Genomic DNA, 72,089 nt, shown 5'->3' on the forward strand with positions numbered 1-72,089 from the left:
GCAGGGCCTCCTTCAGTCCAGTGAAGCTCCAATAGCAGGAAGCAGGGGGTTTTGCTGCTGAGGCTGCTGGAAGCAGGAAATGAGGAGCTGCATCATGGAACTGTGTGAGGAGATGACGAGGGGCTGCACCATGGAGTTGTGTGAGGAGAAGACTGAGGGGCCTCACCATGGACCCTTGTACAAATGGGAATGAGGACCCAAGATTCGGCGTGAGTACTCTGAGGATGGATTTTTGAAAGGGGTTGATGTTACTTGAGTGGGGCTGCATAGGGAAGATTATGATGAGGTGCTGTGTGGGGAATAGGGGGGATGATGGAGTGCTGTGTAGGGAATGGGGGATGATGAGAGGCTGTGTGAGGAATAGGCGGGATGATGAGGGGGCTGTGGGGAATGGAAGGATAATGAGGGTCTGTGTGGGGAATTGGGGGTGATGAGGGGCTGTGTGGGGAATTGGGTGATGAGGAGCTGTGTGGAGAAGGGCTGATGAGGAGGATGATGAGGGGCTGTATGGGGAGTGGGGGATGATAATCTGCTGTGTGGGGATTAGGGGGATGATGAGTGGCTGTGTGGGGAATTGGGGGGTGATGAGGGGCTGTGTGGGGAATTGGGTGATGAGGGGCTGTGTGGAGAAGGGGTGATGTTGAGGAGCTGTGTGGAGGAGTGATGTGGGGGTGAAGGGCTGTGTGGGGAATGGGGGGATGATGACGGGCTGTGTGGGGAATGGGGGGATTTAATGTGTGTGGGGAGATTTGAGGACACAAAATGAGGAGCAAAGGGGGAGTTGCAAGGCATGTATGAGGAAACAGTACAGGAGAATGGGGGGCATGTATGAGGAAACAGTATGGCAGAATGGGGGGCATGTATGAGGAAACAGTATGGGGGAATGAGTGCAGACACAGGTATGGTGAATGGGGATGGGTGCAGACAGTGTGGGGAGCGAACGTGGGAATGTATGCGGACACAGTATGTGTGCAGACAAAGTGGGGGTATGTGTGAGGGGTATGTGTGAGCAGGCAGTATAGAAAGTAGGGGATAAATATACGAGGAGAAAGTATGGTGAACGGGGGGATATGAGAGGAGACATTATAAGGAGGGAGGGGAATAGTGTGAGGAGACAGAATGGGGGGAGAAAAGTGAGTGGGCACAGAATACAGACTGAGTAGTGGTGACATAGCATGGTGAGACAGTGTAAGGGTACAGCCAGGAGGGGACAGTATACTAAGGAGGGGGAGTGTGATGACAGAGTACAATGTGGGCGCTGTATGGGGGACACAATGTGAAAGGACAGTGTGTAGAGGATGCCAGTATGGAAAGGAGAGGTCAGTGTAAAGAGTATGTACCATAAGAAGGACAGGGTGGAAGTAATATTTTGTGCAGACATTATAGTGAGGGGCAATTTTTATTCAGAAGCATTATAATGACACGTCTATCTTTAAGGGCACCATGTGGAGATTTTCTGCAAGAGAGCGGAGAAGATGGAAGTCTGCAGAGACGGCTGTGGATGAGAAAACTCATCATGGGGTCTGGACAAGATGAAGAAAAGAAGGAGAATGGCTCAGAGATGATGACATCTATAAGGTACCTGGATGTAAATATTATTTGTGATACTGACTAATTCTCTGGTTTTAATTTATGCTAGGAACATTAAAGGGGTTGTCCAGGTTTGTGATGAGTCTGCAGTCATTCTATGTGACTGCAGACTTCTGAATTGTCACAGTGCTTACTGAACGCTGTTAGGATTCTCTCATGCTGGTAATTTACATAGTAGCGGTCACATGCTGACCAGACATGAGTGGCCTCACTCAGTGAAAATGAACTGAGCGAGGCCGGGCACGTCTAGTCGGAATGTGGCCAAAAGTATTCAAATCACATACTTGTGCTGACATGACTGTCCACCGGCAAGGGAGAATCCTAAGTGTGCAGTGCATTAGTTGTGAGTAGAGTTGAGCGACTTTTGGTTTTTTAGGGTCGAGTTTCGTTTCGTGAAACCCGACTTTTCCAAAAGTCGGGTCGAGCAAGATCGGCCAATTATAGGGAAAAGTCGGGGTCGTCCCGAAACACGAAACCCAATGTAAGTCAATGGGGAATAAAAGTCGGCAGTGAGAGGAGGACAGGAAACACACCTACAGTGCTCATTTGAATGCCAAAAGCATCAATTCTTCTTACTTAAGCTTGTCAACCTTAATTAACTTCATAATACAAGTTACGCACTGAAAAATGGGGGTTATTTGGCTAAAGTTGTGGGGGGGTAGGGCTGGCTCCAGGTTTTCATGTGCCCTGGGCGAAAGAGCGCCCCTTTAACACATAATACCACAACTCATCATGCTCCGATACGGCAGAGAAATAGCGGTATAGTACAATGAAAAATACTTCACTTTTTACATCTCATGACGAGGCCCATCTATTTCTCGATACAGAATCATTGGTCCCATATAATGTTTGAAACAGTATATGATGAGCTCCACATAATGCTACAGTATATGTTGGTCCCCATGGATGAAGCTCCACTGTCTTATGGGCCCAAATAATGCTCCAAACATAATGGGCCCCATTTCTAATGCTCTAGTGTATAATGGGCCCTGTAAATGCTGCTCCAGTGTCTGATGTCCACCTTTGGAATGTTCCAGTGTATGGTGGGCCCCATCTATCATTCTCCAGAGTATAGTGCTCCCCAAAAATTGCTGTCCCAACATTGAAAACAATGAAATAAGTCTCCTCGCTAGGGAATCCCTGTACTAGTCTGGACTCCTCGTCGTCCCCATCTTCCATCTCACTGCACAGTATTTCAACCTTGCAAGTGCTGTGATCCTGAGCAAGCAGGGGGGGCCCACTCATTAGCGACGGCACTGGCACAGGGCCCCTGATAGTACGGTGGTGTGTCTGATGGCGGGTGGGCCGAACCTGCACTTTCATCTGCAGCTTCCTCTTTGTCACCGTGTAAGATGGAACTGTATATGGGAAGGGTAACCTGAGTTTCATCAGGGTCAGATTCAGGCCGTGTAGCGTGCGAGGGGAATGTAGTGGTCTGGGTCAATGTACCAGCAGATTCATCGAGCAGTGGCTGGGCATCAGCGCACTTGTGTCGCCCCCAGGAGTACGGTCGCCACAGTGGCATTACCTTCCTCCTAGGGAGTGTGATGTCATGCTTGGGAGCAACGAAGGATCTCTCTAGCAGGTTAACTGATTGGGCGGCGTTATTCCCACGAGTCATGACCCTCCAAACAGCGTTCATGAAGGCAAAGTGTTTGTTCTACGTGGGCAGTATGGTTGCAAAGCTGAACCTTAAAGGAATGTCCAGAAGGGCACCACCAGGAGTGGAGCCTAAGGTTAAATTCGACTCCACCTGGGAAACCTCAACCATGCCAGCTACAGAAAAGATGCACACATTGCAAGCTTAATTCCGTTAACGAACGAGACTCCGTCATGCCCCGCGGTCCGAGTCCGGCTTACTAGAGGGACACGTGAGGCTCTGGCACATGAGATTGGCCAATAACTGGTGTGTCATGCCCTTAAATGTCCGTGGCTGCATGTGCGCTACACTGAAAAGGCCAGCGTTTGTCGCTTACAGGTGCAGATAACCCGCTGAACAACGTTAGTTATGGGGATCACTGATTACAATTATTACCCGAGAACGATGATTTCCCAGTAAGTGCAGGTCAACCGCAGTTCCGGAATTAGGCCTAACCGTCATTCCTGAAAAAATGAAAAACTTACGTGTGCAAACCACAGGTGCTGTAGCTTGCTTAACAGCTCGCCAGCCGTTCTCACGCCCAGTATGGATTACACGTGATTGCACAAAGGTGAGAAAGGGTACCGTATCCCCGGATAACATGTATGGATAGCGTACACATTCAAAATATATGTCAATACATCAGGAGGCAGGCTCAGACGGTGTTAGGCCCAGTATGGCTTGCACGTGATTGCACAAAGGTGAGAAAGGGTACCGTATCCCCGGATAACATGTATGGATAGCGTACACATTCAAAATATATGTCTATACATCAGGAGGCAGGCTCAGACGGTGTTAGGCCCAGTATGGCTTGTACGTGATTGCACAAATGTGAGAAAGGGTACCGTATCCCCGGATAACATGTATGGATAGCGTACACATTCAAAATATATGTCTATACATCAGGAGGCAGGCTCAGACGGTGCTAGGCCCAGTATGGCTTGCACGTGATTGCACAAAGGTGAGAAAGGGTACCGTATGCCCGGATAACATGTATGGATAGCGTACACATTCAAAATATATGTCTATACATCAGGAGGCAGGCTCAGACGGTGTTAGGCCCAGTATGGATTGCACGTGATTGCACAAAGGTGAGAAAGGGTACCGTATCCCCGGATAACATGCATGGATAGCGTACACATTCAAAATATATGTCTATACATCAGGAGGCAGGCTCAGACGGTGTTAGGCCCAGTATGGATTGCACGTGATTGCACAATGGTGAGAAAGGGTACCGTATCCCCGGATAACATGTATGGATAGCGTACACATTCAAAATATATGTCTATACATCAGGAGGCATGCTCAGACGGTGTCAGGCACAGTATGGATTTGATGGCCCAGACTACACAGCGGAGGAGCAGGGAGAGGTAAAGATTGCAAATGCTGGGGCCCTGCCCAAGCAAGGGGGGCCCACTCGTGGGCGTCGGTACTGGCACTGGGCCCCTTATAGTACGGCGGTGTGTCTGACGGCGGGTGTGCACCACCACCGTCAGAGACACTTGATTGCACTATGAGGGACCCTGTGCCAGTGCCCGCGCCCAAGAGTCGGCCTACCCACCTGTCCAGGGCAACAGCACTCGCACGGTGTCGTGCGCTAGGTGGTGACCCCGGCCATGGGGGGGAGGCAGCACAGTTAGGGAGTTTTAGAATGTGGCATATGTTGATGTTGGACATTCAGCTGATGCAAAAGGCGAAATAGGTCAAGTCCCAGGAAGAGGTGGACCAAAGCAAGCCATTTTTCTGTCACCCTATGTGTCATCAGGGGAAGGTGGGACAAAATCCTTGGAAACCCATGCATGGTTCATTTTAATGAAGGTTAGATCATCCACATTTTGGGTTGACAGACGGGTCCTTTTTTCTGTCAGGATTGATCCAGCTGCACTGAAGACTCTTTCCGATAGCACACTTGCAGCTGGGCAAGCGAGCTCCTGTAAGGCATATTGTGCCTATTCAGGCCAGGTGTCCAGTTTAGCGGCCCAATAGTCAAAGGGGAATGACCTGTGTGGGAGAACATCGATATGGGAGGAAAAGTAGTTTGTAACCATAGTTGACAACTGCTGTCTCCTGTCACTTTCCATCGATGCAGTATTACCAGTTGTGTGAGCGGTACTTGAAAAATCAGTCCACAACATTGTCATGAAACCCCTGTCTCCAACGCCACTTCTGCTGTGTGCACCACGAACACCTCTGCCAAGCTGCCCCCGGCCCGTACGGCTCGTGTGAGAACCATCACCGCTGCTGTGTGCTGGGAATGCCTCAAGCAACCAATTTACCAGAGTTGCTTGTTTATTAGCCAATATTAGGTCAAGGTTCTCCTGTGGCATGATGTTTTGTAATTTGCCTTTATAGCGTGGATTCAGGATGCTGACCAACCAGTAGTAGTCATCGTTCATCATTTTGGCAATGCGGGGGTCCCTTTTTAGGATCTGCAAGGCATAATCTGACATGTGGGCCAATGTTCCCGGTGTCAATGATGCACTGCGAGTGCTGGTTGGAGGAGCACTTTCTGGCAAATCCACATCCCTCCAGTCACGCACAAACCCTGTACCAGACCTTGCCACGCCAACATTTTCACTTGCCCCACGAGATGCATCCTCCTCCCCTAAGTAATCATCCCCATCATCATCCTCCTCCTCCTCTTCTTCCTCCACCTCGTCCAGGAGAGGTCCCTGAGCAGACAATGGCTGAATGTCATCAAGGATTCCCTCCTCCTCTTCCTCCTCATCAACATTGGCTGCAGACGCCTGCTCCTTAAGGTGCGTCAAAGTTTGCATGAGCAGACGCATAAGTGGGATGCTCATGCTTAGGATGGCGTCGTCTGCGCTTACCAGCCGTGTGCATTCCTCAAAACACTGAAGGACTTTACAGAGGTCTTTCAGCTTCGACCACTGCACACCTGTCAACTCCATGTCTGCTCTCAAAGTGCCTGGCCGTGTATCCTCCCACAAATGCATTATGGCCTGCCTCTGCTCGCACAGCCGCTCCACCATGTGCAGGGTGAAGTTCCACCTTGTTGCAATGTCGATAATGAGGCGGTGGTTGGGAAGGTGGAGCAATCGCTGCAGCTTCTGCATACGAACGGAGTATACAGGCGACCAGCGGATGTGCGCGCACAGTCTTCGCACCTTCTGGAGCAGGGCTGTTAACTCCGGATAATTTTTGAGGAAGCACTGCACCACCAGGTTCAAGGTGTGAGCCAAGCAAGGTATGTGGCTGAGTTTTGAAAGGGCTATGGCTGCCACAAAATTACGGCCGTTATCACTAACTACCTTGCCTGCCTCAAGATGTACACTGCCCAGCCATGACTCAGTTTGTCGCTTCAAGTACTCGGCCAGCACCACGGCGGTGTGTCTGTCGCCCAAACACATCATCTGCAACACAGCCTGCTGACGCTTTCCACTAGCTGCTCAATAGGGGGACACCTCGTGTGCAACAGTGGCAGCTGCAGATGGAGTGCTCGTACGACTGCGCTCTGTGGACGAGCTTTCGCTTCTGGAGGAGGAGCAGGAGGGTGGAACGCCTACAGCCAACTGTTTCCTATACCGTGGGCTAGGCAGCACTGTCCCACCACCGCTGTCCCCTGTGGACCCTGCATCCACCACATTAACCCAGTGCGCAGTGATGGACACGTAACGGCCCTGGCCATGCCGACTGGACCATGCATCAGTTGTGAGGTGCACCTTTCCACTCACTGACTGCTTGAGTGCATGGACAATGCGGTCTTTTACATGATGGTGGAGGGCTGGGATGGCTTTGCGAGAGAAGAAGTGGCGACTGGGTAGGTCATAGCGTGGTACTGCATAGGCCATGAGTTCGCGGAAAGCTGCGCTTTCCACCAACCGATAGGGCATCATCTCAAACGAGATTAGTTTGGCAATGTGGGCGTTCAAACCCAGTGTACGCGGATGAGAGACTGAGTACTTTCTTGACCTACTCATAGTGTCTGGGAGGGTGAGCTGGACTTGAGAGCTGCATATGGTGGAAGTAGCGGTGGACAGGGTGGACTGAGAGAGGGTTGATGATGGTGATGGAGTTGGTGTTCTTTCTGATGGCCTAGATTCAGTATTTCGTTGATATAACAGTGGAATTCCCTGACTGCTGTGGCCTTGCAACGACACCTCAACATTTGCTGCTGTGCTAACCGGTGGGCTTACAGTGGGGGAAACAATGTAGCGTTGCTGACTACCTTCTTTGTGATCAGTTGCACATGTGGCACTTGAGGTTTGGTGTTGTGTCCACGCTTGCAAGTGCATGCTGGTTAAATGTCTAAGCATGCAACTGGTATTCAAATTTTTCAGATTTTTCCCTCGGCTAAAGGTCTTTGCGCACTTCTTACAGATAACCTTGGCCTGATCATGAGGATTTTGTTCAAAAAAGTGCCACACTGCACTCTTCCTACTTTGGCAGACATTTTGCGGCCTAGCACTCTGTGATCTTTTGACCCTCTGGACAAGCTGTCCAGCAACTCTTTTGATTTTTGGAACCTGTCTTTGGAGTGCTCCGGGCCTGCCAGATAACAGCTGTTGCGATGTCGATGTCTGCTGTGGATGCTCCTCATCTGAGCTATTGGAAGCAGCACCCTCTTCCCCCAATGGATGCCAATCTGGGTCAACAACTGGGTCATTCATCACCTCCTCTTCAATGTCATGTGCACCTTCCTCTGTGTCACCGTGTATGGTGGCATAGTGTGCGGGAAGGGGCACCTGAGTCTCATCAGGGTCAGAATCTGGCTCTGTACACTGCGAGGACAATGTAGTGCTCTGAGTGAATGTACCAGCAGAATCATCTATCAGCGGTGTGCAACAGTGCACTACTTGTCAGATTCATCTTGGCCTGGGTAATTCACCATTTCACTTGATAATCCAGTCATGGTATGTGAAAACAGCTCCATGGAGTAATCAGTAGTATGGCCTGCGTCATCCTTCAATCTTGGTTGGGGTGAAGGACACAAGGAAAGGTGTGGTTCATGAACATGAGCCTCCAATGACGACTCAGTGCTTTTACTTTTTACAACTTCAGAAGAGGAGGCGATAGAGCTGGAGGCTGAGTCAGCAATGTAAGACAAAACTTTTTCCTGATGCTCTGGCTTTAAAAGCGGTTTGCCAACTCCTAGAAAACTAAGCCTTCGAAGCCTTATGGAGCCAGACGATGACGCAGGCTCAACACCTCCTGCATTCGGTCCTATTTTGCTCTTGCCACTACCATCAGATCCACCACCAACACCATCATTACCAGCTGCCAACCCCCGCCCAATTCCACGGCCTCTTCCACCAGCCTTCCTCATTTTTTGTAGAAATGTAGACAAAATTCAACAAACTATATAGTAATGTAAAACAAGGTACAAGGTGTCTATAGGACAGGGGAGATTTTGAATTTCTGCACACACTTGTGGACACTGGACACTTTTGGATTGTGTGAGGCCCACTGATATCTGAGCGCTATGTGACAGGCTCGATGGCACAGCTGTGACAAAAGTGACTAGAGGATAAGGGAGATTTTGAATTTCTGCACACACTTGTGGACAGTGGACACTTTTGGATTGTGTGAGGCCCACTGATATCTGAGCGCTATGTGACAGGCTCGATGGCACAGCTGTGACAAAAGTGACTAGAGGATAAGGGAGATTTTGAATCTCTGCACACACTTTTGGACACTGGACACTTTTGGATTGTGTGAGGCCCACTGATATCTGAGCGCTATGTGACAGGCTCGATGGCACAGCTGTGACAAAAGTGACTAGAGGATAAGGGAGATTTTGAATTTCTGCACACACTTGTGGACAGTGGACACTTTTGGATTGTGTGAGGCCCACTGATATCTGAGCGCTATGTGACAGGCTCGATGGCACAGCTGTGACAAAAGTGACTAGAGGATAAGGGAGATTTTGAATCTCTGCACACACTTTTGGACACTGGACACTTTTGGATTGCGTGAGGCCCACTGATATCTGAGCGCTATGTGACAGGCTCGATGGCACAGCTGTGACAAAAGTGACTAGAGGATAAGGGAGATTTTGAATCTCTGCACACACTTTTGGACACTGGACACTTTTGGATTGTGTGAGGCCCACTGATATCTGAGCGCTATGTGACAGGCTCGATGGCACAGCTGTGACAAAAGTGACTAGAGGATAAGGGAGATTTTGAATTTCTGCACACACTTGTGGACAGTGGACACTTTTGGATTGTGTGAGGCCCACTGATATCTGAGCGCTATGTGACAGGCTCAATGGCACAGCTGTGACAAAAGTGACTAGAGGATAAGGGAGATTTTGAATTTCTGCACACACTTATGGACAGTGGACACTTTTGGATTGTGTGAGGCCCACTGATATCTGAGCGCTATGTGACAGGCTCGATGGCACAGCTGTGATTAAAGTGACTAGAGGATAAGGGAGATTTTGAATTTCTGCACACACTTGTGGACAGTGGACACTTTTGGATTGTGTGAGGCCCACTGATATCTGAGCGCTATGTGACAGGCTCGATGGCACAGCTGTGACAAAAGTGACTAGAGGATAAGGGAGGTTTTGAATCTCTGCACACACTTTTGGACACTGGACACTTTTGGATTGTGTGAGGCCCAATGAATATCTGAGCGCTATGTGACAGGCTCGATGGCACAGCTGTGACAAAAGTGACTAGAGGATAAGGGAGATTGGATTGCTTTTAAAAAAGCAGTTTGCAGAGCAGTGGGTAAACAGCAATGCCAGCCTGTCAGGAAGCCTTAAAAGGCAGCCCAACAACCAACACCACTGATATACCACTATATAGCCTCCCCTTGCACTGCACACACAGTGACTGGTGTGTTGTGCAGGCCAAATTGCTAGCAGCAGAAGCAGTTTTTTTTTCTTCTCAGCAGGACAAAAAAAAAAATTGGGATTGCTTTTAAAAAAGCAGTTTGCGGAGCAGTGGGTAAACAGCAATGCCATCCTGTCAGGAAGCCTTAAAAGGCAGCCCAACAACCAACACCACTGATACACCACTATATAGCCTCCCCTTGCACTGCACACACAGTGACTGGGGTGTTGTGCTGGCCAAATCGCTAGCAGCAGAAGCAGTTTTTTTGTCTTCTTCCCTGTCTAACGCTCTCCCTACAGAATCAGCAGCAACCTCTCCCTATACTAAGATCGGCAGAAGTAAGATGGCGGTCGGCGTGCACGCCCTTTTATACCCCCTGTGACGCCCACCAAAGCAAGCCAATCACTTACATGCCCTTCTGAAAGATGGTGGTGACCCGTGCCTATGTCATCACGTTGCCCACATTGTCCGTGGATCCTGATTGGCTGAAAAAGAGCGCAAAACAAACTTTTGAAACGCGACTTTGGCGCGTAAGTCGCCGACCTCGTGACCGACCTCATCCTAGGGTCGGGTTTCGTTTCATGAAACCCGACTTTGCCAAAAGTCGGCGACTTTTGAATTTTTTCGACCCGTTTCGCTCAACTCTACTCTCAATAGCTCCTTTCTCCACCAAGGTTGGTTGGGAATGAACAATATCACCAAGAGTGATTTAGAACACCTGACACTCCTTTATAGGTAAGAGCCAGGGTGATCACACCTGCCGGGGGCAAAACCAGAACTAAAGCAACTCCAGTGTAATAACCACAGTGGCCACCAGGGGCAAAACTAACCTTAAGACAAAGGATTTAAGGAAAAAAAAGGATATCTGTGCTAAATCTGTCACAATCCAACATGGATCGTGACAGTCCCTCCCTCAATGAGGGGCCTCTGGACCCTCAAGACCGCTCCTCACCAGAAAACCACCTACAGTGGGGATGCCCAGGTCCTGAGTTCAGCCCAGCAACTACCTGATTCTCAGGTTTATCACAAATGTGTGCAGCTGTTAGTGGCAATGTATGCTCCAGATGCACCACAAATCTCCAAAGCGCCGACCTGGGGAACGAGTTGAGTACGGGCATATTAGGGGGTAACTCCAGCTGGTAAGTCTCCGGGTTGAGGATGGCCGATACCCTATACGCCCCGATCACCTGAGACCTCCAGACCCCTGCAACACACTTCCACTGGATGTTTTTGGTGGCCACCCATACATACTCGTTCACACACAGGTCAGGACCTGAACGTTTATTGCCACCCATTCGTTTGCCACAAGGCGGTGAACTCTTTATGGAACTGACAACAGAGGCATCCCCCTGTGTCACCACACACATCCCCGCAATTCACCAAGGGGTACACCACCCTCCCACCCCTCCTACTACGAGGCCTGCGCCTCTCAGAGTTGGCTAATGGCGAGGGTTGAGACTTGCCCCTACTCCCTCGCAGCATCTCTGCTGCCCCCACTGGAGAGGAAGGGGACGGTTGTAGACAGACAGCAGAGACAGTAGCCCCCAGGCGACAGCCCTCACACGACTGCCCCCAGCTGACTACTTCCCTAGTCCGCCAATCTAAGACCGGGTTGTGTTTTTTCAACCAAGGGTGGCCTAAAACGATAGGTACTGGCATTCCCTTGAAAGACGTAGCATGACAAGGACTCCTCATGACGTCCTATATGCAGCTGAATGTCTTCTACAACTTGGGTCAACATCCCCTGCTCAGTAGGACAGAGTTAATGGCCTGGACGCTTAGGGGTTTGGCCTGCGTCTTACACCTCAGGCCATGAGTCTGGACAAAACGAGCATCCACCAGACTGACCTCTGCTCCACTGTCCACAAGCACCGGTATGCCCTCAGGTACCCCGCCAACCACCACTTCTGCTGACATAGTACCTTGAGAGGGCAAAATGGAGGAAATATACACTCCCAGGTCATCTTCCTCCTCACGACCAGGGGAATGCGGCTTCTTAGCTGCCGCAGATAATTTGGCGCACATTGGGCAAGCCTTTAGGACATGATCAGTCTGCCCACAGTGAAAACATGCACCCACCAGTCCACGAACCGTAGGCAACACTGTATGAAAACTAGTTCCTCCTACTTGCATGGGTTCGTCTGGAGGTTTGGCACGCACTGGGCAGGCTCTTATGAAATGGCCAGGCTTCCCACAGGAAAAACATACCCCCACACCAGAGTGACCCGCAGGCAACCCCTTTTTTGCACCAACAACTCTGAGCTGCCTGGGTTCCTCAGTCCGCACTGGTGTGTCCTCCTCTCCAGAGAGGACTATAGGGGGCATATTAGGTGTATGTCTCTCACTGAGGTGTCTATCCATCCGGATGGCAAGGGACATGGCGGCCTCCAGTGACCTGGGGGCAGCGTACTACACCAGAGTATCCTGCAACTTTGGAGACAGGCCAGGCACAAAATGACTCCTAAGTGCAGGGTCATTCCACTGCGTGTCAGTGGCCCACCTCCTGAACTCTGAGCAGTACTCCTCAGCAAGCCGGGCTCCCTGTTTAATCCTATGGAGTCGGGTTTCCGCCAGGGAGACGCCATCAGGATCCCCATATACTAGTGCCAATTCCGCAAAGAACTCGTCCACAGATCGTAAGGATGGTGAATCGACCGGCAGGGAGAAGGGACATAAGGATTCCCACCCGTTGCTCCTCACTCCCAGATGAACGAGGGCGAAGCCTGAAGTATAACTTGAAGGCTTGCTGAAAAACCAAGAATTTATCTCTCCCTCCAGAAAACCTGTCAGGGAGGGATATCTTGGGTTCTGGCTGAGCCTGCACCTGAACCAAGGCCCCAAACCCCACCACTGCTGCAGCTGATGCACCACCTCGCCACGCAGCACCCTAATCTCATCAGCGAGGGGCTGAAGCAGCTGGGCAGAGACCTGTATGTGGGTCATGGCTTACCAGGAAAAAAAGGGGTTAGTGATAATGTCACAGAGTGACTTGTCCTCTGTGACGCGACCCGCAGGACAGCACTAAAACCAGGACAAACAAGGGGAACACTAGGGAAAGAGTTACAACGGTGGGCCCTGCAATAGGGAACGGGGACGTGGAGACCTCCTGCACTCCCCTGAGGCAGTGTCCCTGAATACTCCTAACGTTCCCTATACAGGCTCTTCACCTGTCGTCGAGCAGGATACATCAATCCCTAACTCGCCCTCCACCTATCCATTACTAGTGAACTGGATGGTGCAGACAGTAGTCCCACCGCTGTACTAATACACACAAGGAAAATACAACAAAACAGGGAAAACACACAACTTAGCTTTGCTCTGCTGCAAGAGACCTTGATGAAGAAGGCAGTTTGCGCCTTCGAAACGCGTTGGTTTGCTTTTTGGTCTGCACATTGCCCCGTACAGGCTGTGACGTCACATGCTCAGGTACTCTTGGGCGGCCGTTTCTAAGCGGGTTTCTAGGGACGCTGCCGGCCGGGGCTTTCCCTTCCCACTTCCTTCACATCCTGCTCTCCCCTGTGCCTTGTGCACACGCTTCTTGTTCTGGCAGCACGCCATCTGTGCACGGACTTCCCAAGACATTACCGCCCTGCACTGTGCTCCAGTCATCCCTGTTGCTATGCAGCCCCTGCTGTCTCTGTAATTTATGTCCTTGTTCATTCCGGGACACACTCAGCTTTCTTTCCACAGCGGCGCTGCATACACAAACCAGCACTGATACCACGTCTGTGTGATTTATCCTCTGCAGCTCACATCATCATCGTTTTCTGGTGAGTTCATGCTTGTTCCCTTGAGGATGAGTATTTAAAATAGTATTATTATTTTATGTGAAATTATTTATTGCATTTGTAGTTTGCACCTTTACTGAACTGGTACATGTTTACTTAGGTGGTGCCTTTGATTATCATTTGTCCACTTTTGTAGCCTCTATTTAATCCTTTTAGTGCAGGTCTTTTTGTTTGTTTTGTATTTGTTTTTATACTGTGGGCTGACACCGACCTGCATTAGACCTAGCAGCTGGGGAACTACTAGTGTTGACTGCTTGGTAAGCGCTTTTGTGATTTGTTGTTTATTTTAACTTACGATTTTACTTTAAAAAATTCTTTCCCCTGTCATGCTCGCCATGTCTGTTATGTCCGCCATGTCTGCTATCCTGCATGTGGGTCGCCCTCCCAGGGCCGTGGGGTACTCAGTACCGGGCCGGTATTAGTGGGATGTGTCACAGCGGCGGTGACCCAGTCCGTGGCCCTGGGCGCCCAAATCAATGGTGGTTTTTAATGTAGTTTATGTGAATGGTTCGTGACGCCACCTGTGGTGTTCGGCAAGGGAGGTGTTAAGCCGACGCTGCATGCAGATCTGCTGGGACTAATGGTGTGGTGCAGCAAAGATGGTGTAGCTCCCCACAGGTGGAGCTGTAGTCCCAGGGCAGTGCAGGTGCTATGGATCAGGAGTGGCGCAGGATGGTATGGATGCTGGTACCCAGATGTAGCGGTGCTGAAGGTGTTAGCGCACAAATATATGGAGGACACCAGAGCCTGCAGTTTCAAAGCTTTACTCACAGTTCGTGGTACACACTGGTGCCTGCCTCCGCGCCGTGTCCTCCGGGGTAAAGACTCAACCAACCTCCCGGGCAAGTCAGGGCTCTCCTCTCCAACACTCCGCCAACATGTACCTTCCTGAACGACTCCGCCAATGCGCCTTGTGGTGTGAAGCACTCCAGTACTTAGTAACCCTGGAATGCCTCTTAAGAGATGTTCCTAGAACTCTACTTGCACGGCAGACAGCTGTAGCCTGCTTCGGGGACGCCTCAATCCCGGCTCTCTATCTGTGTTGCTGTTGTGCCTCAAGTCTTGGATGGGAGTAATGCATTTACAGCCAACTACTTACCGGTGTCTGCTGCAGAACCATAAGTGTCCATACAACCTCGGGGACCAGGCCCCGGCCTTGCGCTGAGAACCTATAGGCAGGGTTCCTCTTCCAACCCACTTCTCCTCTCTGTTCTCTACTCCTTTGTTCCGTACTTGACTCTCTTTCTTATGGATGCTTAGGTTACAGTTCTACGTCTTTCTCCTTTCTCTCCTTTCCCGTGCCAGCTGGCTCATGTCACTCCTTCCTCCATCCCTTCTTCTAGGCATCCTCACTCCTCTCTGAGTGACTTCCTACTCCGCCGCCCTTCTGTCAGACTGACCCCTAAGGGACTGACCTGTAATTCTAAACCTTCCCAATCTTTTATAGAAATCTAAACTCCACCCACCTCCCAACACATCCAGTGTTCCAAGCAGGGAACAACCAGAGGTGCTCTGCTACTCTCTAAGCACTGAGCCGCAATGTGGTTGTGCAGAACTACCCTGTTGTGTGGGGTGTGAGTGTTGGAGTGTGGAAAGGAGCTCCCAACTTACCCAGACAGTGGGGCACCACACCTTAGGTGAAGGTGCAGTACCTCTGTGGTGACTGAGCCTCAGGGGCGCCACACATGTTCCCTAGAGCAATGTTCACACTCACCTCATGACTGTTGAGCTGCGGAATTCCTGCGTTTCTGCTCTGCCTTCTGTGATCGTCTCGTCATGTCTAGAACCCCTGATCATGTGTCCTTCCTATGTTCCAGCAGAGGCTGGTTCTGCATACATCTCTGCATGCCTGGAACTCTGATCATGTGACCTGCCTAGGTTTCAGCACTAGTTCTGCAATCATCTCTGCATGTCTGGAACTCTGATCATGTGACCTGCCTAGGTTTCAGCACTGATTCTGCAATCATCCCTGCATGTCTGGAATCCTGATCATGTGACTGCTCCCTGTGATCCTGGAGGATCTGAACTGGAAGTTCTCCTCTGGTCCTGACCCGGAAGTGGAGGTGCTATGCCCTATATCAGACCACCCCTTCCTATGCTCAGGGCCTGAGTTTTGTGTTGCTTCCCTGCATGGCTGCTTGGTCTGCTGGGTTGCTCCCTCTATTCTGTGCCCTTGCACTCTGCTCTGTCGTGCGTCTCTGCACATGCTCCGTGCTCGTACTCCTTCTCTTGTCCCATGCCTTGTCTTATGTTTGTCTGTTGTGCCATGTTTTGTCTGTGTCATGCTTGGACTTTTAGTCCTTCTGAAGTTCTCTGCCTTGCCTATTTCTGCCATGTCTTGCCTTCGCTATGCTCTGCCTTGTGTTTCCTCCTCTGTTCTCTGTCTCTGCCTGTTATTCCTGCTCTCTGTTCTATGGTGCTCTCTAGCACGTTCTCTGACTAGTCCCAAGGCTCTGCCTTGGCCCGGCTCTGGGCTTCAGCATACGTTCCGCTGCTAGTTCTATGTCTCGTTTCCTGGCAAGTCCCAAGGCTTTACCTTGGCCTGGCTCTGTGCTTCGGCCTACGCTCCGCTGCTAGCCCTGTTCTCTTTCTGACCTGACTCTGTGTTTCTGCCTATGTTCTGTTCCGTACCCTGCCTCGCCTTGCCTTGTTTCTTGCTTTTCTTTGTCTTGTTGCTTCGTGTGCCCTTCACATGCGCCTAGCCTTCCTAGCCTCCTGCTTGTGCCTCAGCCGTGCCCGCCCTAGCTGTGCCCGCCCGCTTGTGGCTCAGCCGTGCTCGTCGGTCAGTAACAGCTGTGTCGCCTGCCATGCCTCAGCCGGGTTTGCTGGAGTCTTGCCCGTCTGTCAGTGCCGCAGCCCCATCAGCTAGCCAGTGCCCCAGCCGTGCTCTCTGTGCTTCCTTTCACCTCACACTGTTTCTGCACTGTGCTCTTCGTGCTCTCTATAGCAAGTGCAGGCCCTCGCCTGCCCATGGCATTCCTCCCCGTGCTTCTGTAAAAGTACGCGCAGGTTTTGCCATGTAATCTGTTGTGCCCTCTTGCACGTACAGGCCCTAACTTTGTCCTTGAACCCTGACCCTGGCATGCCTCTCTGCATGCGCAGGACTCTGACTCGCCTCACACTGGTGTGCCTCTCTACACGAGCAGGACTCTGCCTCGCCTGACCCTGGCGTGCCTCTCTGCACGTGCAGGACTCTGCCTCGCCTGACCCTTGCGTGTTTCTCTGCACGCGCAGGACTCTGTCTTGCCTGTCCCTGGCGTGTCCCTCTACATGCGCAGGTCTCTGTCCTTTTTTGTATTGTACCTGTCCCTGGCGTGTCCCTCTACACGCGCAGATCTCCGTTCTTGTACCTGTCCCAGGCGTGTCACCTAACACGCACCCTGCCTCGTATCCTGGTTTGCCTGCCGGATTCCCGAAACCTGCCGACCGCTGCCAGAGGTCCAGAACCAGATGACTGCGGCCTGATGTCTGGAGCTGATGTTCGCAGCCTGATGCCTGGATCCTGTTGGTCATTGCCAGTAGTCCGGAGTCCGATGCCATCGCACCCTGCCTTGGACCCTGGTGTGTCTCCTAAGCACGCACCCTGCCTTGGACCCTGGTGTGTCTCCTAAGCACGCACCCTGTCTTTGACTCTGGCGTGTCCTAGCACGCATCCCTCCTAGGAACTCTGGTGTGATCCCTAACACGTACCCTGCCTTGGACCCTGGTGTGTTTTCTAGCATGTGTTATGCCTGGAACATTTGGCGTGCCCTTGCACGCACCTTGCCGTGTTTCACTGTTTGTGCCCTGCACCTGATTCCCTGTTTATGCCTTGCACCTGAATAAAGTGTGAAACCACGTTTGCTGAAGAAACTCTGTGACTTCGCTTTATGTTTGGTATCCTGTCCGTCCTGTTGCCAGACATTCAATAGTGTCTCCTTGAGCCGGCCGTCTGGTCCAGCTGCCGTGGTGGCTCACCCCCTTGGTCTTGCCCCTGACACTCCCTGTACAGGGGGTGGGTTCTCACTAGGTCAGCTCGCCCTAGGTGGGTGGGCGCCATGGCCCAGAGGGTCCACTCATTCAAGAAAAACGACTCAGCGTAAGCTGACGCTCGTCACAGCCCCAATTAATTTGCATACCACTGTATATACAGTGTGCTGTAAAAAATGAATAATAACAATATACAAATGCATACGCATACAGTGTGCAAAAGCACATATAAAAAGTATATACACACAGAAACATTCAGTTTATATACAGTATATACAGTATGCTCACATACATATATAGTTTACATATATTTACACAATGTAATGCACACATGCAGTATACAAATATAATATACATACAAATACTATATGTACATGTATGCATATATTATATATATATATATATATATATATATATATATACACTCACATGCACCACAGATATATGTGGCGCCCCTGAGGGTTCAGTCGCTACAGAGGTACTGCACCTCCTCCTGAGGTGTGGTACCCCACCATTCAGGTAAGGTGGGGACACCTGACCACTCTCCAACACCTGCATCCCACACAACATAGTAGTGTAGCAAAGCACCCTTTGGTGGCTCCCTGCTTGGAACACGAAGAGTACTGGGAGGTGGGTGGCACTTAGTCTGCACCAAAAGATTGGAAAGAGTTTAGGATTTAGTCAGTCTGACAGGGTCAGAAGGAGAGAGAAGATCCCCGGAGTGGGATGGACGAGGGAAGTGCTGCAGCGGACCTCATTGACCTGGGTCTGCTGGCACAGGAAAGAGACATTGATGGAAAGCCTGACTCTTTATAAGAAAGATAGTTTTGAATGGAACGAAAGGAGAAGAGGAGGACTGAGGATTAGGGTTAGAGCAGAACCCTTCCCAAGTTCACAGCGCAAGGCCGGGGTTCGGTCCCCGAGGTTGTATGGATACTAATGGTCCTGCAGCAGACACCGGAGGAATAGAAGTTGTCACCAATTTATTCCCACACAAGACTTGGGGGCACAACAGCAATGTGAGTGAGCCGGGACTTAGTAGCAAAGAGTCCCCGAAGCAGGCTACAGCTGTCTGCCGTACAAGTAGAGTTCATAGGAACATCTGACAGGAGAAACTCCAGTGTAACTCAGTACTGAGAGTACTTCACCATAGGCACAAAAAGGGAGACATTCAGAAAAGGCATATGTTGGCGGAGTGTTGGAAGGGAGGACTTCATCTTGCCTGGAGGTTGGCTGAGCTCCTGACCCGGAGGACACGGCACGGATGCAGGCACCTGTACCATCACAGACTGTGAGTAAAGCTTTGGAACCACATGCCCTGGTGTCCTCCGCTTATTCCTGCGTCCACACACTCCGCACTGCTACCTCTCTGTGCCTGGCACTGCACCATCTATGTCTCCTTTCTATCTTCTTACCAACACTGCCCTGGGACTACTGCCCTGCCTGTGGAGGGCCACAACATCATTGCTGCACTGCACCACCTGTCCCAGAGGATCTGTTCGCAGCGTTGGCTTAACACCTCTCTTGCCGAACACCACAGGTGGCATCACAAATCTTTCCTATACCAAATTTCAACCATTGCCCACACGTGCAATGGACATTTCCGCTGTCTACAATGGGCACCCAGGGCCACAGACCGGGTCACAGCTGCCATGACAAAACCCCCTCTTGGATATCCGTGGGCCCGGTACCGAGTACTCCCACCAGCCCTGGGAGGGCGACCCATATACACAATCATTCTATATACTGCATATATGCACATACATACTACATACACATATACAGACACACACACTGTATACTGCACATGTACACACACAGAAACACATATACATATACTTACCAGGTTCTGCGGCTTCACATGTACAGATCCATTCTCTGGTCAGTGCTAGGAGCAGCCATGATGAGGACTCAGGAGGAGATGACAGACACACAGAGCTGCAGGCATCTTCCTGGCTGGCTGTGACTTCTGTCTGCTGTGCTGTAATCGGCCCCTCCCCCTCACTCAATTTCTAACCTATCCTGTCTGCAGGGAGAAAGAGAGAGAGAGGGGAGCTGCAGGGGTGTGTGTGCGAGACGTCCTGGGACTATGGAGGATTCACAGCGTTATTCACTACTGTACACCTTTTGGGCACTTCATAAAGGGGCTGCAGATGCAGGGGGCCCTCTTTGTAGGTGGGGGCCCCAGGCATTTGCCTGGTCTGCCTGTCCTAAATGCTGGCCCTGGCAGTATTTAAGATCCAGAGGATACATAGGTGATAAATGTTATTTATCGGAAAACCCGTGTTTTGCTGATTGCTTAATTTTAGGATAGGTCATTAATATCAGATGACTTCTGGCATCCCTGCCCATCAACTAGCTCATGGAAGGAACCACAGAACTCGAGTGTGTGCTCCTTATAATTTATTGTTTAGCAGGCACAGCTCGGTACATTTTGCATAGATTGCCTCTGGTACTGCAGCTGTTCATGTGAATATTTATGTTTAAATGGGAGTTATAACTTTGATAATCTTACCATTATATTAGAAAATACAGTATAAGATAATGTCATAATTTATTTTAAAGAGTCAATGATTTGACCTGGCTCTACCATAGGAAGCATTCCTACTTACTTTTTCAATAAATGCCTTTAGCAGCTAATTTGAATGCAGCAACGTTTGACATTCTGCTATTGAGCATTTATACAAGGATGACAAACTGATATTTATGACAATATTTTATATTTCCTACAATGATAAAGTGTCTCTCTATTGGAATAATTCTTCATAGGAGGAGTGAGTTATATTCAGGTGTTTACAGGGTCGGGTGTAGACGAATAGCAATCTATCAGGAATTGTCAAACTGCACAGAGGAAATTCTCTTTATTGCGTAGGTGTGAATCTGCAAGCTATCAACTAATATTCACCTGTTTCCTCCATGTTCAACAATTAGCAGCTTTTTACAAGGCAATTTACAATTGCTGGATAAACCTTTGTAAGATGTTTCTGTTTCAGAAACTTTCAGGAAGATTTATGACGTTTGCTTTTATTGCTCACCATTGCCGACACTCACATTCTTCACCTAGGGAAATGAAAATCTAGTCTCAATTCTCTGACTACACAATGTTCTGCAGAACTCCAGATAGAAATGGCCAGAGTGGAAACAATAAATGCTCAGTCTTATGCAATGTGTATGGTTATGTAACACAGGACTGCTGTGAGCTCGGCACTACAGGGAATGAGTTTTTTTTGTGCCCATTTGCCAGAAGATGCCAGAAGACAATGCTTAATTTGAGCTATTGGTACAGATCCAGCTCCCTTCCTACTGTTATTTCCACTGCACCCTGCTCTCTCCTGGGGCTTCAGGTAGGAGTTAGGAAGCAGCAAAGCAGAAAGACATCACAGGACCTGAATCCAGCCAGGAGTAAAGGATCCATAAATCATTCCAGGCCGCTACCTGAATAAGAGGCAGACACTCCACTTAGAATGAACAGTATCACTGTCAGGAAGCCAGGGACAGAGAGAATGACAGCGTTAAAAATAATTGGAAAAAAAGACATGGAGTTATAACGTAGATCCAAGATATAGTTTATTTTGGGGGAAGTTAGAAGGATAAACAACAAAGCTGCCAACTGTCCGCTGTGCCCATGATTACCAGAGCCAATCTCACGCGTGTCACAATAAATTTCTGCCCCCTGAAACTGTTCCAGATTTCAAATACAATCCAACTGCAGAGTAGCAACGCACTTGTTCTGGACATTTGACAGTTCTTTCTCTAAAGGGTATGTAAAATGTGAAAATAAATCAGTGGACAGACCACAGAAGGTCAGTAACAATATAACTATTATAGACAACACCATTTCCTAACTAACTTACAATATTAGAAGTAATCAGGAGGACAAGCAAAATTGCCAAATCAGTCATTTTGCTTGGGAATGTTGTAATATCCTTTCCAAACCTTCCATTTAAAAAGGCAATAAAGGCTATGATTCCACTAATAGATGAATTTAAGGGCGTAGGACTTATTTGCTCCAATGCTGCAATGCTAAATGCACACTTTAAAGTCCAGCAAATTCTAAAAATAAAACATGCCATAAAGATCTTTGACTAATGTTTAGAGTACTGAATGGGATGCTGCAAACTATATTAAAATTACTTTTGGGACTAAACTTTCTTTCCACAGTTCAACAAATATTCTCCACAGGCGCTATCAAACTTCCCATCATTAAGACTCCTTGCTCTCGAGATATTACACTATATTTTTGGTCTGTTAATGTGTCTTTACACATTACAAAAAAAGAGAAGAATCTTGAATGAAAGTTAATTGATGAATGTGACACGCATCTCTATTCTCTTCATACAGGTAACCAGCTCTTTCAATCTCTGTTCTGAATCAACTCCTGTGTTTCTCCACTCCATTCAATGTCAGCAAGCAGTTAATCCTGAATGCTATATATGTATTTTCAACTATGCAAGCTTATATCAGGTATATAGTTATTTCAACTTACTCTGCTTGTCCCCTTATGTTGTGAGGTCAAGAAACTTTTCAAAGTGCTTTATGATCCATGTAGTGCTGAACATCTGTTTATCTGACCACATTTTATTTGGTCCTGTGGTCTCAATTTAGTTTGATTGATTAACAAGAAGAGAGAGATCACAAAATAAAACAAAAACTAAGCCTTAGCCTCCTATATATTCAGACATAGCTTGGGGGAGCATTTATGCAGGGGGCATTTATGCACATGTAATCGAAGTACATGCATCAAAGTACTGGCAGTTATAACATGGTAGCTAGACAGGTAAGACAATTATATATATCTACTCCCTGTACATTTGGAGTACAACAAATATATATCATATGCATTTGTGTAATTTATATCCTGGCCTGGCCTGGCATTAACTCTCTACACTCCATCCATATCGGCCCCTTGCTCCTTTCCTCTCCTATGTATAGCACTCACGCTCTTTTCACATTGTTAAATTGCACAGATCCAGTCAGTCCCACCATTCAACATAAGAGTCGCTCTCACAAATTACTTAACCATTTGCTCACTCTTTCTTTCCTCCTTCTCCTAGTCGCAGGAGACATTGCTCCCAACCCTGGTCCCCCATGTTATAGAAAGTCAAACCCCCCAACTGCTACACTCAGAAACCCCTCTAATCTTATTAATATTCCCTGCATGCCATCTGTCTCTCTTAATTGTGCACTTTGGAATTCTCGCTCAGTGTGTAACAAACTCTCCTTTATTCATGACTTTTTCCTTTCTAATTCTCTTAACCTCCTGGCTCTTACTGAAACCTGGATCCAGCAGTCAGACACTACCGCTGCTGCTGCTCTTTCTTATGGGGGACTACACTTCTCTCATACTCCAAGATCAGACAATAGAGCAGGTGGAGGCGTTGGTCTGCTCCTATCACCAAAATGTACCTTTCAGGTTATCCCTCAACTACCCTCACTAGTCTTCCCTTCTTTTGTGGTCCATGCCGTCAGACTCTACACCCCCTTCTCCATGCGAGTGGCGGTGATGTATCGTCCTCCCGGCCCCTCCCATCAGTTCCTGGATCATTTTGCCACTTGGCTTCAACATTTTCTCTCCTGTGACATCCCTAGCCTCATCATGGGAGATTTGAACATCCCCATTGCTCTCCCCCACTCCCCATCTGCTACTCACCTTTTATCTCTAACCTCCTCGTTTGGCCTTTCGCAGCTTACTAATTCTCCAATGCATAAAGACAGAAACTCCCTCGACTTGGTCTTCTCTCGGCTTTGTGCAGTGGATGATTTTGCAAACTCCCCTCTCCCACTCTCTGACCACAATCTTCATTCATTCTCTATCAAGAACTGCCAGGCTGCTCAGGTCACCCCCACTGTCCATACTTATAGAAACATACAGGCCATTAACACCCAGAAACTTATGAAGATCTTGCAGTCTTCATTGGCCCCTATCTCCTCCCTCTCATGTTCTGATTCTGCATTGAAGCATTACAATGAAACACTTCAAAGTGCCCTGGATGAATTTGCACCCCCTATAAATAGAACACCACAACACAGACAGCGACAACCCTGGTACACCCTGCAAACACGTTTCCTGCAGCGGTGCACCAGGTGCGCCGAACGTCTGTGGAGAAAATCCAATCTACACGAAGATTTCATCCATTATAAGTTTATGCTTAGAACATACAACACTGCCCTTCACCTCTCCAATCAAACCTATTTCAACACCCACATCATCTCACTGTCCAATAACCCGAAATGTCTCTTTGACACTTTTCATTCTCTACTCAACCCAAGAGTACAGGCCCCAACCACGGAGCTCCGAGCTGACGATCTGGCCAATTACTTCAAAGAAAAAATTGACCAGATTCGACAGGAAATTATCTCCCAATCACCTCATGCCATGCACTGTCCTCCCTCCCCCACTACATCTAGCTCACTCTCTGATTTTGAACCAGTCACAGAAGAAGAAGTAAGCGGGCTCCTTGCATCTTCTCGCCCAACCACTTGCACCAGTGACCCATTTCCGTCACATCTCCTCCAGTCCCTTTCCCCTGCTGTCACCCCTCACCTAACTAAAATATTTAACCTCTCTCTCTCTTCTGGTATCTTTCCCTCATCATTTAAGCATGCCATCATACATCCACTACTTAAAAAACCATCCCTCGACCAAAACTGGGGCACTAACTATAGACCTGTCTCTAATCTTCCCTTCATCTCTAAACTCCAGGAACGCCTGGTCCACTCCCGTTTTATCCGCTATCTCTTTGATAACTCTCTTCTCGACCCTCTCCAATCCGGTTTCCGTTCTTTACACTCTACTGAAACTGCCCTCACTAAAGTCTCTAATGATCTACTAACAGCTAAATGAAATGGTCATTACTCCATGCTAATTCTCTTGGATCTCTCTGCAGCATTCGACACTGTGGATCATCAGCTCCTCCTCACTATGCTCCGTTCCATTGGCCTCAAAGATACCGCTCTCTCCTGGTTCTCCTCCTATCTCTCTGACCGCTCCTTTACTGTATCTTTTGCCGGTTCCTCCTCCTCTCACCTTCTCCTTACTGTTGGGGTTCCTCAAAGATTGGTTCTAGGCCCCCTCCTCTTCTCCTTGTACACTGCCCCTATTGGTCAAACAATCAGTAGATTTGGTTTCCAGTACCATCTCTATGCTGATGACACCCAATTATATGCTTCTTCTCCTGACATCACACCAGCCTTTCTAGAAAACACCGACGATTGTCTAAACGCTGTGTCTAACATTATGTCCTCACTATATCTGAAACTGAACCTGTCAAAGACTGAACTCCTTGTGTTTCCTCCCTCTACTAATGTACCTATACCCGACAATGCCATTTCTGTGTGTGGTTCCACTATTACACCACAGCAACATGCCCGCCCGCTGTCTTGGGGTCATACTTGACTCCGAGCTTTCCTTTGCCCCCCACATTCGATGACTGGCTCGCTCTTGTCATCTGCACCTCAAAAACATTTCTAGAATCCGACCTTTTCTTACTTTTGACTCTGCAAAAACTCTTACTGTTTCTCTTATTCATTCTCGTCTCGACTATTGTAACTCTCTTCTAATCGGTCTCCCTCTTACCAAACTCTCCCCTCTCCAATCTGTCTTGAATGCTGCAGCCAGGATCATATTCCTCACCAATCGTTACACCGATACCTCTGCCTTGTGCCAGTCATTACACTGGCTACCCATCCTCTCCAGAATTCAGTATAAACTTACTACTGTCAGCGCCGGGATTTTTCCTCTAATCACCAACCTCGGGTAAAGCTCATTTAGAGCTTCTCTTACCTAGGATCCTAGGAATGGAGACGTAAAAAGAGAGACACAGGAGGCTTGTCTTTCAAGTTAATCTCCCCTTTATTGAGATGGGTACTTCTTTTATAGGATCACAAAAGAGGAAATAGACAAATATAGACAATTTCCGTAATATTATGTAACAATTGCGAAATGGTGGATAGTTGGCAAAAACAATAGTTATATAACAGATATGACAAAATGATATATTATGTGTCTAATTGGGGATGACGGGAATATGGCACTTCCTTGATATCAATTTAACAATTCGTGGAACTGCATACGGTAATACTAATAGGCCAGAATACTTGGCCTTGACATTTTAGACATTATTCTAAGAAAAGAGAGAATTTTGGAACTGACCTCTTGGCAGAATTGTCTAACCACGTAGACAGATGATAACAATTAAAATAGTGTCATGGGTTACAAGTTGTTTTTCAGTTATTTTTCTGTTCTATAGAAACTAAGATTAACCATTTCTTTGACAACTCCCCTCTTTTTATCATTTTGTCTACCTACCTCTATCTATCCTTGCCTTTATCCGAGGCCTGCAAGATAACCCTACTTCACAAAATACACGGCTTGTCCTATGTATATCATGGGATACCAGTCCTGTTGCGTATCCATTCAGGTTATACCTGGAAATCAGACCTTCTTTCCCTACCTCTGTTCTACTTATCGCCCTATCTCAGAGGAATACAGATTTTATTGAGGGAAGTTATGTCTATTTTGTGAGTAACGTGTTAATGAGACATAGTAAATTCATAATTATGGTAATATATTGTAACATATATTTTGATATATTGATATGTATATATATATTTTATATCTTTATTCATTAGTAATTGTTAATCATTTAATCATTTGAAGTCCATAATGCATGTAATCTTCATCGTTGTAGTTCTTCCTGAAGTTCTTCTCTTTATCTTTGTTCAAACCAGTGGTTTTCCACAATGCATACAATCAGCCAAGTCCACTGACGTTTGCTTGTTGCAGAATATACATTTACGCTGAACGGTGGTTATAAAGGTTGTCATCACTTGTGTCTGATTGATTCCTGAATTGGCCTCAATTTTGGCACTACCTTTTCCTGGAAAACATTTACAATTAGAACCAAGAATTTTCCTTATGAGCAGAACAAATAGTCTTATCATTACAGCAATAACCAATATTACAAAAACTGCTTGAATTAAAAAATGAATTATTCCTGATATCCATCCGCCTATCCCCTTAAACAGATTTAAAGGATTTAACCATGCGAGCCATTCAGGAAAGGGCAAATCTTCTAAGGCATTAACCTTTCGTATTCCTTCCTTGATCAGCCTGGCTTGTTCTATATCATGAGTAACTCTCATCAATCCAGATGGATCGATATAGTGACAGCATGCGGGTCCCACTACCAGACAGAATCCCCCTTGAGATGCCGTAAGATAGTCAAGCACTATGGTGCTATGGAATTCTATGGAATGTTGATTAGTTATAACTAAGAGCTGTCTCATATAAGCAGATTCTACATTAATGGCATCAAATAGATACTCTGTCACATTATCAAAAATATCACCCAATTCTTCTATCATCTGAGCATTTCTTAAAGTTCCGAACATAACTCCCAAAGGACCAGTAAGAACCATCCCTGTCTTAAGGTACCATGGGGTATGCATTAGATGCTTAGGTGGCTGGGGTGAGGGTGCACTGCGTTTCGCTATTATGTGACCAGGAACATTTTTATAAGGAAAGTCAATCTCATTCCATACCCAGGTGGCTGGCTCTAATTTAGCTAGTGTACATGCACCTTCGGCTCCTTTAGGAATCCATCTATATGCATTACTTCCACAGACTACATAAACTCCTTTTGGTAATTCAAACTGAAATTCATTAAGGAAAGCTATCGCTATTGAAACCAACCGAGTAGTGTCAGTATAAAGGCACCAAGAATCATCTAAATCTGTAGTAACTGCCCTATAATATCGTAATGGTTGGCATTCCGGTTCTGTATTGAGGCTTATAGACATTTCAGCTGCTCCATCTCCATACTGACCTTCTCTGGTTTCTTCATCTACATGAACCGCCTCTCTTGCAGTGCACTGTGTTGTATTGCCATAAAGGAATTAATGATTCCTTGTCCAATTAGTATCATGTAGGAATCGTTCCAAACACACCTGGTCACTGCAAATTTGTTTATCTCCGAGAGAAAAGGGAGTTTTTACTGCAAAGCTAAGTTTTAGCTCCTGATCGGGCACTTTCCCTATATAATTTTTATCAGTAGCCTTGTTTCCCCAGTTTCCATCATATTCCTTAAATTCGAATAGATTGATCGGTCGTTTATCTACAGGTTCCTGTCTCCTAGTGAGATTTATTTGAAACCATGGCTGCCTTGTCCAACCTGTAATAGGCAAGGCAGCAGAGGTCTGACTCTGTTGTTCAGCCAGATTAAGGGCCCGCATTTCCCAACACCCTCCCCTGAACAGCTCCTCCTCTGTTAGTGGAGTTACGAAATATGGCATAGTTTTTGCAGCAATGGGGGCATGAGAACAAATCCAACAATTGGATAAATTTCGGACCTGAGCAATATAGCTATGGTACTGGACAAATTTATTAGCCCACTGTTTTGATACATCACTATCCCATGGTTCAAAAACATCATTATCTTTTTTACATTGCATAGACGACATCACAGTGAGAAGCAAGAATGGATAGTACTTCCCAAATTCCATCCTTCTTAGTTTCTGTGGAACTTCTTGCAGTGAGAAGCGTGAATCCAGGTGGTTTTTCCCTCCAGCTTAACAGATGTAGGAGTGGTCAGCTGGACCTGGTAGGGTCCTTCAAAGCGAGGATCCAGACTTTTCCTTAGATGCTTTCGCGTCACCACCCAATCTCCAGGCTTAAGATCATGTGAGCCTGATAAGGAGGACGGATCTGGAAGGGAACTGAAAACACGCGCATGAATTTGCTGTAACACCTGTTGTAACGCGCCTACATAGGCCGTCATATTTGAATGAGAGGCCTGCATCTGCTGGGGAAAGTACAATCCTGTCTTGGGAGGGCTCCCAAACAACACTTCATATGGACTTAAACTTGTCTTTCGGTTGGGAGTTACCCTAACAGTGTACAATGCAATGGGAAGACACTCAGTCCATGGTTTACCTGTCTCTGCCATTGCCTTTTGAATTTTCAATTTCAGTGTACCATTTAACCTTTCCACCCTGCCACTACTCTGAGGGTGATAGGGAGTATGAAAAGATTGTTCTATCCCTAAGGCTCGAGTGATTCCTTGGCACACCTGTGAAGTAAAGTGACTACCTCAGTCACTTTCGATTACCTCTGGTACTCCAAATCTGCAAACAACTTCTGATATCAACTTTTTAACCACAGTACGTGCATTTGCATGAGCACAAGGCCATGCTTCTGGCCAATTTGAGAAAAGATCCACACATACCAGCACATATTCATAGTTGCCTACCCTAGGAAGCTGAATGAAATCAATCTGCAGTCGCTGAAAAGGGTACAATGGCCTCGGGGTGCACTTTAGTGGCACCTTTACTGTTTTTCCCACATTGTGGCATGCGCAGATTACACATCCCTGTACGAATTTTGCAGCAGCATAATGGAACCCTGGTGCGACCCAACTTGCTTTTACCTGACTTACCATTCCATCCTTGGATTGATGGGTTATTCCGTGGGAGAGGGAGCACACCATAGGGTACAATGCCCTGGGCAAACAATACCTATCATCCGCTCTCCACAATCCATCTTCTTCCTTCGCACCTGAGTGCCTTTGCCATCCCTCCTTTTCTGGTGCAGAGGCCTGATCTTGCAGGTTCTGAAGTAATTGTAGATCCACCTCCCCCGACACCTGTACAGTGTATGTTCCTGCGGGAAGAGGGAATAAAGCAGCAGCCTTGGCTGCAATATCAGCTCGGTTATTACCTTCAGCTTCCTTAGTGCGCTCCTTTGTGTGAGCTTGCACTTTTACTACAGCAACTTTCTTAGGCAGCTCCAATGCTCTAAGGAGCTGGGCCACCAATTCTGCATTTTTAATGGGTTTACCAGAGGAACCAACAAACTTTCTGCTCTTCCATATGGGACCATAATCATGGCATATGCCTAATGCATAGCGGCTATCTGTGAAGATATTTGCTGTCAAATGTTCAGCGATTACACACGCCTCAGCGAGTGCTTTCAATTCAGCTTCCTGTGCAGACATTTCGGCTGGCAGTGCTTCACTCCTCACCACCTCATGCTGATCTACAATTGCATATCCTGTATAAGGTACACCATTTTGATAATACCGTGATCCGTCTACATACAACTCTAAATCTGCATTAGAAATTGGTGTCTCCTGCACATTGGCAAGTGGTTGTGTTTCTGCCTCCATAAGCTCAAAGCAGTCATGCTGAGCTTCAATTAATTCTGAATCATCAGTATCTGGCAGCAAAGTAGCGGGGTTCAAAACTGTACACCTTTTTATAGTCACATTTGGGGGTGTAAGTAAAGCCACTTCATACTTTGTTAACCTGTTCATGGACAAATGTTTTGTCCTTGCCTGGAGCAGTAGCTCCTGCACAGAGTGTGGTACCAGAATTTCCAAGGGATTATCTAGCACCAAGTCTGCAACTTTTTCCTTCAGTATTGCACAAGCTGCGACTGCTCTGATGCATGTTGGTGCTCCTTGTGCTACTGTGTCAAGTTTGGCTGAATAATATCCTAGGGGGCGATACTTCCCTTCATGTTGTTGTGTAAGCACCCCTTTAGCATGTCCCCCTGATTCATGACAGTACAAACGGAAAGGCAGGCCATAGTTTGGGATTCCTAGGGCCGGTGCAGAGACGATGGCTTCCTTCAGATTTTGGAACCCCTCTTTGGCTTCCGAGGTCAGCTGGTACGGCTGCCCTTTATTACATGCGGATAACACGTCAAAGAGAGGCTGCATCATTTGCGATGCAGCAGGAATCCATTCTCTGCAGTAACCAATCAATCCCAAAAATGTTCTCAGTGCAGTATTTGAGGTAGGCTCAATGGCTTGGCTTATGGCCTTTTTCCTCTGTAAAGTTATATGTTTTAATTGGAATGAAATGCAATGTCCCAAGAAAATGACCTTTTCCTTCGCTATCTGTAATTTGTCTTTTGACACCTTGCATCCTTCATGATACAAGAATATCAGTAATGAAGCAGTTTCCTTTAGACACACTTGCCTATCTGGGGTACAAAGAAGTAAGTCATCAACTGCACATCTTCCCTTTCAGGGTGCCAAGAAAGAAGGATTCCTGCCATTGCCTCGGAAAATACAGAAGGGGAAGTAGCTCCCCCTTGAGGCAGTCGTGTCCAACAGTACTGCTTGCCAGCATGTGTAAAAGCAAACAGCATTTGGCTTTCTTCGTCAAATGGCACCGAGAAAAAGGCATTGCTTAGATCAATAACAGTAAAACATTTTGCATTACTTGGAATCTGATTCAACAAGGTGTGAGGATTTGGCACAATAGGTATGTCCACTATCATTAGTTTGTTAATTTCCCTTAAATCATGTACCATCCGGTACACCGCAGGTTGCCCTGCCACAGTCTGCTTCTTCTTTATCGGAAAAAGAGGTGTATTAAAAATGGATTTTTTTCTCCTTTAGTATACCTGCCTTCAGATAGGTGGATACCTGTGCAGAAATAGCCTCAGTTTGTTCTTTACTCAGCGGGTATTGTCGAATACGTACTGGTACAGCTCCTGGTTTCAACTTAATAGAAACAGGTGTTATTTTTAACAAACCCACATCTGTTTTATCTTTTACCCATAGTGCAGCTGGCATTTGCTCAAGCATCTGCAGTATCTCCTCATCTTGCTCAACCTGTTGTTTTTCCTGTTCTTCTAACCGCATCATGGACATCACCGTGGACATTGCTTCTTCCGATAAAGGGCCTGAAACAGTAATTCCCTTTTTTCCAAATTTAATGATTGCATTGACAGCATTTAAAATATCAGCTCCTATCAAATTCAGGGGGCATTTTTCTGATACTAACAATTGGGAACATAAGTCAGTAGTTTGAGCTATTCGTACATTCATAGGTTCTGTCTCATACAAAGGATGAACCACTCCCTCTGCTCCTATTCCCTTCACCGTTTTCCCTGTCATGAATCGTTGTGGCATATCTTGTTTTCTTATAATAGTACGGCTCGCCCCCGTATCAATTAAACATTTCAATTGCTTCCCATTGGGAAGTTGTAATTGGGTTGTGGCCCTTGGACCATCCCTAGGGGGAACCACTATTACAGAATCATATTGGGGGCTGCCAAGTTCCTAATCTGACAAATTTCCTGCCTCATCAGTTGCTACCAGTGAAACACGAGTCTGCTCTGGGTTAGTTGTTCTATTCCTGAAACAATTCCTTTTGAGGTGCCCTCTCTGGCCACATTCATAGCAAAGCCCTTTCCGTCTGCACTCCTCTGGGTCTATTACCCCATCTCTCCTTTTTCTGTCTCCTCCCGCAGCTCTGTTATGTATGCCTGATGCTTGGACCGCAGTTCTGACAGCATTACTAAAGGCATCAGGAGGTATATTTACCATGACAGGCACCGGCTTCTGCTGTTTTTTTACTTTGCGATTATTAATTTGGGCTTCTATCCCCCGGAATACAGGAAGAGAATTCTCCAAGGTAGCAAATACACATTCAGGTCTTATTTTCATCACTTCAGCTCTCAAGTCCTCTCTTAATCCAGTTATAAACATGCTTTTCAGAAACCTAGCTTCCCTAGGATTTTTCAGGTCATAGTCATGGTCTGTGAACGCTGCTGCACACCTTGCATGAAATTTGTCAATAGGTTCATCTGGTTCTTGAAATACTTCAGGTAACCCTGAGGTCAACTCTTCTGTTAGCTGCTTGGCTACTACGTGTAACCTTGCTATAAACTGTCGCCCTGATTCTCTAGTTTTCTTATCCTCTGGAACTTCACGTATCGTATTAACATCTGCCGGGACTGCCCTCACCTTCTCAAGCAAAGGCACTCCAGCCGATATTCGACACAGTGGTTGCAGATCATTCCAAGCTGCGTCATAATTATCAGCTACCCCTTCTACTGCTCTATAGAATCCTAAGGGATTCTTGTAGGGATCGGGGAAGCTGGTTGCCATTGCTAACTGTTCAGATCTACTCCATGGCTTATACCACGTAGTGGTATCTACTTTTCCCTCATCCTCTCCGTCATCTGTTGGTCTGCTTGTAGTCTGACTTATCACAGGGAAGCTGCTGACTGTGGCTTTTCTCTCAGCCCTACTGCAAAAATCACATTCTATCTTCCCTTTCTCCTGTGGCTTATTACACCTATTACAAATCCAAGTAAGGGATCTCATAGCTCTATTTGAATAACCCTGAGTATCCTCACTTTGCTGGTGTTTGTCCTCACATCTCCACTCATTATTTTCCCTAATCAACTTTAGCTTAGCCACCTGTGAACTACCTTGAGAGGGACTGGGTGTCATTTGCAATCTAAAATCATCCCCACTTCCCCCTGAAACCTCCCGTCCTCCCTGTCCAGAACTTTTTATTGGGGTGGAAAAACTATCTAGGGATTCCCTTGGAAGTGCAGGGTATTGATTTGTAACCGAATATGTAGGAGGAGAAGATTCAAAAGTAAAGGGGCTCTTTTGCCTCTGCATTGGAGATGCAGGAGGAATCATTCTCTCCCCCACATACTGAATAAATGGGGTCCCTGGTGTCTGATAAATCACTGGTATCTGACCAGAACGGAGTCCTGACATATGAAAATCTGGTGGAGACAAAAATGATGGTGAAGAAAAATAAGGCACAGTACTAGCCGTCGCTGCTTCAGTGGACATAGATTCTATGTCCTTTCCACTAATGATTCTTTCCCTTATAGGGCTACAACTACTTGTAACTTTTGAATCACTGACTGAGACTTCCTCTCTCTCACTCAAAGGGGCGGAGGGAGCCGTGGACACAGGCTGTCGTTGTAAAGGAGGGGCTGTTGCTTGTCCCTGCGCTATTAGATTTCTCCCTCTTCTATTCTGGGCGAACTCACTCTCATCATCATCATTATCAGTATTAAAATATGGATCATGCTGCTCAGCCGTTCTCATCCAAGCAGCCACTTGTTCCTCATAACCATGCCTCTCGATCCACTTATCATGCTCTTTGCTAAATTGTTTCCATCTCTCAACGTCTAAACACCCATTCTCCGGCATCCCTGCTTGCTTTAAAATTTTTGTAGCATTTTTAACCGCTTTTTGCCCATGTTCCAAGCGCACCAGGTCCCTCATTTTATATCTTGGATCTGTGTTTCATCCTGGCCTGGTAAACTTAGTACCCATAGCAAAAAGCTATCTGAATCAGAAGCTGTCAAGGTCAGCCACCTCCTATCTTCAGCTCTGTCTGTCTGTTTCAGAAACTGTCACGGTCGGCTACTCCTATCTTCAGTTCTGGCTATCTATATCGGAAACCGTCATGGTCAGCTACTCCTATCTTCAGTTCCGATATCTAGCAGGATCCCACTGGTCGATTATGATGTCCAGCAGTCTCTGCTTCTAAAGTAACAAGCTGAACTTGTACTTTCTGTTCTGCCCTGATTCTACTACACACCTTGTAGAACAGGTAACTATAAGTTGCTACAAACAATATTATTCCAAAAGCAAGCCCTACATATTCCTTATACATCAGAATCAGATCCTGAGTTTTCACTAGACTCTGAGCATGTCAAATCTATTCCTGAGTCTATTTCAGAGAGATCAAAATAGTATTCATGTGAGACTATATCTTGCCACCTTGGCATGTACCATCTAGTCTCTAAGATGTATGACCAACTTTTCAATAATGCATGAGGGTGTGGCACTATATGACAGGTAAATACTCGGTACAATTTATTTGCTCTTCTGTACTGATGAGGAACAACTGGCGCTAAATGTACTCTTTCCAAAAACCAATCAGACCTTACTCTTCTCACCCTTTTTTGACAAATCGTAACTGAACACAAACAACTTCCACACGGCATGTACAAGTAACATGTACACTTCACAAACTAGTATTCATCTCAAAGTGTCTCAAAGCCACCGGACAGTAACTGGCTCCTGTACTTCCAAATCTTCGCAATACCTCTGCTATCTCACAATTGACCGGGGTATCTCGAGGCACTCTAAAATGAATATTTATAGTCAAAATATACACTCTCACAGATCCAAGCCAGGTTATGGCAGCCCACCAGCCAACTCCTCCCGTGATTTTCCCCTCAGTCTTCCAGTAACGTGGGGTCGCATCTGTCTGCAAACTCTTTATAACTATACTTTGAACACACTGATCACAGGACATTTATCAACCAATTCTTATCCTTTTACTACTTAGCTTATTCTTTCTACTACTTAGCAACTAGCAGAGCAACAAAAACACATAATAACATAATCCACCAACCAAAGAAAAACCAGAATAGCAATCAAAGTGAGAAGGGTGGAACATGTATAACACAACATTACTTTCTATTTTCAGTTCTGCCTTCTACATATAACACCCATTCAACTCACACCCCTTTCAAGATTTAAGATCATTCATGAGAAAAAAAAATAATTTTTTAGCAGCACTTTTGATCTGTTGCCCGGTCTTGTACTGGCAATGCAATATCAAGCACACAAAATTAGAATGTTAGGATGGTTAGTATTTTTAGACAGATAAACAAATATAAATATACAACCACAAACAAAAGATTAAAGCCAAGGAACAAAAGAAACAAAACAAGCAAAAAAAATTAAAAAACTTAAAATAAAAAAAATAAAACAAACCTTAATTTTTGTTACCCGAGGGGATTCCCATTCAAAGATCCAGACAGACTGACCTACCTACCCTGTCTTAGGGAGACAAGAAAGGATGTGAGCCAAAATGGCTCACGTACCCGGGTCTCCTTTCTGTTCTCCCCCCGACAGAGCAAGGCAATCCTTTTCAGTCCAAATTGATAGTTAAAGGGGAATTCAATCTCGCTACGGGCCTCCAAGTTTGTCAGCGCCGGGATTTTTCCTCTAATCACCAACCTCGGGTAAAGCTCATTTAGAGCTTCTCTTACCTAGGATCCTAGGAATGGAGACGTAAAAAGAGAGACACAGGAGGCTTGTCTTTCAAGTTAATCTCCCCCTTTATTGAGATGGGTACTTCTTTTATAGGATCACAAAAGAGGAAATAGACAAATATAGACAATTTCCGTAATATTATGTAACAATTGCAAAATGGTGGATAGTTGGCAAAAACAATAGTTATATAACAGATATGACAAAATGATATATTATGTGTCTAATTGGGGATGACGGGAATATGGCACTTCCTTGATATCAATTTAACAATTCGTGGAACTGCATCCGGTAATACTAATAGGCCAGAATACTTGGCCTTGACATTTTAGACATTATTCTAAGAAAAGAGAGAATTTTGGAACTGACCACTTGGCAGAATTGTCTAACCACGTAGACAGATGATAACAATTAAAATAGTGTCATGGGTTACAAGTTGTTTTTCAGTTATTTTTCTGTTCTATAGAAACTAAGATTAACCATTTCTTTGACACTACCCTCACCCACAAAGCCCTCCATGGCTCAGCACCACCCTACATCTCCTCCCTTGTTTCAGTATACCACCCTACCCGTGCCCTCCGTTCTGCTGATGACCTGAGGTTAGCATCCTCAATAATCAGAACCTCCCACACCCATCTCCAAGACTTTACACGTGCTGTGCCAATTCTTTGGAATGCACTTCCCAGGTCAATACGATTAGTCCCCAATCCCCACAATTTTAAGCGTGCCCTGAAAATGCATTTATTCAGACTGGCCTATCGCCTCAACACATAAACCTAATCTATCCCTGTGTGGCACAGCCAAAAGTTTTACCATAACCAAGTTCCCCGCATCATGTTCCCACATGCTTTATGCATCCATTAGCCCTCTGCATCTGTACTGTTACACACTTTACATTATGGCTGGCCCATACAATCAGGGCAACTGTTACCACCCACCTTTCGTGTCTACCTCTTTCCTCATAGACTGTAAGCTTGCGAGCAGGGCCCTCATTCCTCTTGGTATTTGTTATAATCTATATGCTGTAATGTCTATTGTCTGTATAAATCCCCTCTGAAATGTAAAGTGCTGCGGAATATGTCGGTGCTATAGAAATAAAATTTATTATTGTTAATTTTGTAAAGAGCGTCCCTGTTTCATCGTCAAAATCATTCATGTCTGGCACCAGTACCGGTCGACTGTGAATGTGGTCATGCCAGTACTAGTGCCAGACATGAAGACGAGTGGAAATAAGCTGCTGCCAAAAATCTCTGACAGTGGCATACTTCTAGAAAAGCAAAGATGGGGTTTTTAAATTCAAAATGTCCTCTTATCTCAGGAAGGATTCAAGAGACCCCATAAAAATTAGATGGATGGTTGATGTTGCCAAAATCAGGTGCTTTCTTCAATTTTATTATGTATGGGGTGGATTTTTCTGCCTTCCAGATACTATAACAGACAATCCCAGCTTTTTTTAATTTGATTTACTCCTTGATCCTCTTCTATCTAGATTCCAACCTGTACATTCACCAAGATACATACTTTCAAATAATTCTTACGTATTTAACACCAACAACTACTGTTTCACAATCTTAGCATTCTGGACACTGAATTCAATGGCATTTGCTTTCACTTATTTAACAGGATGGTGAATGTATCTTTCTCTAATCCCATTCATGACAGCACATAGGAGGTTGCCTCCCCATCCTGATTAGGGACAGGAAACAAGAGGTTAAATAGCCCTCCCCTTCCTCTAATCCCCAGTGTTTTCCTGTCCCTAAACATGAATGAAGAGGATGTGCTCTGTGGATGGGGCCGGCGACATCCCGGGGTTTTCCTTACCCTGAGCCGGGCAGCCGGGGTCGATCGTCCAGCACCTTCCTCCCCGTTTCTGCTCCCGCCGCTGGCGGGACCCACACCATCCTCCGGCGCTTTCAGCAATGCTGGATGGTGAGTAGGGCCTGGGGGCCTCCCGTAGCTCCCCAGCCCGGTATTCGCTCCCCCCGCGTGCCGCATGCCTGTCTCTCCTGAGCGGCATGCACCGGAAGTGACGCACACCACGAGGCCTGGAGACGCGACGTCACCTCCTCCCTGCGTTCCACAGTGGAGCGCACCGCCATCTTGGTGGGAAATTAAAAAAAAAAAAAGGGGAATAGAAAGTGGCGCCAGGATCTTGAGGGGGAGCGATCTCAACCAATTGGATGAGGGAAAGGAAGCTGGATCTCGGTTCCTATTTATGGACCCTGATGGAAGACGCCTTAAGGTAGGACAAATGTCTGCATGATGGATGTGCCTTCCCTGAAAGCTGCATCTGCAGGGCCCAGCTCAAACCCTGGCCCAGTGAGTACACTCAGAAAAGGGTATATACCTTTTTGGTTTAGGACCCATTCTTAGGGCCCCCCTCCTTCTCTCTCTTTCAGGGAGACAAAGATCCTACACCAAAAACGGAAGAAAACCTACAAGCCGAAAATGCGCCATCTGTAGGAAAAAACTCTCCTCCGATTATAAAAAGACATTGTGCCAGCAGTGCACGGCAAAAATCATATGGGAGGAACAACCATCCCTGATAGAGAAATTAAGGGGGATGATGCAACAGGAAATGCAGTCGTCCCTGTCTACCTTCTCCCAGTCCTCCGGGGGGGGCCCTCAACCTCAAGGAAGAGGAAATACGCCCCTGAGGACATCTCAGATTCAGAACCCGAATCATCAGTTTCGGTGGACTGGAGGGAAGAGGGGGAACTAACCCCAGTCCAGTCAGAAGATGATAAGAAGTGGTTCTTTTCCTCAGATGATATGGAGGAACTTCTCTCAGTAGTCAGGAACACAATGGGAGTAGAAGAAGATAGACCACCCCGCTCAGTGCAGGATGACCTATTTGGCGGCCTGAAATCCAGGAAGAAAATGGTTTTCCCTATCCATAATAATATCCAGAGTCTAATTTGGGAAGAATGGGAACTCCCGGAAAAGAAGCTAAGTATCCCAGGCGAAATGAAGGATCAATTTCCCCTGGACGAAGAAGCCGTGAAACCTTGGACTGAAATTCCAAAAGTGGATATCCAGGTAGCCAGAATAGCTAAAAAGACTACGTTACCCTTCAAGGACTCCTCACAGCTAAAAGACCCGCTGGACCGGAAGCTGGATAGCCTATTGAGAAAGTCCTGGGAAGCCTCAGCGACTTCCTTGAAAACAAATGTTGCATCGGCCTGTGTAACCAGGACCCTGTACCTCTGGCTTCAGCAGCTAGGAGACCATATAAAAAGGGGAACTTCAAAGGAAGATCTCCTTGCCTCTCTACCACTTCTACAGAAGGCAGCCTCCATTTTAGCAGACTCCTTGGCAGAGTCGATCCATATTGCGGCAAGATCGTCCGTGCTCTCTAACACCACTCGAAGAGCCCTATGGCTAAAAATGTGGAGTGGGGATATCCTATCAAAATCAAAGTTCTGCTCTATCCCATTCAAGGGCGAATACGTATTTGGGCCAGCATTGGACGAACTATTAGAGATGGTGACCGACAAGAAGAAAAACCTTCCTGAGCCAAAACCACCAAAGAAAAAACCCTATCATCCACCCCAGACTCAAACCCCGCAATACAGGGGTAAAGGGAAGATGGGATGTTGGAGCTACCCAAAAGGCGGAAGAGGCAGGAATATTTTTCACGATTACCGTTCAGAGACAAAAATTGACGCCAAGCAAGTAGGGGGCAGAATTGCAGGATACCTTCCAAACTGGCAGGAGATAACAACAAACCAAAAAATCCTGGACTCGGTCAGATGGGGGGAAAAAATAGAATTTTCCTCCAGCCCCCCACAAAACTTGGAAGTTACACATCTTCCGTCAGCAAAACTGCAAAAGGTTCTACACGGCGAGCTCCAAAAGATGCTATCATCAGCGGTAATCTCTCCAGTCCCAGAACTGGAACAAGGTCAGGGCCACTACTCCCGACTGTTCTTAGTAAAAAAGCCAAGTGGGAAATACCGGGTCATCATCAACCTGAAGAAGCTAAACCAATATGTCTGATACCAATGATTCAAGATCGAATCGATAAAGACTACGATACCACTGATTGGACGAGACTTTGCTATGGCCACCATAGATCTCCAAGAGGCCTATTACCACGTTCCCATCCATCCATCCCATTGTCAATATCTAAGGTTCGCAGTCACTCTAGACACGGAAGTACACCACTTCGAATTCAGAGTTCTACCCTTCGGCATCTCTTCGGCACCCTGAAGATTCACAAAGATAATGGCAGAAGTGGTAGCTTTCCTCAGAGGGAAGGAGATATTTGTTGTCCCTTACTTAGATGACCTCCTGGTCTTGGCTCCCTCCAACACCATTCCCTGGGCTGGATGGTAAACATGGAGAAATCAGACCTGAATCCCTCAACCAGGAAGATCTTTCTAGGGATACTCCTGGATTCCCACAGCCAAATATCCTCTCTTCTGTCCACCAAGCAGGTGGGTGTGAGATCAAAAGTTCGGACTCTAAAAAGTCAGAATACATTGACCATAAGGTTTGCCATGTCAACATTGGGGTCAATGACTTCATGCATCCAAGCGGTCCCCTGGGCCCAGGCCCACTCAAGGATACCCAGAGATATATCCTTTCCCGCTGGAACAAAACCCGGAGACCCTCAATACGAGAATCTCCTTACCCCAGCACGTCTCTCAACTGGTGGCTCAACAAGGGAAATCTAGTGAAAAGGACACCCTGGATACAAGATCCCATGACATCAATCACAACAGACACCAGCAAATGCGGCTGGGGAGCAGTATCGTCTCAGGGAATCTTCCGGGGACTCTGGCCCAGAGACATGGAAAAACAATCTTCAAACTACAGAGAACTGAGAGCGGTAGAAGAAGCCCTAAAGGCAGCAGAAACATTGGTCCAGGGAACCCATGTCCGAATTTACTCTGACAATATGACCACTGTGGCCATCTACGTCATCAGGGCAGCAAAAAATACGGAAGTCTGCAGAACGTTTCGGCACGGATATTCAGCCGGGCAGAACACAATCTCCAGTCCCTTTCAGGTCTCTACCTAAAAGGATCCGACAACACCGAGGCAGACTGCCTAAGCAGGACAGACTTAGATCCAGAGGGATGGAGCCTCAACGCCAGAGTATTCCATACCTTAACCCCTTCGACCCAGTCTATTTTGACCTTAATGACCAGGCCATTTTTTGCAATTCTGACCAGTGTCCCTTTGTGATGTAATAACTCTGGAACGCTTCAACACATCCTAGTGATTCTGAGACTGTTTTTTGTGACATACTGGGCTTCATGGTAGTTGTAAATTTAGGTCGATAATTTTTGCGTTTATTTGTGAAAAAATCAGAAATTTGGCGAAAATTTTGAAAATTTCACAATTTTCAAATTTTGAATTTTTATTCTGTTAAACCAGAGAGTTATGTGACATAAAATAGGTACTAAATAACATTTCCCACATGTCTACTTTACATCAGCACAATTTTGGAAACAAGTTTTTTTTTGTTAGGAAGTTATAAGGGTTAAAAGTTGACCAGCGATTTCTCATTTTTACAACAAAATTTACAAAACCATTTTTTTAGGGACCACCTCACATTTGAAGTCACTTTGAAGGGTCTATATGGCAGAAAATACCCAAAAGTGACACCATTCTAAAACCTGCACCCCTCAAGCTACTCAAAACTACATTCTAGAAGATTATTAACCCTTCCGGTGCTTCACAGGAACTAAAGCAACGTGGAAGGAAAAAATGGACATTTTAATTTTTCCAACACAAATTTTCTTTTAGCATCATTTTTTCATTTTCACATGGGCAACAGGATAAAATGGATCCTTAAATTTGTTGGGCAATTTCTCCTGAGTACACCGATACCTCATATATGGTCATAAACCACTGTTTGGATGCACAGCAGGGCCTGGAAGGGAAGGAGCACCATTTAACTTTTTGAATGAAAAATTAGCTCCAATCGTTATCGGACACCATGTCGCGTTTGGAGAGCCCCTGTGTGCCTAAACAGTGAAAACCCCCTACAAGTGACACCATTTTGGAAACTAGACCGCTTAAGGAACTTATCTAGATATGTAGTGAGCACTTTGAACCCCCAAGAGCTTCACAAAAGTTTATAACGTAGAGCAGTGAAAATAAAAATATCATTTTTTTTCCTCAAAAATGATTTTTAGCACGTTATTTTTTATTTTCACATGGCTGACAGGAGAAATTGGACCACAAAAGTTGTTGTCCAGTTTGTCCTGAGTACGCTGGTACCCCATATGTGGGCGGAACCACTGTTTGGGTGCACGGCAGGGCTCAGAAGGGAAGGAGCGCCATTTGACTTTTTGAAATAAAAATTAGCTCCAATCGTTAGCGGACACCATGTCGTGTTTGGAGAGCCCCTGTGTGCCTAAACTTTGGAGCTCCCCAACAAATGACCCCATTTTGTAAACTAGACCCCCTAAGGAACTTCTCAAGATACATAGTGAGCACTTTGAACCCCCAGGTGCTTCACAGAAGTTTATAACGCAGAGCCGTGAAAATAAAAATTTTTTTTTCCTAAAAAAATATTTTTTAGTCCCCAATATTTTATTTTCACAAGGGTAACAGGAGAAATTGGACCCCAAAAGTTGTTGTACAGTTTGTCCTGAGTACGCTGATACCCCATATGTGGGGGAAACCACTGTTTGGGAGCACGTCGGAAGCTCAGAAGGGAAGTAGTGACATTTTGAAATCCTGACTTTGATGGCATGGTCTGCGGGTGTCATGTTACATTTGCAGAGCCCCTGTGTGCCTAAACAGTAGAAACCCTCCACATGTGACCTCATTTTGGAAACTAGACCCCCAAGGAGCTTATCTAGATGTGTGGTGAGCACCTTGAGCCACCAAGTGCTTCACAGAAGATTATAACGCAGAGCCATGAAAATAAAAAATCATTTTTTTCCTCAAAAAATGATTTTTTAGCTCGCAATTTTTTATTTTCACAAGGGTAACAGGAGAAATTGGACCCCAAAAGTTGTTGTCCAGTTTGTCCTGAGTACACTGGTACCCCATTTGTGGGGGGGAACCATTGTTTGGGCACATCTCAGGGCTCGGAATGGAAGTAGTGATGTTTTGAAATTGTCTGCGGTTGTCATTACGTTTGCAGAGCCCCTGATTTGCCTAAACAGTGCAAATCCCCCACAAGTGACCCCATTTTGGAAACTAGACCTTCCAAGGAACTTATCTAGATGTGTTGTGAGCACTTTGAACCCCCAAGTGCTTCACAGAAGTTTATAATGCAGAGACGTGAAAAGGAAAAAATCATTTTTTTCCACAAAAATAATTTTTTAGCCCCCAAATTTTTATTTTTCCAAGGGTAACAGGAGAAATTAGTCCCCAAAAGTTGTGCAATTTTTCCTGAGTACACTGATACCACATATGTTGGGGTAAACCACTGTTTGGGCACATGTCGGGGCTTGGAAGGGAGGGAGCACCGTTTGACTTTTTGAACGCAAAATTGGCTGGAATCAATGGTGGCACCATGTCGCTTTTGGAGATCCCTGATGTGCCTAAACAGTGGAAACCCCTCAATTCTATCTCCAACCCTAACCCCAACACACCCCTAACCACAACCCTAGCCCCAACACATCCCTAACCCTAATCCCAACCCTAGCCAAAACCCTAACCCCAACACACCCCTAACCCTAATTCCAACGCTAACCACAAGCCTAACCCTAATCCCAACCCTAACCCTAACAAACCCCTAACCCTAATCTTAACCCTAATTCCAACCCTAACCCTAATTCCACCCTAACCCTAATTGCAACCCTAACCCTAATTGCACCCTAACCCTAATTGCAACCCTAACCATAACTCCACTCTAACCCTAATTCCCACCCTAACCCTAATTCCAACCCTAACCCTAATCCTAACCCTAACCCAAAAGGAAAAATAAAAATATTTTCTTTATTTTATCAGTTGCGCCTACCTATGGGGGTGATAATCGGGGGGTTTATTTACTTTTTATTTCATTTTGATCACTGTGAGAGTGATCAAAATGAAAGAATGGAATCTGCAGCCGGCAGATTTGGGCGGGCGTATTGCACATGCGCCCGCCATTTTCCAAGATGGCGGTGCCCATGATCCGGACCCGCGGGACACCGGGAGCAACAGGGGGACTCAGAAGGTACCGGGGGGGTGAGGGGGGATCGGAAGCTGGCAGGGAGTGGAGGGAAGGGGAGGGGGGCAGATGATGACAGAGGCGGCAGATCGCCGCTGTCATTCAGTGGCGGGGGGGCGATCGCCGGTGGGGAGGTCGGATCGTTGTCACCAGCCATGTCCAATGCTACTACAGCATCGGCCATGGCTGGATTGTAATATTTCATCAATTTTCATTGATGAAATATTACTATCGCTCTGATTGGCTGTTTCACTTTTAACAGCCAATCAGAGTGATCGTAGCCACGTGGGGGCGAAGCCAAGCCCCCTGTGGTGAATTACAAAGCCCCCTGTATCTGCGGGTCAGGTGACCTTTCATTGACCCCGGTCACCCGACCCACAGGGGGGCTTTGAAGTCATGACACAGGGTATGCGTCATGGGTCGGATTGGCACCGACTTTCATGACGCATACTCTGTGTCACAGGTCGGGAAGGGGTTAACCAAAAAATGGGGTCTCCCAGAGGTAGACCTATTTGCGAGCTGGGAGAATGCCAAAATAAAGCATTACTTCTCCATAGGGCCGAACGAGAAACACTCAAGAGTAGACGCCTTCGCTCACCCGTGGAACTTCGGACTGGCATACGCCTTTCCGCCGATTCCCCTAATACCAAGAACTCTGAAAAAGGTCAGGACAGACGGGGTCAACACTATCCTGATTACCCCTCCCTAGCCAAAAAGGAGCTGGTTCGGAGCCCTAAAACTGATGAACTCAGAGGGTCCCCTGATCCTGCCCACGGACCGCAACCTTCTACTTCAAGGTCCCATCCTTCACCCGGCTCCCCACAGCCTAAGCTTGGCAGCCTGGTTTCTGAAACCACAATTCTGAAAGCCAGAGGCCTCTCAGATGCAGTGATAGCTACACTTCAAAAAAGTAGGAAACCTATCACAAATGCCATATATTACAAAATATGGAAAACCTTTTCAGTATGGTACGGATCCACTCCCATAGATCCCTTCCACCCCAACGTGTCAAAGATCCTAGCCTTCTTACAGGATGGGTTATCCAAGGGTCTGAAACCAAGCACCTTGAAGGTACAAATATCAGCCCTAAGTTCTTTCTTCGATCAAAGCATGGCAGAGCATCGATGGATCAAGAGGTTTATATCAGCAGCTTCCAGAATTCATCCAAATAAATCCAACATGGCCCCGACATGGGACCTGAATATAGTACTAAAGGGTCTAACGAACACTCCATTTGAATCGACCAGGCTCAGATAGATAAACTATCCTGGAAAACAGCACTACTCGTAGCCCTTACAATGGCAAAGAGAGTGGGAGAAATTCAGGCTCTGTCCATCAGAGAACCCTATCTAAAAATTCTGGATGATAGGCTAATTCTTCGGCTAGACCCTTCCTTTGTGCCAAAAGTGTCTTCAGATTTCCACAGATCCCAGGAAATAATACTGCCCTCCTTCTGTGATAGCCCAAGGGACGAGAGAGAAAGAGGATTCCATTCACTGGATGTCCGGCGAGCAGTTCTGACCTATTTGGAAGAGACAAAACTTTGGAGGAAAGATCAGAATCTCTTACAGTATGGCGGACCAAACAAGGGGAAGAAAGCGTCCAAAAGCTCCCTAGCTAACTGGATCAAAAAAGCGATAATGGCCGCTTATAAAAGCCAGGATCTACCTCCTCCGGTATTCCTGAAAGCCCACTCCACCAGAGCTGTCTCCGTCTCCTGGGCAGAAAAAGCTGATGCATCCATTGAGCAGATCTGCAAGGCCGTGACCTGGACTTCAGTCCATACCTTCACGAGGCATTATAGATTAGATCTTATGTCAGTACGAGATCTAGCCTTTGGCAGGAAAGTCCTGCAAGCCGTGGTCCCTCCCTAAACCATTATCCTTTGGTATACCTCCTATGTGCTGTCATGGAGGGGATTAGAGAAACTAGAGCTACACTTTCCTGTAGTTGGGTTTCTAAGACCCTCCACGACAGTATGGGTAATTTCCCCCCCTAACAAAATTTTGTTCATGTGACTTATGTGAATAAATAATATTTCAAGCATTCACTCTATGTGGTCCTTGGAAAACACTGGGGATTAGAGGAAGGGGAGGGCTATTTAACCTCTTGTTTCCTGTCACTAATCAGGATGGGGAGGCAACCTCCTATGTGCTGTCGTGGAGGGTCTTAGAAATCCAACTACTGGTAAGTGTAGTTCTATTTTCTTGGCACTCCCTATTTCGGCATAGCCCTCTATGTTAATATTGTTTCAATCTACAAAACTACACTTTCCACTCTCATCTCTTCATTTATTCTACAAAACTAATCTTATGAATGTGACACACATATACTTTTCTAGTCCTATCCTCTGGATTTCCTGTTTCTGGGACTACTGGAGGTTGCTGCAAAAAACATTTCCTTCCATCGTTTTGCAAACCTTACCAGTTCTGTTGTGTCTACACCACATGCCCACTGCCTTGATGCATTCTTTGTTCTTTATATGTGGAGCATCTCAAAGTCCTATCGCTAAAGTCTACAGAATAATTAAAAAATTCTCATCCTCCTACTTTTTTAAGAGAGCATCAAGGTCTTAATTCAAGCTATTGTAATTTTTCACCTCAACTATTGCAGTCTCCTCTTTTCCTAACTAGATTAATTTATACCTCCCACCACTCTTCGTCTGCTGGCCCTTTTTCACAATAAATTAATTGATATTTCAATTTTGCCAGAATTTTCACATCATGAAAATGATAATTTACCTCCATAGTTATTTACTTTCACAAATAGCCTTTCGTGATCACATAGAACCAACCATGCAGAATTTATGTAGATGTTTTTTCCTACCAGCCATCATTGTCTGATAATTCCACTGGAATGGTGACATCTGTGATGGGAAATTTCCTGGATAAATATTATTATTAATAATAATAATTAATAATAATAATAATAATAATAATAATAATAATATTAAGAGTGCTTCTTAAATCAACACAGCAGGAAGGTGAAGATGAAGGTTTGAGGGAAGTCACCTGTAAATATTCACCATTTGAATTACTTTTTTAAATACTTTCCACAACCCAACTTATGATAAAGGTAAGAATGCTGATGAAAGTAATTATTTTCTATTAGTCAGTGCATGTTTCTTATCCACAGAAATCAGTATCGGACCTTGTTATTTGTGCCCTACCAGCATCGTTAAGGTATTCATGCACACAAGGACAAAGCAGCCTGAACTCACCAAGTTTACTGGCACACAAGGACAAAGCCGCCTGAACTCACCAAGTTTACTGGGATCAGCCAACTGTTTTATCTGTATGGGGATCTCCTGACTCTATCCCAACAGAACATGTCAGTAGAAAGATCAATTAAATGGAATTTCAATGGTTGATGTTTTAGTATCTTTAGAGGATACTCATCCAGAGGTGTCTGTCCAATGGCTTAGCCAAACCGAGTCTACATGTGTTTGGGGAAGTGTGGCAGGATGAATAGCTCATGTGATTGTCATCTATTGAAGGTATGTGGCCACCTCTACTCTCTTCCATGTGTTAAAGTGAGAAAAACTGGAAAAACAAATAAGCACAATAGAGTGTTATACGGTGTAAGAGGAAATTAGGGTGGTGGGAAATGCTCACCTGACCGAGTTGGAGTTATGTGAAACATATCTACTCAAGTAAGGTAGCTTAAAAAGTTACCTGCTGCAGGCCCACTGATAGATCCAAGAAGAAAATACCAATGGAGAAATAGGGTTCACTACGCTGTCAATGATAATCAATGGATGAAACCAAGAGACCAAGGATATTTCTATGCGGTTTATTTTCAACACCTTTCAAAATTGTTCAACTTCATCATCAGGATAAACTGCAAATGGTAAATTTGCAATAAAAATTATAAGGCAAGCTGCTGTTCTACTAAAAGGAGGAAACTCTTCAGCTGCTACTATTCAGTGTGCTAATCTTTGCACATAACAACTGGGTACATTGTCAACAAAAACGTCAAATCACAAAACGCATTTGTTGCTTACAAAGCAAGGAAGATGCCACCTTGTAAATTACAGCGCTGTGCAACTTTATCTCAGTCTGCCTGTATTTTAATGGTGCTACGCCGGATATAAAAGATGATACAGAATATGTAGGCATGCACGTGTCATCTGTCTGCCTACTTTTGCTATCTAACCTCTTTTTCCTCAGTTTAATGCCCCTACTGTCAATATACTTTTCTCTATTTATTTCTGTATAGTTTATTTAACTGTCAGATAAGCTGATTTTACTATCTGTCATATTTTTCTTTCCATCTATATATATCTGTCTACCTGTCCTATAATTTCACTCTGTACATAAATTCATCTTTTTTTCTCACTAAATGTACATTTGATTTTTGAAATATTTCTTTAAGCTTTGGTATATTTTTACTGGCATTGTCACTAGTGGATTTTCCATATTAATACCAATGATTACACCTTAATCTATTAATGTAAAGCCTTTCATATAATTGTATTCATCATCCTCGCACAATGTGTAATCACAATGTAGTATGAAGAACCTGGCGTAAAAAGTTACAACGGGAGTTCATGTGAAAGAACCAAGACATTGTCACTAATGAGTCACATCCTCCTGGGTGATAAGGGGTTAGACAATCACTACATATTGTGAATAACAGATCTTCCATTTAGCCTGCGTGTTTGTGTTTCATATCAAATGGATTTTGTTTCCTTTGGTGCTGAAGAAGTTAAAAACTTTTTTTTGCCATTATACCTGGTCATTTATTCTCCCTATAAAATCTGGGAAAATCTTTTATTCCTTGTCAGTGAAAGTTTTACTTCCTAAATCCTTGGAGTCACTGTGCTGAGTTGGAGATCATTGTTGCTGCTTGAGATTGTCCATGCTGTTTTTGGGTGTATGGTTTCCTCATTGTCCTATTTCTATTTGGTTTGTACATTCCTCCCCTTTCCTATATACCTCTCTACCTTTGGTGTGTGTTTTGTATGTAGGTTGCTTTTTGTTATCCCTGTTTGTTTTATGCGTTTAGACATTAGCATTTCTGTCCCAGGCCTCCTGGAGGAGGGAGAGTGGACAGTTTAGAATATAACAGGAGAAAAGCAAGGCTTGTGGCCCAAATCCCCTCACCTTTAAAGGTACCTTTGGGAGCAAGGATAGTTAGGGTCCCAGCCCTAGGGACAGGGCAGGGTTTTTTCCCTATTTAAGTACTAAGTATTTAAGTATTAAGTGAGACTATGAGATTCACATTGATCATACGCTTACATTGGGAAATCGACTTTTGGTCCACACAGAAGACGCTGTGTGTGCCAAATCAGACATATGGTCACATGATGAGGAAGTGAATCATAATGGCACTGGGAATGAATGAAGGTAATGATCTGTACATGCTACTTTAGACTCTGGGACTGGCCTTTTTATTGTGCCTCTACACCCTTTATGTGTATCTGCCAAGCTCTGCTTCAGAACTCTGATGTACAGCCACAGAAATGTGTACCCTCTTTGGTTGTGTAACCATCAAGCTTTAAACCATAGTTTGTAACTATCAACTATGTACCATATTTGAAAAATGTACCTTTATACAGTACCTGGTTGCCTCAAATTAGTATACCATCTTTTAGTGGTAATCAGGTGAGCAACTGTATCACAATATGTTCACAATGTCATCCTAAAGCGAGGTACTGAATCCTTAGCTAAAGACCCCTCCTACTGTGTATGAACTCTCATTAACATGTGGTGCAATTGTGGTATCCAAAGTTGAGCTTGTCCAAATTTGGATGGGTCATTGAAGGTCACAAACACATTTATGGCCTACTTCTCAGTTGTTACTACTAGGCTGAGCCTATGTCAAAGTACTGTTGTAAAGACATGCAGTTGGCGGACTGGCAGACAATCTGTATGCATTATCCTTGAATGGGATAAAAAAACGCTGGGTCTAAGGTTACATCAGTACAGTAATTAGTTTCCTACTAATATGTTATTGTCAGCGATGATTGATCTGACTCACCCCCAGAGGCCGTGGGGTACTCGGTGCCGGGCCCGTTGATTTCAATGGGAGATGTCACAGTGGCAGTGACCCGGTCTGTGGCCTCAGGCGGTCAATGTAAAAGGGGTAGAGTGATGGGGATAAAGATTTTGAGATGATTCATGACGCCACCTGTGGTTTCTGGTCAGTTTGACCAGCGCTGCCGGGTTGCTTCTCTGGGACAGATGGTGTGGTGCAGCAATGATGTTGAAGCTCCCCACAGGTGGAGCTGTAGTCCCAGGGCAGAGTAGATGAGGTTGATAAATGGGGAGATAGTGTGAAGAAGTAGATGTAGCAGAGCCGGGTGCAAGGCACAGGAATAAGTGGAGGACACAAGGGCTTGTAGTTCCAAGGCTTTACTCACAGTCTGTTGCACATACAGGTGCCCACTTCGGTGCCATGTTCTCCAGGTCAGGGGCTCAGCCAACTCCCAGGCAAGGTAAAGTACACCTTTCCAGCACTCCTCCAACATGTGCCTTCTCTCAACGTCTCCTCACTAGCGCTTAAACTGAAGTACTTGTAGTTGTGTATTAAACTCAAGTTCCTCCTTCTAGATGTCACTTGGGACTCCACTCGTACGGCAGATAGCTGTAGCCTGCTTCGGGGACTTCATCCGTCATGTCCCGGCTCACACACGTTGCTATTGTGCCCCGAGTCTTAAATGGGAATAAAGTGGTGACAACTTCTATTCCTCCGGTTTCTGCTGCAGGAACATCAGTTTTCATACAACCTCAGAGACCGGACTCCGGCCATGCGCTTCAAACTCGAGGAAGGGCTCTGCGCTGACCCTAGTCCTTAGTTCTCTTCTCCTTACATTCTACAGTAATCTTTCTTCCTTCTGAAGAATCAGGCTTTCTATTGCTCTTTCCTGTGCCAGCAGCTCCAGGTCACTGAAGTCTGCTGCAGCACTTCCTTTTACTCCATCCCTCTCTTGGGATCTTCTCTCACCAACTGACCGTATCCTAATATTCTCCCACTCTCTTGTGTCATCTCAGCTCCACCTACCTCTCAGCACTCTTCGTGTTCCAAGCAGGAAGCCACAAAGGTTGCTCTGCTACACTACTGGTGTGCGTGTGAGATGTGAGTGTTGAAGTGTAGTCACGTGTCTCCACCTTACCTGGATAGTGGGGTACCACATCTCAGGAGGAGGTGCAGTACCTCTGTGGCGACTGAACCCTCAGGGGTGCCACAGATCACTGTCAGAGTACAGGGTAACAGACCTTATAAAAGGAGAATGGGAAATGTTAGACTCCTTAATTGTAAAGCTTTGTCATTATGCTGCGTAGTTATGCAGCTCTCAGTTGTAGGTCTCTTAAATTCCTATCATTTTCAATGAAGAGTAACAGCACAAGTAATTAGCAAAGAATAGTATTGTAATGTATTACAGAGGGATTTAGAGAACTTGGAGGTTTGGTAAGAGAGGTGGCAAATGAAGTTTAATGTGAATGGATGTAAGGTATTGCACGCAGCAGAACAAAATGTTAAAGAACTTAGGCATTTAAGTGGATGCAAAGTGAACTTAAGCCACAAGTGTCAAGCAGCAGCTCTCAAGGCAAAGTAAGGTCATGGTTGATGCTTTAAAGAATACCTAATTTAGTATTGTAAGAACATGATTGTCATGTCCGCCATGTTTGTCATGTCTGTTTTGTCTCAAGAACTCCTGGAGCGATGTGCATATCTTGTCTGCTGTCCTGCATGTTCGCTAGAGCAGTGTGCACACTCACCTCATGTCTGAGCTGCAGGATGTCTGCGTTTCTGCTCTGCCTTCTGTGATCTTCTCGTCATGTCTAGGATACCTGATCATGTGTTCCTGCCTGGATCCTGCACTGTCTGGTTCTGCAATCATCTCGTCATGTCTGAAACGCTGATCATGTGACCTTTCCTAGGATCCTGCACTGTCTGGTTCAGCAATCATCTCGTCATGTCTAGAACTCTGATCATGTGACCTGTCTAGGTTTCAGTCCTGGATCTGCAGTCGTCTCGTCATGTCTTGAACTCTGATCATGTGACTGTGCTCTGTTATCCTGTGGATCTGAACCCAGAAGTGCTCCCCTGGTCCTGACCTGGAAGAGGAGGTGCTATGCCCTATATCAGGCCGCCCCTTCCTATGCTCGGGGCCTGAGTATTGTGTGGTGTCCCTGCATGGCTGCTTGGTCTGTGGGGTGCTCCCTCTATTCTGTGCCCTTGCACTCTGCTCTGTCGTGCGTCTCTGCACACGCTCCGTGCTTGTACTCCATCTCTTGTCCCGTGCCTTGTCTTATGTTTGTCTGTTGTGCCATGTTCGTCCTTGTCCTGCTTGGACTTGTAGTCCTTCTGTTATTCTCTACCTTGCCTGTTTTCGCTATGCCTTGTTCCGTACCTTGCCTTGCTCTGCCTTGTTCCTCCCTATGGTCTTTGCTTTCTCTGCCTCGCTCTCTCCTATGGTGCTCTGTTGTGCTCCCTGGCACACGCACCCTTCCTTCTCTCTTTTCCATGTCTAGTCCCAAGGCTCTGCATTGGCCCGGCTCTGGGCTTCGGCCTACGCTCCGCTGCTAGACTCTTTCCTATTATGCTCTCTTGCACGTTTCTAGGCTAGTCCCAAGGTTCTCCCTTGGCCCGGCTCTGGGCTTCGGCCTACGCTCCGCTGCTAGCTCTGTTCTTGCTCCGTGTTTCTGCCTATTCTTCCGTTCCTGGTTCTTTAGTCTGCTTAAGCTCTGCCTTGTTTCTCGTCTTGTCTTCCCTTGCTCTTTCTTCGTATGCTCTTTGCATGCACCTGGCCTTCCTAGCCTCCTATTTGTGCCTCAGCCGTGCCCGCCCTAGCCGTGCCCGCCTGCTTGGGCCTCAGCCGTGCTCGTCGGTCAGTGACAGCTGTGTCGCCTGCCATGTCTCAGTCGGGTTTGCTGGAGTCTTGCCCTTCTGTCAGTGCCGCAGCCCGCTCAGCTAGCCAGTGCCCCAGTCGTGCCCTCTGTGCTCCCTTGCACTTCACGCTGTTTCCGCACTGTGCTCTGCGTGCTCTCTAAAGCATGCGCAGGCCCTCGCCTGCCCATGGCATACCTCCCCGTGCTTCTATAAAAGTACGCGCAGGCCTTTCCATGTCCCCTGTCGTGCCCTCTTGCACGCACAGGCCCTAACCCTGTCCTGGAACCCTGTCCCTGGCGTGCCTCTCTGCACGCGCAGGACTCTGCCTCGCCTGTTCCCGGCGTGCCTCTCTGCACGCGCAGGACTCTGTCTCGCCTGATCCTGGCGTGCCTCTCTGCACGCGCAGGACTCTGCCTAGTGACCTTGTGCCTTGGCGTGTCTCTACACACGCACTCTGTCTCGTACCTTGTGCCTTGGCGTGTCTCTTCACACGCACTCTGTCTCGTACCTTGTGCCTGGGCGTGTCTCCACACACGCACCCTGTCTTGTTTTGTGAACCCTGGCGTGTCCCCTACACACGCACCTTGCCTTGCACCTAGCCTTGAACCCTGGCGTGTCCCCTACACACGCACCTTGCCTTGCACCTAGCCTCGGACCTCGGCGTGTTCCCTAACACGCACCATGCCTGGATATCTGTCGTGCCTCCTTGCCTGAAACCTGGTTTGCCTGCCGGATGCCCGGAACCTGCCGATCGCTGCCAGAGATCATGAGCTGGATGACTGCGGCCTGACGTCCGGAGCTGATGTCCGCAGCCTGATGCATTGATGATGTCGATCGTTGCCAGCAGTCCAGAGTCCGATGCCGTCATGCCTTTACCTGTACCTAGGTGTGCCACCTGGCACGTACCATGTTATGGACCTTGGCGTGCCCACGCGCGCACCTTGCACGTTTTGCTTGTTTACACTGTATGTGATCCTGAGTTATTCTAATGAAGTTACCTTGCACCTACGTCTTGTCTCGTCTTGCTTCCTGCTCGTCCTTGTTGTCAGACACTTAATAGTGTCTCCTTGAGCCAGCCGTCTGGTCCAGCTGCCGTGGTGGCTCACCCCCTTGGTCTTGCCCCTGACACTCCCTGTACAGGGGGTGGGTTCTCACAAGGTAAGCTCGCCCTCGGTAGGTGGGTGCCACGGCCCAGAGGGTCCACTCTAAAAGGAAAATGGGCTCAGCAGTAGCTGAGTCCGTCACAGAATACTCAGGCCATGGACTCCGCTGGTACCTCGGCTACCCGTCTGATGACCCGTCTGTTGTAGAATCTGATGAAGGATCTGCCCTATGTCTCCTGGACTCTCCTGAAAATGGCGGTACCCCTGCCACTTTTCTGGTGTAAATCAGACCCGGCCCTTGACCTCTGAACTCGTTTGGAAATGATGGCAACCAGAGTAAGAAGACTTGCTTGTCTACCCGCAGTTCTCCCCACTGGATCCCCGTGTCTCGTCCGCGGCTCCTGTGTCTTGACCGGTGCAGGTGTCCATTTCAGATGTTCGGATCAACATTGTTGGAGTAGTTTGTACTTAACTCTGGTTTCTGCCGAAGAATTTTTTTTCTTCTTTCCAGCCCCAGTAAGAGAGGGCTTAAGGAGGGGGGTACTGTCACGTCCGCCATGTTTGTCATGTCTGTTTTGTCTCAAGAACTCCTGGAGCGATGTGCATATCTTGTCTGCTGTCCTGCATGTTCGCTAGAGCAGTGTGCACACTCACCTCATGTCTGAGCTGCAGGATGCCTGCGTTTCTGCTCTGCCTTCTGTGATCTTCTCGTCATGTCTAGGATTCCTGATCATGTGTTCCTGCCTGGATCCTGCACTGTCTGGTTCTGCAATCATCTCGTCATGTCTGAAACGCTGATCATGTGACCTTTCCTAGGATCCTGCACTGTCTGGTTCGGCAATCATCTCGTCATGTCTAGAACTCTGATCATGTGACCTGTCTAGGTTTCAGCACTGGATCTGCAGTTGTCTCGTCATGTCTGGAACTCTGATCATGTGACTGTGCTCTGTTATCCTGTGGATCTGAACCCAGAAGTGCTCCCCTGGTCCTGACCTGGAAGAGGAGGTGCTATGCCCTATATCAGGCCGCCCATTCCTATGCTCGGGGCCTGAGTATTGTGTGGTGTCCCTGCATGGCTGCTTGGTCTGTGGGGTGCTCCCTCTATTCTGTGCCCTTGCACTCTGCTCTGTCGTGCGTCTCTGCACATGCTCCGTGCTCGTACTCCATCTCTTGTCCCGTGCCTTGTCTTATGTTTGTCTGTTGTGCCATGTTCGTCCTTGTCCTGCTTGGACTTGTAGTCCTTCTGTTATTCTCTGCCTTGCCTGTTTTCGCTATGCCTTGTTCCGTACCTTGCCTTGCTCTGCCTTGTTCCTCCCTATGGTCTTTGCTTTCTCTGCCTCGCTCTCTCCTATGGTGCTCTGTTGTGCTCCCTGGCACACGCACCCTTCCTTCTCTCTTTTCCATGTCTAGTCCCAAGGCTCTGCCTTGGCCCGGCTCTGGGCTTCGGCCTACGCTCCGCTGCTAGACTCTTTCCTATTATGCTCTCTTGCATGTTTCTAGGCTAGTCCCAAGGTTCTCCCTTGGCCCGGCTCTGGGCTTCGGCCTACGCTCCACTGCTAGCTCTGTTCTTGCTCCGTGTTTCTGCCTATTCTTCCGTTCCTGGTTCTTTAGTCTGCTTAAGCTCTGCCTTGTTTCTCGTCTTGTCTTCCCTTGCTCTTTCTTCGTATGCTCTTTGCATGCACCTGGCCTTCCTAGCCTCCTGTTTGTGCCTCAGCCGTGCCCGCCCTAGCCGTGCCCGCCTGCTTGGGCCTCAGCCGTGCTCGTCGGTCAGTGACAGCTGTGTCGCCTGCCATGTCTCAGTCGGGTTTGCTGGAGTCTTGCCCTTCTGTCAGTGCCGCAGCCCGATCAGCTAGCCAGTGCCCCAGTCGTGCCCTCTGTGCTCCCTTGCACTTCATGCTGTTTCTGCACTGTGCTCTGCGTGCTCTCTAAAGCACGCGCAGGCCCTCGCCTGCCCATGGCATACCTCCCCGTGCTTCTATAAAAGTATGCGCAGGCCTTGCCATGTCCCCTGTCGTGCCCTCTTGCACGCACAGGCCCTAACCCTGTCCTGGAACCCAGTCCCTGGCGTGCCTCTCTGCACGCGCAGGACTCTGCCTCGCCTGTCCCTGGCGTGCCTCTCTGCACGCATAGGACTCTGTCTCGCCTGATCCTGGCGTGCCTCTCTGCATGCGCAGGACTCTGCCTAGTGACCTTGTGCCTTGGCGTGTCTCTACACACCCACTCTGTCTCGTACCTTGTGCCTTGGCGTGTCTCTTCACACACACTCTGTCTCGTACCTTGTGCCTGGGCGTGTCTCCACACACGCACCCTGTCTTGTTTTGTGAACCCTGGCGTGTCCCCTACACACGCACCTAGCCTTGAACCCTGGCGTGTCCCCTACACACGCACCTAGCCTTGGACCTCGGCGTGTTCCCTAACACGCACCATGCCTGGATATCTGTCGTGCCTCCTTGCCTGAAACCTGGTTTGCCTGCCGGATGCCCGGAACCTGCCGATCGCTGCCAGAGATCATGAGCTGGATGACTGCGGCCTGACGTCTCCTTGAGCCAGCCGTCTGGTCCAGCTGCCGTGGTGGCTCACCCCCTTGGTCTTGCCCCTGACACTCCCTGTACAGGGGGTGGGTTCTCACAAGGTAAGCTCGCCCTCGGTGGGTGGGTGCCACGGCCCAGAGGGTCCACTCTAAAAGGAAAATGGGCTCAGCAGTAGCTGAGTCCGTCACAATGATTTAACTCTTATAAATACAATTTTGCAAACTACTAAATAAGAAATATATAGCAAACCTCTAAAAGGTGTAGAGAGTGGCAACCTTTTGATATAAATGGTCATCACAGAGATTTTTCACTAATACTAATTGTAGGGGTTGCAGATCGCACTAAATATAAAATATAATAAAGTGCGATCGCAACCCGGAGTCCACCGTGCAGAGATGACAAACTGCTGCTCGGTAATGGCGGACGCCAACTGAACACCGTCGGAGTGACCTCAGACCCGGTGTGCACAGGAGCGAACTTTGTTACAGCACAGAGCCACAGAAAGAGACACCGAAGCCTGTTACCTCACAGGCTACGGCTAAAGGAACCACTACTGCGGCACCAGGGATTAACCCTAGAGAAACGCTGTGTCCTGTTAGCAAACACATGGCACAGCCGACAGTGGTGCTACCGCACTGCGTGTGTACAGCGCCGTCCTTGCGGATGCCACTAACCAGCTCAAGCTTAGTGCTGGAAAGCGCAATAACTGCGTACAGCACCGCTGAGATGGACACTGTGGCATATGCAGTACAGAGGTGTCTCGTGCACAGGACACTCCTCCACCTCAGATGACACCACAGAGTGAGAAAAAGCATCAGTGTGGACATTCTTCTCTCCGGAGAGAAAATGTCGGGTAAAGTGAAACCGGGAGAATAACAGGGACCATCTGGCCTGGCGAGAGTTCAGCCGCTGGGCTGTTTGCAAATACACCAAGTTCTTGTGGTCGGTGAAAACCTAGAAAGGGTGGCGAGCCCCCTCCAGGAGGTATCTCCACTCCAAAAAGGCCAACTTCATCTCTAGCAACTCCCTGTCCCCGATGGAATAATTCCTCTCCTCCAGTGTGAATGTCTTGGAGAAAAAGAAGCATGGCTGCTTCCGACCTTGCGTATCCTTCTGAAAAAGGACCGCTCCAGCACTTACAGATGAGGCATCCACCTCCAGTATGAAGGGCTTATCTACATCGGGGCGATGTAGAATGGGAGCACTAGCAAAATGGGACTTAATGGAGGAGAAGGCTTCGGAGACCTGCACCGACCACAACTTGGGATTTGCGCCCTTCTTGGTGAGGGCCACCAAGGGGGCTACCAAAGTCGAGAAGTGGGGGATGAATTGGCGATAGTAGTTTATGCACCCTATAAAGCGCTGCACCGCTTTGAGAGAATGGGGCTCCTACCAATCCATCACCGCCTATAGCTTGGCAGGATCCATAGCCAATCCCTGAGCGGAGATAATATAGCCCAAGAAAGACAAGGACTCCTGCTCAAACACACACTTCTCCAACTTGGCATACAGGGAGTTTGCCCACAAGAGGTCGAAAACTTTGCGAACATCTCTCCGGTGGGAGTCGTTATCTGGAGAGTAGATGAGAATATCAACCAGATAGACTACTACCGAGGTGGTAAGCATATCCAGGAAAATATCGTTCTTGGAAGATGGCCGGGGAATTAAAGAGCCTGAACGGCATCACCAGATATTCATAGTGCCCGTCCCTGGTGTTAAATGCTGTCTTCCATTCTTCCCCCTCGTGGATACAAATCAGGTTGTAAGCCCCCCACAGTTCGAGTTTGGTAAACACGCTCATTCCCCATAGCCTATCAAACAGCTCTGGTATCTTCTGGTATCCTCTGGTATCTTCCTACGATGATTGCTATTATATAGGAGCAAATCATTACTATCAGTATACTTAATGAATATGTCCATGCCCAAGGAATTCCCACTTTTGTACACTATTGTATCCACAAATTGTACTTGTTCAGTTGAATAAGTAAGAGTAAATTTCAAAAATATAATGAAGTTTCTTCCATTTCCTAGTTTGATTGGATCTACTTCTACTGTTATTGGAAAAAGACTGAAAACTAACATGCCCAGAGAATACCTGACATGTCTTATAATCTTTAGCATCACAAAACCATTTTGTCCATTTTGTTGTTTCAGTATCCTCACGAAACTTTATAAAATTCTCCTCCAAGTGGACAACATGCATCCATCTCCTGTGCTGTCATCTGGGCTGTCAATTGAACTTCGAAATCCACAATATTTTTCTTAATAATTTCCATTTCCACACGCAGAAACTCAAAAGTTCAAAAGCATGAGATCAAACAAGAATTTATTAGTGAATGCTTCAAATTTAGCGCAAAATTGCACATAATCAGAGAGTAATGTTGGTCACACTTGTGGTTGCAAACCACGTGGGATCCTGCATACCTTATAATACTCAGTGAGTGTAGTGACATGTAGCTCAAAGGAAATGAATTTCCTCCTCTCAGACTCGTATTTCTTCCTGAGCATGTCAGTTGTAGGTTTACTCAAAAATGAGTTATCATTATGGGTGCCAGATAAAATTCCACGAGCGTCATCATTAATGTGAGAAAAAATACATGCAGTATCCAGATCATCCACCTCCAGATTAATAATAGACTCTGTCATCATGACTTGGTGCACGCTGTTGTGAACACTCTTAACCTGACTTCTGAGTTTGGGCTCCCTCTGGTGATGGCCATGGGTAGTGGAGCTGGTCGGGTTGACAGAAGTCCATCACCTGTAGACAATGAGTGGAAGTCAGGTGTTACAGACTGGGAAGATTTAAGTGAGCAAGCTTCCCTCAGTTGCTGCTGGTGATTTGTTTTTCTTCCTGTGCATCTTGAAGTCCGCTTGTCCCCTGCTTGGTCCTTCATCGTTCAGATAAGTTATTTATTTGCTGGAATCTTTCTGCATTTCATTCAGTTTTGTCTTTCTCTGCTTTCTGCTTTGCTGTGTGGGTTCAGCATTGTTTCCTTGCTGGGACCAGTGCTGGACCCCACTCCATGTGCCACAGCTTATGTCAGTCTGTTCAGTATTGCTAATCCCTGGTTATAGCAGTGTCTTTGGTTTTGACTCCAATTCACACCAGAATGCTGATCTAGTGGGGGAGAGGTCATGTGGCATCAGTATTTTTGCATATCAGATGTGTTGGATTTTTTAGGGTTTTTGCATGATTGCAGACAGTATCTTTTTTGCTCTGTGCTATCTAGACAGTTTGGGCCCCATCATTTGCTTACTCCATTTTCTGCCTGTGTTTGTGCCTCATCTTGTCTCACTGGCAATATATGTTTGGGGGCTATCTATTCCTTTGGGGTTCTGCTCCGTGGCAGTTTAGCTTTCCCCTTTCTTGCTTTAGGCGTAGTTAAAGGGAATCTGTCACCCTTTTTTTGGCCTTGCAGCTGCCGGCATAGACATCAGGGGCTTATCTACAGCATTCTGTAATGTTGTAGATAAGCCCCCGATGTAACCTGAAAGGGAAGAAAAACACGTTATATTATACTCACCGAGGTGGGCGGTCCGGTCCGATGGGTGTCGCCGTCCCATCCGGCGCCTCCCTTCTTGATACGATGATGTCCTCTTCTCCTGTTCTGTAATGGCTCCGGCGCAGGTGCATTGCTCTGCCCTGTTGAGGGCAGAGCAGAGTCCTGCAGTGCGCAGGCGTCGGGAGAAGGTCTGGTGCCTGCGCACTGCAGAATTCTGCTCTGCCCTCAACAGGGCAGAGCAATGCGCCTGCGCTGGAGCCATTACAGGACGGGAGAAGAGGACATCATTGCATGAAGAAGGGAGGCGCCGGAAGGGACGGCGACACCCATCGGACCGGACCGCCCACCTCGGTGAGTATAATATAAAGTGTTTTTCTTCCCTTTCAGGTTACATCGGGGCTTATCTACAGCATTACAGAATGCTGTAGATAAGCCCCCGATGTGTATGCTGGCAGCTGCAAGGCCAAAAAAAGGGTGACAGATTCCCTTTAACTCTTTGGCTGTGCTGAGGCATCTAGGGCATCGTAGGTACGTCCCACGGCTAATTCTAGTTGTGTTGTTAGGTTTAGGGGTCTGCAATCCGCTAAGTTGCCAACCTTTCTGGTGTTCTGGTTGCCTAGCTTATTTTCCAGTTATCCTCCTCGGTGACCTAATCATAACAGAATCACCAGCCAAAACTGTAAATTCTAGGGTACTCTAAAGAAGGGAAAAATTGTAAAAAAAAAAAAAAAAAGATGTCTGAATTTTTAATATATTTTTTCCTCTTTTTCTCTGTGGGCCGTAGGATGATTTTTTCTTTAATGGAGACTAAGCAATTGTCCGATCGTGTTGAGCAGCTCACTGCTGAAGGTTCGGGGAATTTCTGCCTATCTCACTCAATCGTCTGCTGTAGAACCAAAATCCCTATTCCTGTTGTATTTTCTGGGGATCGGTCTAAATTTTTGAACTTTAAGAATAATTGTAAACTGTTTTTTGCCTTGAAACCTAATTCATCGATTAATTCGGTGCAGCAGGTTAAAATTGTCTTCTCCCTGTTGCGCGGCGACCCCCAGGACTGGGCTTTGTCTCTGACACCTGGGGATCCTACTCTGGCTAATGTGGATGCGTTTTTTCAAGCCCTGGGGTTGTTGTATGATGAACCTAATGTTATTGATCAAGCTGAGAAAACTTTATTGGTATTGAACCAGGGTCAGGAAGCGACAGAGTTATATTGTCAAAAATTACGAAAGTGGGCGGTCCTTACTAAATGGAACGATGACGCCCTAGCAGCTCTTTTTTGGAAAGGTCTGGCAGAAACCATAAAAGATGTTATGTTGGGATTTCCTGTCCCCTCTGGTCTTAACGACTCTATGTCATTAGTAGAGTTGAGCGATACCGTCCGATACTTCAAAGTATCGGATCGGAATGGATCGGCCGATCTTAAAAAAAAGTATCGGTATCGCCGATTCCGATACCGGAAGTCCCATTCAAGTCTATTGGACTTCCGGTATCGGAATAAGAAAAACCCTGTTTTTGCCTTGTACAGCCTCTCTGGGGTCTGTACGGGCCTTTCGGGGGGCTGTGCCGGCCTGCCAGGGGGTCTGTGCAGGCTCCGGTGGTCTGTGCCGGCCTGCCGGGGGGCTGTGCCGGCCTGCCGGGGGGGCTGTGCAGGCTCCGGTGGGCTGTGCCGGCCTGCCGGGGGGCTGTGCAGGCTCCGGTGGGCTGTGCCGGCCTGCCGGGGGGCTGTGCAGGCTTCGGGGGTCTGTGCAGGCATCGTCCGATGGGACTACAAGTCCCATCGGGCGATGCCTGCTACCATGACAGTGATTGACACATTAGCCAATGATGGGACAGTAGTAGTCCCATCATCCGGCTAATGTGTTGAATGTAAAAAAAAAAAAAAAAATTACATGCTACATACATGCTACATTCATACTACATACATGCTACATTCATACTACATATATACTACATGCAACACACATACTACATATATACTACATGCATGCAACATGCATACTACATATATACTACATGCATGCAACATGCATACTACATATATACTACATGCTACATACATACTACATATATGCTACATATATACTACATGCATGCTACATACATACTGCATGCTACATACATACTACATATATACTACATGCATGCTACATACATACTACATATATACTACATACATACTACATGCATGCTACATGCTACATACATACTACATACATACTACATGCTACATACATACTACATATATACTACATGCATGCTACATACATACTGCATGCTACATATATACTACATGCTACATACATACTACATGCATGCTACATACATACTACATACATACTACATGCATGCTACATACATACTACATGCATGCTACATACATACTACATGCTACATACATACTACATATATACTACATGCATGCTACATACATACTACATGCTACATATATACTACATGCTACATACATACTACATGCATGCTACATACATACTACATACATACTACATGCATGCTACATACATACTACATGCTACATACATACCACATACATACTACATATATACTACATGCATGCTACATACATACTGCATGCTACATGCATGCTACATACATACTACATACATACTACATGCTACATACATACCACATATATACTACATGCATGCTACATACATACTACATGCTACATACATACTACATATATACTACATGCATGCTACATACATACTACATGCTACATACATACTACATACATACTACATGCATGCTACATACATACTACATGCTACATACATACCACATACATACTACATATATACTACATGCATGCTACATACATACTGCATGCTACATGCATGCTACATACATACTACATACATACTACATGCTACATACATACCACATATATACTACATGCATGCTACATACATACTACATGCTACATACATACTACATATATACTACATGCTACATACATACTACATACATACTACATGCATGCTACATACATACTACATACAATACATTCATACAATACATACATAGACATACAGTACATATAACATAGAGTAACATACTTACCAATACTTGTCACATTGTTCCCCGAAGCCATTGTCTTTTAAAGGAATAAATATTAACATAACAAACCACAAAAATACTCACCCACGATCCGAAGCAGTCCACGAGTGTGTCCCACGACGATCTTGGGTAGAGAACTGCAGCATCAGCTGATGCCGCCGTTCTCTACGGGCTGCAGGAATCCAATAACGGAAGGTAGGTATCCTTCCGCACTGTATTCCTCCGCCACTTATAAAAAAAAAAGTCCCTAGTCTCACTTTATGCCATTGCTGTGTGGGAATTTCCCACGCAGCAATGGCATAAAGTGAGACTAGGGACTTTTTTTTTTTTTAAGTGGCGGAGGAATACAGTGTGGAAGGATACCTACCTTCCGTCATTGGATTCCTGCAGCCCGTAGAGAACGGCGGCATCAGCTGATGCTGCAGTTCTCTACCCAAGATCGTCGTGGGACACACTCGTGGACTGCTTCGGATCGTGGGTGAGTATTTTTGTGGTTTGTTATGTTAATATTTATTCCTTTAAAAGACAATGGCTTCGGGGAACAATGTGACAAGTATTGGTAAGTATGTTACTCTATGTTATATGTACTGTATGTCTATGTATGTATTGTATGAATGTATTGTATGTAGTATGTATGTAGTATATATGTGGTATGTATGTAGCATGTAGTATGTATGTAGTATGTATGTAGCATGCATGTAGCATGCAGTATGTATTTAGTATGTATGTAGCATGCATGTAGTATGTATGTAGCATGTAGTATATATGTAGCATGTAGTATGTATGTAGCATGCATGTAGTATATATGTAGTATGTATGTAGCATGTAGTATGTATGTAGTATGTATGTAGTATGTATGTAGCATGCATGTAGTATGTATGTAGTATGTATGTAGCATGCATGTAGTATATATGTAGTATGTATGTAGCATGTAGTATCTATGCAGCATGCATGTAGTATATATGTAGTATGTATGTAGCATGTAGTATGTATGTAGCATGCATGTAGTATATATGTAGCATGTAGTATGTATGTAGTATGTATGTAGTATGTATGTAGTATGTATGTAGCATGTAGTATGTATTTAGCATGCATGTAGTATGTATGTAGTATGTATGTGGTATGTATGTAGCATGTAGTATGTATGTAGCATGCATGTACTATATATGTGTTATGTATGTAGCATGCATGTAGTATGTATGTAGTATGCATGTAGTATGTATGTAGTATATATGTGGTATGTATGTAGTATGTATGTAGCATGCAGTATGTATGTAGCATGCATGTAGTATATATGTAGTATGTATGTAGTATGTATGTAGCATGCATGTAGTATGTATGTAGCATGCATGTAGTATGTATGTAGAATGTATGTAGCATGTAGTATGTATGTAGCATGCATGTAGTATATATGTAGTATGTATGTAGCATGTAGTATGTATGTAGCATGCATGTAGTATATATGTAGTATGTATGTAGCATGTAGTATGTATGTAGCATGCATGTAGTATATATGTAGCATGTAGTATGTATGTAGTATGTATGTAGTATGTATGTAGCATGTAGTATGTATGTAGCATGCATGTAGTATATATGTAGTATGTATGTAGCATGTAGTATGCATGTAGTATGTATGTAGTATGTATGTAGTATGTATGTGGTATGTATGTAGCATGTAGTATGTATGTAGCATGCATGTAGTATATATGTGTTATGTATGTAGCATGCATGTAATATGTATGTAGTATGCATGTAGTATGTATGTAGTATATATGTGGTATGTATGTAGTATGTATGTAGCATGCAGTATGTATGTAGCATGCATGTAATATATATGTAGTATGTATGTAGTATGTATGTAGCATGCATGTAGTATGTATGTAGCATGCATGTAGTATGTATGTAGTATGTATGTAGTATGTATGTAGCATGTAGTATGTATGTAGTATGTATGTAGCATGTAGTATATATGTAGTATGTATGTAGTATGTATGTAGCATGTATGTAGTATGTATGTAGCATGTAGTATGTATGTAGCATGCATGTAGTATATATGTTATGTATGTAGCATGCATGTAGTATGTATGTAGTATGTATGTAGCATGCATGTAGTATGTATGTAGTATATATGTGGTATGTATGTAGTATGTATGTAGCATGCAGTATGTATGTAGCATGCATGTAGTATATATGTAGTATGTATGTAGCATGTAGTATGTATGTAGCATGCATGTAGTATGTATGTAGTATGTATGTAGTATTTTTTTTTTTTTTTTTTAACATTTAACACATTAGCCGGATGATGGGACTACTACTGTCCCATCATTGGCTAATGTGTCAATCACTGTCATGGTAGCAGGCATCGCCAGATGGGACTTATAGTCCCATCGGACGATGCTTGCACAGACCCCCGGACATCAGCACAGCCCCCCGGCAGGCCGGCACAGTGCCCCGGCAGGCCGGTACAGACCACCACAGGGTGCACAGACCACCGGCAGGCCGGCACAGCCCCCCGGCAGGCCAGTACAGACCCCGGGCAGTCCACACAGCCCCCCGGCAGGCCGGCACAGCCCCCCGGCAGGCCGGTACAGACCCCGGGCAGTCCACACAGCCCCCCGGCAGGCCGGCAGAGACCCCCGGAAGGCCCGAAATGACGGCGCATCATGATGCGCACACACCGCGCATCATGATGACGTCAGGCTGTCAATCAACTTTGAACTTCCGATTCCGATGCCGACTTCCGATATTGAAAAAATATCGGAAGTCGGTATCGGAATTCCGATACAGCAAGTATCGGCCGATACCCGATACTTGCGGTATCGGAATGCTCAACACTAGTCATTAGCCTTTCAAATTGATCGAGGCGGTACTGACTTTCGAACAAACTTCTGCGCCCATGCAATGTGATAGGGTTTTGTCTAGGGTGCAACGTTAAGAGTTTAGAAGGTGTAATAAGTTATGCTTCATTTGTGGGGATGCCTCTCATACTATTTCTGTCTGCTCTAAGCGGGAAAAACGTTTTGCTCACTCATTTGCTGTGAGCAGTGTACAGCCTAAATTCCTGTTGGCGGTTTCCTTGATCTGCTCCTTATCTTCATTTTCTGCTAAGGCTTTTGTTGATTCAGTAGCAGCCCTGAACCTGATGGATTTTGACTTTGCCAAACATTGTGGTTTTCCCATGGTACCCCTGAGGAATCCTATTCCTTTAAAGTGTATTAATGCTACCCCTTTGACAGAGAATAAACCCCAGTTTTGGACTCAGGTGATAATGCGGGTAGCCCCGAACCACCAAGAGAACTGTAAATTTTTGGTGTTGCATAATTTTCATGACATTATTGTGCTGGGTTTTCCTTGGTTGCAGACCCATAATCCTGTTTTGGATTGGAAATCTGTGTCTGTGGTTAGTTGGGGTTATCAATGTGATCTTGTGACACTCCTGTTTTCTCCACCTCTCCCCAGTCTCATGATGTTCCTGACTATTTGACTGATTTTTCTGATGTACAATATTTAGTGAGAGTAAGTCCGCGTCTTTGCCTCCTCATAGGATTTATGATTGCGCGATCAAGTTAGTGCCCGGTTGTAAATTTCCTAATGGTCGGCTTTTCAACTTATCTATACCTGAACATGATGCTATGCGATCTTATATCAAGGAGTCATTGGAGAAGGGTCATATCAGACCATCCTCTTCACCTTTAGGTGCTGGGTTTTTTTTGTGGCCAAGAAAGATGGCTCATTAAGGCAATGTATTGACTATCGCCTCCTTAATAAAATCACTGTTAAATATCAGTATCCGTTACCCTGATTTCTGATTTATTTTCCAGAGTTAAAGGTGCTAGTTGGTTTGCCAAGCTTGACCTTTAATACCCCTGAGGGACATTTTGAGTACCTAATGATGCCTTTGGGGCTCACTAATGCCCCTTCCGTCTTCCAATCTTTCATGGACGATATTTTCCGGGACTTTGTGGATAAGTTTTTGATCGTTTATTTGGACGATATTTTGATCTTTTCCAGTGATTGGGATTCTCATGTGGAACATGTTCGGACTGTGTTCCGGATTTTGAGAGAAAATGCTTTGTAAGTTAAGGGATCAAAATGTCCCTTTGGCGTACAAAAGATTTCATTTTTGGGATTTATTTTGTCCCCGTCTGCTATTGAAATGGACCCGGCCAAGGTCCTGGCCATTTATGATTGGGTTCAGCCCACTTCTTTGAAGGCTCTACAGAAGTTTTTGGGTTTTGCTAATTTCTAGTATAAATTAATAAGTAATTTTTCTGGTATTGTTAAACCACTGAAGGATTTGACCAAAAAGGGCGCTGATATGGTGAATTGGTCTCCAGAGGCAGTGTCGGCATTTCAGGAGCTTCACTGTTGCTCTTGTCTTACGGCAACCTGATGTTTCATTCCCATTTCAGGTGGAGATAGATTCTTCTGAGATTGATGCAGGAGCCGTTTTGTCTCAAAGAGATCCTGTAACCTTTAAGATGAATCCCTGTGCCTTCTTTTCTCGAAAATTTTCCCCATCTGAACGTAACTATGATGTGGGGAATTAGGAATTGTTGGCCATGAAATGGGCATTTGAAGAGTGGAGACATTGGTTGGAGGGAGCCAGACAACGAGTTGTGGTCCTCACCGACCATAAGAACTTGATCTATCTCAAATCAGCCAAGCGATTGAATCCTAGACAGGCTAGGTGGCCTCGTTTTTCACGCGTTTTAATTTTGTGGTCTCCTTTCTTCCGTGCACTCAGAATGTTAAGGCGGACGCCTTCTCTAGGAGTTTCTTTGCGGATTCTCTTGATCTGACCGATCCTACTACCATTTTTAATGAGGGTGTGGTTCTTTGGGCCATTTCTCCCGATTTGAGACTTGCCCTGGAGGAATTTCAGGAGGACAAACCTGAACGATGCCCTATGGGGAAATTATATGTCCCTGACCAGTGGAGGAGAAGAGTAATGTCTGAAATTCATTGCTCCGTGTTAGCTGGTCATCCTGGTATTTTTGGTACCAGAGATTTGGTGAGTCGATCTTTTTGGTGGCCTGCCTTATCTCGTGATGTCAGGAATTTTGTGCAGTCCTGTGGGACTTGTTCTCGATCCAAACCCTGTTCTCGGTCTAGTGGTTTGTTAAGGCCCCTGTCAGTGCCCAGGAGGCCATGGACCCATATCTCAATGAATTTTATTTCTGATCTCCCTGTCTCTCAGAGAATGACGGTTATCTGGGTGATCTGTGATAGATTTTCTAAGATGCACCATCTTGTACCACTCCCAAAGTTGCCATCTTCTACAGAGTTGGTGCCCTGGTTTTTACAACAGGTGGTTCATTTGCACGGTATTCCTGAGAACATTGTGTCTGATAGAGGAGTCCAGTTTGTATCCAGATTTTGGAGAGCTTTTTGTTCTAAACTGGGAATTCAGTTGTCTTTCTCCTCTGCATTTCACCCTCAGACCAATGGGCAAACTAAGAGAACAAACCAGACTTTGGAAAGCTATTTGAGTTGTTTTATATCTGCTGATTAGGATGACTGGGTCTCATTTTTGCCCTTGGCCAAATTTGCTCTAAATAATAGGGCTAGTTCTGCCACTTTGATGTCTCCTTTTTTCTGCAACTTTGGGTTTCATCCTCGATTTTCTTCAGGGCAGGTGGAGGCTTAGGCCTGCCCAAGTGTGGATTCTGTGGTAGAGAGAATGCAGCAGATTTGGGATCAAGTAGTGGATAAGTTGTCTCACTCTCAGGAGAAGGCTCAACTGTTTGCCAACCGGTATGGGACCATTGGTCCCCGGTTTAAAGTAGGTGACATGGTTTGGTTGCCCTCAAAAAATATTCCTATGAAAGTTGCATCTCCAAAATTCAAGCCAAGGTTCATTGGACGTTAAAAAGATTTTGGAAATCCTTAATCCTGTTTCTTTTTGTTTGGCTCTTCCAGGAACGTTTAAGATTCACAACGTTTTTCATAAATCTTTGTTGAAAAGATTTGTGGAGCCAGTAGTTCCCATGGCTGCGCCCTCCTGATCCTGTATTGGTTATTAAGGGTAATCAGGAGTATGAGGTAGAGAAGGTACTGGATTCTTGTCTCACTAGACGGAGACTCCAGTACTTGGTCAAGTGGAAAGGCTGTGGTCAGGAAGGATACTTCTTGGGTGTCTGCTTCTGACATTCATGCCGAGTGATTGGTTAGTTCCTTTCACCGGGCCCATCCTGATCAGCCTGGTGGCTTGAATGAAGGTTCGGTGACCCCTCCTCAAGGGGGGGTACTGTTGTGAACACTCTTAACCTGACTTCTGAGTTTGAGCTCCCTCTGGTGGTGGCTGCGGGTAGTGGAGCTGGTCGGGTTGACAGAAGTCCATCACCTGAAGACGATGATTGGAAGTCAGGTGTTACTGGGTCGCCCTCGAACGCCCAGGGCAACGGGGTACTCAGTACCGGGCTGGTGTCAAGGCGGGAATGTGTCACAGCAGCGGTGACCCGGTCCGTGGCCCTGGGCACCCAATATCAATGGCGGTGATGTTAATGGTGTTAAAGTTTATTAGAATAGTTCGTGACGCCACCCGTGGTGTTTGGCAAGTAAGATGGTAAGCCAACGCTGCATACAGATCCGCTTGGACTGATGGTGTGGTGCATCAGAGATGGTATAGCTCCCCACAGGTGGAGCTGTAGTCCCAGGGCAGTGTAGGTGCAATGGATGAGGAGAGGCACAGAATGGTATGGAGGCTGGTATCCAGGTGTAGTGTACTGGAGGACACCAGAGCATGCGGTTCCAAACCTTTACTCACTGTTTGCAGTTCACTCAACTGCCTCCGTACTGTGTTCTCCAGGTCAGGGCTCCATCAGGATAGGATTTTCCCTTCCACACTCCGCCAATATGTACCTTACTGAACGACTCCTCCACTGCGCATTTAGGTGCGAAGCACTCCAGTACTTAGTTACCCTGGAATGCCTCTCTCTAGGTGTTCCTAGTCTTTACTTGTATGACAGACAGCTGTAGCCTGCTTCGGGGACTCCTCACTGTGTCCCGGCTCTCTATTCAGTTGCTGTTGTGTCCCAAGTCTACGATGGGAGCAAGGCGTTAGCGGCTCACTACTCCTTCGGTGTCTGTTGCCAGACATAAAGATCCAATCAACCTCGGGGACCGGGCCCCGGCCTTTGTGCTCTCTGGACTGGAAGGGTTCTCTATCTTTCTTCAACCAGCTTCCCACCGTCCTTCTATTCTCCTTCGTTCCGATCTGTTCTATCTCTCTTATGGAAGGTTAGGATATCAAACTTATCAGTCTCTTTCTCTGGTCTTTCTCGTGCCAGCAGCCCAGATCACTGGGACCTGCTGCAGCACGTCTCTCAGACACCCATCTCTCTTCTCTCTCCTCTAACCAACTAACCACTAACTCTCACTCTTCCCACTCTTTTATATCTAACTCCACCCGCCTCCCCAGCACCTCTCGTGTTACGAAGCCAGGGACCACAAAAGGCACCCTATGACCTTTCCAGCATAAAGCATGGATGGGTGCCTGCTGAACTATCCTGTGTGTGGGGTGCAGGTGTTGGAATGCGGAAAAGAGTTCCCAGCCTACCTGGATGGTGGGGCACTACACCTTAGGAGAAGGTGCAGTACCTCTGTGGCGACTGAAGCTTCAGGGGCGCCACATTACAGACTGGGAAGATTTAAGTGAGCAAGCTTCCCTCAGTTGCTGCTGGTGATTTGTTTTTCTTCCTGTGCATCTTGAAGTCTGATTGTCCCCTGCTGGGTCCTTCATCGTTCATCGTGGAATCTTTTTGCATTTCACCCAGTTTTGTCTTTCTCTGCTTTCTGTTTTGCTGTGTGGTTCAGCATTGTTCCCTGCTGGGACCGGTGCTGGACCCCACTCCATATGCCATAGATTATGTCAGTCTGTTCAGTATTGCTAATCCCCTGTTGTAGCAGTGTCTTTGGTTTTGCTTCCAGTTCACACCAGAATGCTGATCTAGTGGGGGAGAGGTCGTGTGGCCTCAGTATTTTTGCATATCAGACGTGTTGGATTTTTTAGGGTTTTTGCGTGATTGGAGACAGTATCTTTTCTGTCCTGTGCTATCTAGACAGTTTGGGCCCCATCATTTGCTTACTCTATTTTTTGCCTGTGTTTGTGCCTCATCTTGACTCACTGGCAATATATGTTTGGGGGCTATCTTTTCCTTTGGGGTTCTGCTCCGTGGCAGTTTAGCTTTCCACTTTCTTGCTTTAGGCGTAGTTAACTTTTTGGCTGTGCCGAGGCATCTAGGGCATCGTAGGTAAGTCCCACGGCTAATTCTAGTTGTGTTGTTAGGTTTAGGGGTCTGTAATCTGCTAAGTTTCCAACCTTTCTGGTATTCTGGTTGCCTAGCTTATTTTCCGGTTATCCTCCTCGGTGACCTAATCATAACAGCACGCCAGCACAGGTCCAAACAGTCCAATAGAAATTAAAGACAGCCATCAGCACATCAATGTTGGGATGTCCGCTGCAGTTCAATGACCCAATTGGAAATAAAACAGTCTAGCAAAAAAGAGGAACAGCATCCAATCCAGGTGATGAGAAAAATCAAATTAAATTTTATTCTGCTGTGATGCAACATTTTGACCAATACAGGTCTTTGTCAAGCAGACACATTACATAAAATGGCAGCCTTATATAATGTAGTGGCACATGTACACCAATCACTCACAAGGTACTGCCCACTTCAGTCAAATACAAAATAAATATGAAATATACCATAAAATGCATTGTCAGTAGGGTGCTATTGTGGCGATAGGAAAACCGTACATTACTTACCGGTAATGGGATTTTACGGAGTCCACAACAGCACCCACACATTCCTCCCTGTAATTATTCACTTGGCTTCCTGCACTCTGAGGGAAAGTGTGTTGGAACATTTTTTCACTCTTTAGGGGTGGTGGTATTTTGTGATTTAAATATAATGATTATTGTGCACTAGTCCAATGGGCAGTTCCTCTCATGCTGTGAAACACAATTAAGGAGACGAGGGGGACTGCAGGTTCCTGTTCTGGTGGGTGGATCCCCTCTCTCAGTAGGGTGCTGTCATGGACTCTGTAAAATCCCATTACCGGTAAGTAATGTACGTTTTTTTGCAAATTCACAGCACTTAGATTTGTTTTCTTGTTTTCCAGTACACGATATGTTAAACTAATGGTGTCATTCAAAAGTACAACTTATCCCGCAAAAATCAAACTCTCACATGGCCATATCAATGGAAAAATAAAAAAGTTATGGCTCTGGGAAGAAGGGGAGCAAAAAAAAGAAAACTGAAAATGGCCCGGGGGGGGTGATTT

At 46.2% G+C, this 72,089-nt stretch overlaps 1 long non-coding RNA gene across 1 annotated transcript; it reads left to right on the top strand.

Annotated features, from left to right (window-relative positions):
• Positions 1-13,463: 13,463 nt before the first annotated feature.
• On the top strand, positions 13,464-48,087 carry LOC141055024 (uncharacterized). The gene is made up of 2 exons (XR_012221462.1): positions 13,464-13,802; positions 46,881-48,087. It is a non-coding gene; the product is annotated as an uncharacterized lncRNA (long non-coding RNA).
• The last annotated feature ends 24,002 nt before the right edge of the window (positions 48,088-72,089 follow it).

Source organism: Dendrobates tinctorius, unplaced genomic scaffold, assembly GCF_039654945.1.
Source record: "Dendrobates tinctorius isolate UK_male_01 unplaced genomic scaffold, ASM3965494v1 ptg000183l, whole genome shotgun sequence".
NCBI lineage: Eukaryota > Metazoa > Chordata > Amphibia > Anura > Dendrobatidae > Dendrobates > Dendrobates tinctorius.